Raw genomic sequence first — 71478 nt, 5'->3', positions numbered from 1 at the left:
GCTCTCCAATTTCTCCAAATCAAAAGCAGTTTCAGCTAGGGCATCTCCAGACTGAGACATGATGAGAGGTTAAAAAGAAAATATGCACAGTTCCAAAAACAGAAAAGCAAGTTCTCAAATGAAGTTTCAGCAAAGTCAATCCCGGGATCAGCGAAAAAAAAGAAACTGAATGCAGAGAAAAACAGTCCAAGTAAAAAAACAAAAATCACAAGACTAGTAGTATGTGGTCACGTAGTGGTCTGAGATCAAAACAGTAGTGTACACTTAATTACTGTATGTCAAGTACAAATACAAGTCCAAATCCCGACCGCTGGTCACCAATGTTAGAAATGGGGTCTTTGGTTGACAGTCAGGTTACCCCCTGTTCAAGCAAGGACCCTCACTCTAGTTAGGATAAAAGAGAATCACCCTCAGCTAACCCCTGCTTACCCCCTTGGTAGCTTGGCAGAGCAGTAGGCTTAACCTCAGAGTGCTGGGCGTAAAGTATTTGTACCAACACACACAGTAACTTAATGAAAACACTACAAAATGACACAACACCAGTTTAGAAAAATAGGAAATATTTATCTAGACAAAACAAGACCAAAACGACAAAAATCCAACATACACAAGTCAAGTTATGATTTTTTAAAGGTTTAAAATAAAAAGAGTCTTTAGGTAGTTGTAACAACACACTAGCGCTGCTAGCGTGAAAATGTACCTGATTTGCGGCAAAAATAACCCCGCACGGGCGGTGTGCGTCGAAAATAACCCTGCACGGGTATATGCGTTGAAAACAGCTCGGCACGGCGAGGCGCGTCGAAAAAGCCAGCCACGCGACGGTCCGAAAGTCCCGCGGCGCTGGTTGCGATCTCTCAGCCTTCGTCAGCGATGCTGCGCGTCGTTTCTCCTGCTCCGGGCGTCGATTCTCCGGTCGCGTTTCCTGCGGCGTCGTTTCTCAGCTGCGGAGCCGGCGTCGCGTCGTTTTCTCAGCCGCGATCGGATTCGCGTCGATCTTTTCTCCGCACGGTGCGCGGTGCGTGTATTTTTGTCCTTAGGCTGCCAGCCTCTCCTTTCAGGGTCCCAGGAACTGGAAGGGCACCACAGAGCAGAGTAGGGGTCTCTCCAGAGACTCCAGGTGCTGGCAGGAAGAAGTCTTTGCTATCCCTGAGACTTCAACAACAGGAGGCAAGCTCTACATCAAGCCCTTGGAGATTTCTTCTTCAAGATGGAAGGCACACAAAGTCCAGTCTTTGCCCTCTTACTCTGGCAGAAGCAGCACTGCAGGAAAGCTCCACAAAGCACAGTCACAGGCAGGGCAGCACTTGTTCCTCAGCGATCAGCTCTTCTCCAGGCAGAGGTTCCCCTTGATTCCAGAAGTGTTTCTAGAGTTTGTAAGTTTGGGTGCCCTTCTTATACCCATTTTAGTCTTTGAAGTCACCTTTCTTCAAAGGGGACTCACACCTTCTTGTGAAATCCTGCCTTGCCCAGGCAAGGCCTCAGACACACACCAGGGGGCTGGAGACAGCATTGTCAGAGGCAGGCACAGTCCTTTCAGATGAGAGTGACCACTCCACCCCTCCCTCCTAGCAGAGATGGCTAATCAGGAATGCAGATCACACCCCAGCTCCCTTTGTGTCACTGTCTGGTGTGAGGTGAAAAACAACCCAACTGTCAACTGACCCAGACAGGGAATCCACAAACAAGGCAGAGTCACAGAATGGTTTAAGCAAGAAAATGCTCACTTTCTAAAAGTGGCATTTTCAAACGCACAATCTCAAAATCAACTTTACTAAAAGATGCATTTTTAAATTGTGAGTTCAGGGATCCCAAACTCCACCTGTCCATCTCTTCTCTAGGGGAATCTACACTTTAATCATATTTAAAGGTAGCCCCCATATTAGCCTATGAGAGAGACAGACCTTGCAACAGTGAAAACGAAATTGGCAGTATTTCACTGTCAGGACATATAAACCACATTACTATATGTCCTACCTTATCCATACACTGCACCCTGCCCTTGGGGCTACCTAGGGCCTACCTTAGGGGTGCCTTACATGTAAGGAAAGGGAAGGTTTAGGCCTGGCAAGTGGGTACACTTGCCAAGTCGAATTTACAGTGTAAAAATACACATACAGACACTGCAGGGGCAGGTCTGAGACATGATTACAGAGCTACTTATGTGGGTGGCACAACCAGTGCTGCAGGCCCACTAGTAGCATTTGATTTACAGGCCCTGGCACCTCTAGTGCACATTACTAGGGACTTACTAGTAATTCAAATATGCCAATCATGGATGAACTACTTACATACAATTTAAACAGGAGCACTTGCACTTTAGCACTGGTTAGCAGTGGTAAAGTGCCCAGAGTAACAAAAACAGCAAAATCAGAGTTCAGCACACATCAACAACCTGGGGAACAGAGGCAAAAAGTTAAGGGAGACCACGCCAAGGATGAAAAGTCTAACATTTCCCTAGGTGGCGGCTGAGCTACAGGCCAAAATCTACAGGTAGGCACTTTGCAAAAAACACCTCTGTTTTCCTTCACCAATTTGGCTGTGTCCACGTTGCGCTTTGGGGCATTTCCTGTCACGGGCGCTAGGCCTACCCACACAAGTGAGGTATCATTTTTATCGGGAGACGTGGGGGAACGCTGGGTGGAAGGAAATTCGTGGTTCCTCTCAGATTCCAGAACTTTCTGCCACAGAAATGTGAGGAACATGTGTTTTTTTAGCCAAATTTTGAGGTTTGCAAAGGATTCTGGGTAACAGAACCTGGTCCGAGCCACGCAAGTCACCCCATCTTGGATTCCCCTAGGTCTCTAGTTTTCAGAAATGCACAGGTTTGGTAGGTTTCTCTAGGTGGCGGCTGAGCTATAGGCCAAAATCTACAGGTAGGCACTTTCCAAAAAACACCTCTGTTTTCCTTCACCAATTTGGCTGTGTCCACGTTGCGCTTTGGGGCATTTCCTGTCACGGGAGCTAGGCCTACCCACACAAGTGAGGTATCATTTTTATCGGGAGACATGGGGGAACGCTGGGTGGAAGGAAATTCGCAGCTCCTCTCAGATTCCAGAACTTTCTGCCACAGAAATGTGAGAAACATGTGTTTTTTTAGCCAAATTTTGAGGTTTGCAAAGGATTCTGGTTAACAGAACCTGGTCCGAGCCACACAAATCCCCCCATCTTGGATTCCCCTAGGTCTCTAGTTTTCAGAAATGCACAGGTTTGGTAGGTTTCCCTAGGTGGCGGCTGAGCTACAAGCCAAAATCTACAGGTAGGCACTTTGCAAAAAACACCTCTGTTTTCCTTCACAAATTTGGATGTGTCCACGTTGCGCTTTGGGGCGTTTCCTGTCGCGGGCGCTAGGCCTACCCACACAAGTGAGGTATCATTTTTATCGGGAGACGTGGGGAAACGCTGGGTGGAAGGAAAGTCGTGGCTCCTCTCAGATTCCAGAACTTTCTGCCACAGAAATGTGAGGAACATGTTTTTTTTTAGCCAAATTTTTAAGGTTTGCAAAGGATTCTGGGTAACAGAACCTGGTCCGAGCCACACAAGTCACCCCATCTTGGATTCACCTAGGTCTCTAGTTTTCAGAAATGCACAGGTTTGGTAGGTTTCTCTAGGTGGCGGCTGAGCTACAGGCCAAAATCTACAGGTAGGCACTTTGCAAAAAACACCTCTGTTTTCCTTCACCAATTTGGCTGTGTCCACGTTGCGCTTTGGGGCATTTCCTGTCACGGGCGCTAGGCCTACCCACACAAGTGAGGTATCATTTTTATCGGGAGACGTGGGGGAACGCTGGGTGGAAGGAAATTCGTGGCTCCTCTCAGATTCCAGAACTTTCTGCCACAGAAATGTGAGGAACATGTGTTTTTTTAGCCACATTTTGAGGTTTGCAAAGGATTCTGGGTAACAGAACCTGGTCCGAGCCACACAAGTCACCCCATCTTGGATTCCCCTAGGTCTCTAGTTTTCAGAAATGCACAGGTTTGGTAGGTTTCCCTAGGTGGCGGCTGAGCTACAGGCCAAAATCTACAGGTAGGCACTTTGCAAAAAACACCTCTGTTTTCCTTCACAAATTTGGATGTGTCCACGTTGCGCTTTGGGGCGTTTCCTGTCGCGGGCGCTATGCCTACCCACACAAGTGAGGTATCATTTTTATCGGGAGACGTGGGGAAACGCTGGGTGGAAGGAAAGTCGTGGCTCCTCTCAGATTCCAGAACTTTCTGCCACGAAATGTGAGGAACATGTGTTTTTTTAGCCAAATTTTGAGGTTTGCAAAGGTTTCTGGGTAACAGAACCTGGTCCGAGCCACACAAGTCACCCCATCTTGGATTCACCTAGGTCTCTAGTTTTCAGAAATGCACAGGTTGGGTAGGTTTCTCTAGGTGGCGGCTGAGCTACAGGCCAAAATCTACAGGTAGGCACTTTGCAAAAAACACCTCTGTTTTCCTTCACCAATTTGGCTGTGTCCACGTTGCGCTTTGGGGCATTTCCTGTCACGGGCGCTAGGCCTACCCACACAAGTGAGGTATCATTTTTATCGGGAGACGTGGGGGAACGCTGGGTGGAAGGAAATTCGTGGCTCCTCTCAGATTCCATAACTTTCTGCCACAGAAATGTGAGGAACATGTGTTTTTTTAGCCAAATTTTGAGGTTTGCAAAGGATTCTGGGTAACAGAACCTGGTCCGAGCCACACAAGTCACCCCATCTTGGATTCCCCTAGGTCTCTAGTTTTCAGAAATGCACAAGTTTGGTAGGTTTCCCTAGGTGGCGGCTGAGCTACAGGCCAAAATCTACAGGTAGGCACTTTGCAAAAAACACCTCTGTTTTCCTTCACCAATTTGGCTGTGTCCACGTTGCGCTTTGGGGCATTTCCTGTCACGGGCGCTAGGCCTACACACACAAGTGAGGTATCATTTTTATCGGGAGACGTGGGGGAACGCTGGGTGGAAGGAAATTCGTGGCTCCTCTCAGATTCTAGAACTTTCTGTCACAGAAATGTAAGGAACATGTGTTTTTTTAGCCAAATTTTGAGGTTTGCAAAGGATTCTGGGTAACAGAACCTGGTCCGAGCCACACAAGTCACCCCATCTTGGATTCGCCTAGGTCTCTAGTTTTCAGAAATGCACAGGTTTGGTAGGTTTCCCTAGGTGGCGGCTGAGCTACAGGCCAAAATCTACAGGTAGGCACTTTGCAAAAAACACCTCTGTTTTCCTTCACCAATTTGGCTGTGTCCACGTTGCGCTTTGGGGCATTTCCTGTCACGGGCGCTAGGCCTACCCACACAAGTGAGGTATCATTTTTATCGGGAGACGTGGGGGAACGCTGGGTGGAAGGAAATTCGTGGCTCCTCTCAGATTCCAGAACTTTCTGCCACAGAAATGTGAGGAACATGTGTTTTTTTAGCCAAATTTTGAGGTTTGCAAAGGATTCTGGGTAACAGAACCTGGTCCGAGCCACACAAGTCACCCCATCTTGGATTCCCCTAGGTCTCTAGTTTTCAGAAATGCACAGGTTTGGTAGGTTTCCCTAGGTGGCGGCTGAGCTACAGGCCAAAATCTACAGGTAGGCACTTTGCAAAAAACTCCTCTGTTTTCCTTCACCAATTTGGCTGTGTCCACGTTGCGCTTTGGGGCATTTCCTGTCACTGGCACTAGGCCTACCCACACAAGTGAGGTATCATTTTTATCGGGAGACGTGGGGGAACGCTGGGTGGAAGGAAATTCGTGGCTCCTCTCAGATTCTAGAACTTTCTGCCACAGAAATGTGAGGAACATGTGTTTTTTTAGCCAAATTTTGAGGTTTGCAAAGGATTCTGGGTAACAGAACCTGGTCCGAGCCACACAAGTCACCCCATCTTGGATTCCCCTAGGTCTCTAGTTTTCAGAAATGCACAGGTTTGGTAGGTTTCCCTAGGTGGCGGCTGAGCTACAGGCCAAAATCTACAGGTAGGCACTTTGCAAAAAACACCTCTGTTTTCCTTCACCAATTTGGCTGTGTCCACGTTGCGCTTTGGGGCATTTCCTGTCACGGGCGCTAGGCCTACCCACACAAGTGAGGTATCATTTTTATCGGGAGACATGGGGGAACGCTGAGTGGAAGGAAATTCGTGGCTCCTCTCAGATTCCAGAACTTTCTGCCACAGAAATGTGAGGAACATGTGTTTTTTTAGCCAAATTTTGAGGTTTGCAAAGGATTCTGGGTAACAGAACCTGGTCCGAGCCACGCAAGTCACCCCATCTTGGATTCCCCTAGGTCTCTAGTTTTCAGAAATGCACAGGTTTGGTAGGTTTCTCTAGGTGGCGGCTGAGCTACAGGCCAAAATCTACAGGTAGGCACTTTGCAAAAAACACCTCTGTTTTCCTTCACCAATTTGGCTGTGTCCACGTTGCGCTTTGGGGCATTTCCTGTGACGGGCGCTAGGCCTACCCACACAAGTGAGGTATCATTTTTATCGGTAGACATGGGGGAACGCTGGGTGGAAGGAAATTCGTGGCTACTCTCAGATTCCAGAACTTTCTGCCACAGAAATGTGAGGAACATGTGTTTTTTTAGCCAAATTTTGAGGTTTGCAAAGGATTCTGGGTAACAGAACCTGGTCCGAGCCACGCAAGTCACCCCATCTTGGATTCCCCTAGGTCTCTAGTTTTCAGAAATGCACAGGTTTGGTAGGTTTCCCTAGGTGGCGGCTGAGCTACAGGCCAAAATCTACAGGTAGGCTCTGTGCAAAAAACACCTCTGTTTTCCTTCACCAATTTGGCTGTGTTCACGTTGCGCTTTGGGGCATTTCCTGTCACGGGCGCTATGTCTACCCACACAAGTGAGGTATCATTTTTATCGGGAGACGTGGGGGAACGCTGGGTGGAAGGAAATTCGTGGCTCCTCTCAGATTCCAGAACTTTCTGCCACAGAAATGTGAGGAACATGTGTTTTTTTAGCCAAATTTTGAGGTTTGCAAAGGATTCTGGGTAACAGAACCTGGTCCGAGCCACACAAGTCACCCCATCTTGGATTCCCCTAGGTCTCTAGTTTTCAGAAATGCACAGGTTTGGTAGGTTTCCCTAGGTGGCGGCTGAGCTACAGGCCAAAATCTACAGGTAGGCACTTTGCAAAAAACACCTCTGTTTTCCTTCACCAATTTGGCTGTGTCCACGTTGCGCTTTGGGGCATTTCCTGTCACGGGCGCTAGGCCTACCCACACAAGTGAGGTATCATTTTTATCGGGAGACGTGGGGGAACGCTGGGTGGAAGGAAATTCGTGGCTACTCTCAGATTCCAGAACTTTCTGCCACAGAAATGTGAGGAACATGTGTTTTTTTAGCCAAATTTTGAGGTTTGCAAAGGATTCTGGGTAACAGAACCTGGTCCGAGCCACGCAAGTCACCCCATCTTGGATTCCCCTAGGTCTCTAGTTTTCAGAAATGCACAGGTTTGGTAGGTTTCTCTAGGTGGCGGCTGAGCTACAGGCCAAAATCTACAGGTAGGCACTTTCCAAAAAACACCTCTGTTTTCCTTCACCAATTTGGCTGTGTCCACGTTGCGCTTTGGGGCATTTCCTGTCACGGGCGCTAGGCCTACCCACACAAGTGAGGTATCATTTTTATCGGGAGACGTGGGGGAACGCTGGGTGGAAGGAAATTCGCAGCTCGTCTCAGATTCCAGAACTTTCTGCCACAGAAATGTGAGAAACATGTGTTTTTTTAGCCAAATTTTGAGGTTTGCAAAGGATTCTGGTTAACAGAACCTGGTCCGAGCCACACAAATCCCCCCATCTTGGATTCCCCTAGGTCTCTAGTTTTCAGAAATGCACAGGTTTGGTAGGTTTCCCTAGGTGGCGGCTGAGCTACAAGCCAAAATCTACAGGTAGGCACTTTGCAAAAAACACCTCTGTTTTCCTTCACAAATTTGGATGTGTCCACGTTGCGCTTTGGGGCGTTTCCTGTCGCGGGCGCTAGGCCTACCCACACAAGTGAGGTATCATTTTTATCGGGAGACATGGGGAAACGCTGGGTGGAAGGAAAGTCGTGGCTCCTCTCAGATTCCAGAACTTTCTGCCACAGAAATGTGAGGAACATGTGTTTTTTTAGCCAAATTTTTAGGTTTGCAAAGGATTCTGGGTAACAGAACCTGGTCCGAGCCACACAAGTCACCCCATCTTGGATTCACCTAGGTCTCTAGTTTTCAGAAATGCACAGGTTTGGTAGGTTTCTCTAGGTGGCGGCTGAGCTACAGGCCAAAATCTACAGGTAGGCACTTTGCAAAAAACACCTCTGTTTTCCTTCACCAATTTGGCTGTGTCCACGTTGCGCTTTGGGGCATTTCCTGTCACGGGCGCTAGGCCTACCCACACAAGTGAGGTATCATTTTTATCGGGAGACGTGGGGGAACGCTGGGTGGAAGGAAATTCGTGGCTCCTCTCAGATTCCATAACTTTCTGCCACAGAAATGTGAGGAACATGTGTTTTTTTAGCCAAATTTTGAGGTTTGCAAAGGATTCTGGGTAACAGAACCTGGTCCGAGCCACACAAGTCACCCCATCTTGGATTCCCCTAGGTCTCTAGTTTTCAGAAATGCACAGGTTTGGTAGGTTTCCCTAGGTGGCGGCTGAGCTACAGGCCAAAATCTACAGGTAGGCACTTTGCAAAAAACACCTCTGTTTTCCTTCACCAATTTGGCTGTGTCCACGTTGCGCTTTGGGGCATTTCCTGTCACGGGCGCTAGGCCTACACACACAAGTGAGGTATCATTTTTATCGGGAGACGTGGGGGAACGCTGGGTGGAAGGAAATTCGTGGCTCCTCTCAGATTCTAGAACTTTCTGTCACAGAAATGTAAGGAACATGTGTTTTTTTAGCCAAATTTTGAGGTTTGCAAAGGATTCTGGGTAACAGAACCTGGTCCGAGCCACACAAGTCACCCCATCTTGGATTCGCCTAGGTCTCTAGTTTTCAGAAATGCACAGGTTTGGTAGGTTTCCCTAGGTGGCGGCTGAGCTACAGGCCAAAATCTACAGGTAGGCACTTTGCAAAAAACACCTCTGTTTTCCTTCACCAATTTGGCTGTGTCCACGTTGCGCTTTGGGGCATTTCCTGTCACGGGCGCTAGGCCTACCCACACAAGTGAGGTATCATTTTTATCGGGAGACGTGGGGGAACGCTGGGTGGAAGGAAATTCGTGGCTCCTCTCAGATTCCAGAACTTTCTACCACAGAAATGTGAGGAACATGTGTTTTTTTAGCCAAATTTTGAGGTTTGCAAAGGATTCTGGGTAACAGAACCTGGTCCGAGCCACACAAGTCACCCCATCTTGGATTCCCCTAGGTCTCTAGTTTTCAGAAATGCACAGGTTTGGTAGGTTTCCCTAGGTGGCGGCTGAGCTACAGGCCAAAATCTACAGGTAGGCACTTTGCAAAAAACTCCTCTGTTTTCCTTCACCAATTTGGCTGTGCCCACGTTGCGCTTTGGGGCATTTCCTGTCACTGGCACTAGGCCTACCCACACAAGTGAGGTATCATTTTTATCGGGAGACGTGGGGGAACGCTGGGTGGAAGGAAATTCGTGGCTCCTCTCAGATTCTAGAACTTTCTGCCACAGAAATGTGAGGAACATGTGTTTTTTTAGCCAAATTTTGAGGTTTGCAAAGGATTCTGGGTAACAGAACCTGGTCCGAGCCACACAAGTCACCCCATCTTGGATTCCCCTAGGTCTCTAGTTTTCAGAAATGCACAGGTTTGGTAGGTTTCCCTAGGTGGCGGCTGAGCTACAGGCCAAAATCTACAGGTAGGCACTTTGCAAAAAACACCTCTGTTTTCCTTCACCAATTTGGCTGTGTCCACGTTGCGCTTTGGGGCATTTCCTGTCACGGGCGCTAGGCCTACCCACACAAGTGAGGTATCATTTTTATCGGGAGACGTGGGGGAACGCTGAGTGGAAGGAAATTCGTGGCTCCTCTCAGATTCCAGAACTTTCTGCCACAGAAATGTGAGGAACATGTGTTTTTTTAGCCAAATTTAGAGGTTTGCAAAGGATTCTGGGTAACAGAACCTGGTCCGAGCCACGCAAGTCACCCCATCTTGGATTCCCCTAGGTCTCTAGTTTTCAGAAATGTACAGGTTTGGTAGGTTTCTCTAGGTGGCGGCTGAGCTACAGGCCAAAATCTACAGGTAGGCACTTTGCAAAAAACACCTCTGTTTTCCTTCACCAATTTGGCTGTGTCCACGTTGCGCTTTGGGGCATTTCCTGTCACGGGCGCTAGGCCTACCCACACAAGTGAGGTATCATTTTTATCGGTAGACATGGGGGAACGCTGGGTGGAAGGAAAATCGTGCCGCCTCTCAGATTCCAGAACTTTCTGCCACAGAAATGTGAGGAACATGTGTTTTTTTAGCCAAATTTTGAGGTTTGCAAAGGATTCTGGGTAACAGAACCTGGTCCGAGCCACACAAGTCACCCCATCTTGGATTCCCCTAGGTCTCTAGTTTTCAGAAATGCACAGGTTTGGTAGGTTTCCCTAGGTGGCGGCTGAGCTACATGCCAAAATCTACAGGTAGGCTCTGTGCAAAAAACACCTCTGTTTTCCTTCACCAATTTGGCTGTGTTCACGTTGCGCTTTGGGGCATTTCCTGTCACGGGCGCTATGTCTACCCACACAAGTGAGGTATCATTTTTATCGGGAGACATGGGGGAACGCTGGGTGGAAGGAAATTCGTGGCTCCTCTCAGATTCCAGAACTTTCTGCCACAGAAATGTGAGGAACATGTGTTTTTTTAGCCAAATTTTGAGGTTTGCAAAGGATTCTGGGTAACAGAACCTGGTCCGAGCCACACAAGTCACCCCATCTTGGATTCCCCTAGGTCTCTAGTTTTCAGAAATGCACAGGTTTGGTAGGTTTCCCTAGGTGGCGGCTGAGCTACAGGCCAAAATCTACAGGTAGGCACTTTGCAAAAAACACCTCTGTTTTCCTTCACCAATTTGGCTGTGTCCACGTTGCGCTTTGGGGCATTTCCTGTCACGGGCGCTAGGCCTACCCACACAAGTGAGGTATCATTTTTATCGGGAGACGTGGGGGAACGCTGGGTGGAAGGAAATTCGTGGCTCCTCTCAGATTCCAGAACTTTCTGCCACAGAAATGTGAGGAACATGTGTTTTTTTAGCCAAATTTTGAGGTTTGCAAAGGATTCTGGGTAACAGAACCTGGTCCGAGCCACGCAAGTCACCCCATCTTGGATTCCCCTAGGTCTCTAGTTTTCAGAAATGCACAGGTTTGGTAGGTTTCTCTAGGTGGCGGCTGAGCTACAGGCCAAAATCTACAGGTAGGCACTTTCCAAAAAACACCTCTGTTTTCCTTCACCAATTTGGCTGTGTCCACGTTGCGCTTTGGGGCATTTCCTGTCACGGGCGCTAGGCCTACCCACACAAGTGAGGTATCATTTTTATCGGGAGACGTGGGGGAACGCTGGGTGGAAGGAAATTCGCAGCTCCTCTCAGATTCCAGAACTTTCTGCCACAGAAATGTGAGAAACATGTGTTTTTTTAGCCAAATTTTGAGGTTTGCAAAGGATTCTGGTTAACAGAACCTGGTCCGAGCCACACAAATCCCCCCATCTTGGATTCCCCTAGGTCTCTAGTTTTCAGAAATGCACAGGTTTGGTAGGTTTCCCTAGGTGGCGGCTGAGCTACAAGCCAAAATCTACAGGTAGGCACTTTGCAAAAAACACCTCTGTTTTCCTTCACAAATTTGGATGTGTCCACGTTGCGCTTTGGGGCGTTTCCTGTCGCGGGCGCTAGGCCTACCCACACAAGTGAGGTATCATTTTTATCGGGAGACGTGGGGAAACGCTGGGTGGAAGGAAAGTCGTGGCTCCTCTCAGATTCCAGAACTTTCTGCCACAGAAATGTGAGGAACATGTGTTTTTTTAGCCAAATTTTTAGGTTTGCAAAGGATTCTGGGTAACAGAACCTGGTCCGAGCCACACAAGTCACCCCATCTTGGATTCACCTAGGTCTCTAGTTTTCAGAAATGCACAGGTTTGGTAGGTTTCTCTAGGTGGCGGCTGAGCTACAGGCCAAAATCTACAGGTAGGCACTTTGCAAAAAACACCTCTGTTTTCCTTCACCAATTTGGCTGTGTCCACGTTGCGCTTTGGGGCATTTCCTGTCACGGGCGCTAGGCCTACCCACACAAGTGAGGTATCATTTTTATCGGGAGACGTGGGGGAACGCTGGGTGGAAGGAAATTCGTGGCTCCTCTCAGATTCCATAACTTTCTGCCACAGAAATGTGAGGAACATGTGTTTATTTAGCCAAATTTTGAGGTTTGCAAAGGATTCTGGGTAACAGAACCTGGTCCGAGCCACACAAGTCACCCCATCTTGGATTCCCCTAGGTCTCTAGTTTTCAGAAATGCACAGGTTTGGTAGGTTTCCCTAGGTGGCGGCTGAGCTACAGGCCAAAATCTACAGGTAGGCACTTTGCAAAAAACACCTCTGTTTTCCTTCACAAATTTGGATGTGTCCACGTTGCGCTTTGGGGCGTTTCCTGTCGCGGGCGCTAGGCCTACCCACACAAGTGAGGTATCATTTTTATCGGGAGACGTGGGGAAACGCTGGGTGGAAGGAAAGTCGTGGCTCCTCTCAGATTCCAGAACTTTCTGCCACAGAAATGTGAGGAACATGTGTTTTTTTAGCCAAATTTTGAGGTTTGCAAAGGATTCTGGGTAACAGAACCTGGTCCGAGCCACACAAGTCACCCCATCTTGGATTCACCTAGGTCTCTAGTTTTCAGAAATGTACAGGTTTGGTAGGTTTCTCTAGGTGGCGGCTGAGCTACAGGCCAAAATCTACAGGTAGGCACTTTGCAAAAAACACCTCTGTTTTCCTTCACCAATTTGGCTGTGTCCACGTTGCGCTTTGGGGCATTTCCTGTCACGGGCGCTAGGCCTACCCACACAAGTGAGGTATCATTTTTATCGGTAGACATGGGGGAACGCTGGGTGGAAAGAAAATCGTGCCGCCTCTCAGATTCCAGAACTTTCTGCCACAGAAATGTGAGGAACATGTGTTTTTTTAGCCAAATTTTGAGGTTTGCAAAGGATTCTGGGTAACAGAACCTGGTCCGAGCCACACAAGTCACCCCATCTTGGATTCCCCTAGGTCTCTAGTTTTCAGAAATGCACAGGTTTGGTAGGTTTCCCTAGGTGGCGGCTGAGCTACATGCCAAAATCTACAGGTAGGCTCTGTGCAAAAAACACCTCTGTTTTCCTTCACCAATTTGGCTGTGTTCACGTTGCGCTTTGGGGCATTTCCTGTCACGGGCGCTATGTCTACCCACACAAGTGAGGTATCATTTTTATCGGGAGACGTGGGGGAACGCTGGGTGGAAGGAAATTCGTGGCTCCTCTCAGATTCCAGAACTTTCTGCCACAGAAATGTGAGGAACATGTGTTTTTTTAGCCAAATTTTGAGGTTTGCAAAGGATTCTGGGTAACAGAACCTGGTCCGAGCCACACAAGTCACCCCATCTTGGATTCCCCTAGGTCTCTAGTTTTCAGAAATGCACAGGTTTGGTAGGTTTCCCTAGGTGGCGGCTGAGCTACAGGCCAAAATCTACAGGTAGGCACTTTGCAAAAAACACCTCTGTTTTCCTTCACCAATTTGGCTGTGTCCACGTTGCGCTTTGGGGCATTTCCTGTCACGGGCGCTAGGCCTACCCACACAAGTGAGGTATCATTTTTATCGGGAGACGTGGGGGAACGCTGGGTGGAAGGAAATTCGTGGCTCCTCTCAGATTCCAGAACTTTCTGCCACAGAAATGTGAGGAACATGTGTTTTTTTAGCCAAATTTTGAGGTTTGCAAAGGATTCTGGGTAACAGAACCTGGTCCGAGCCACGCAAGTCACCCCATCTTGGATTCCCCTAGGTCTCTAGTTTTCAGAAATGCACAGGTTTGGTAGGTTTCTCTAGGTGGCGGCTGAGCTACAGGCCAAAATCTACAGGTAGGCACTTTGCAAAAAACACCTCTGTTTTCCTTCACCAATTTGGCTGTGTCCACGTTGCGCTTTGGGGCATTTCCTGTCACGGGCGCTAGGCCTACCCACACAAGTGAGGTATCATTTTTATCGGGAGACGTGGGGGAACGCTGGGTGGAAGGAAAGTCGTGGCTCCTCTCAGATTCCAGAACTTTCTGCCACAGAAATGTGAGGAACATGTGTTTTTTTAGCCAAATTTTTAGGTTTGCAAAGGATTCTGGGTAACAGAACCTGGTCCGAGCCACACAAGTCACCCCATCTTGGATTCACCTAGGTCTCTAGTTTTCAGAAATGCACAGGTTTGGTAGGTTTCTCTAGGTGGCGGCTGAGCTACAGGCCAAAATCTACAGGTAGGCACTTTGCAAAAAACACCTCTGTTTTCCTTCACCAATTTGGCTGTGTCCACGTTGCGCTTTGGGGCATTTCCTGTCACGGGCGCTAGGCCTACCCACACAAGTGAGGTATCATTTTTATCGGGAGACGTGGGGGAACGCTGGGTGGAAGGAAATTCGTGGCTCCTCTCAGATTCCATAACTTTCTGCCACAGAAATGTGAGGAACATGTGTTTTTTTAGCCAAATTTTGAGGTTTGCAAAGGATTCTGGGTAACAGAACCTGGTCCGAGCCACACAAGTCACCCCATCTTGGATTCCCCTAGGTCTCTAGTTTTCAGAAATGCACAGGTTTGGTAGGTTTCCCTAGGTGGCGGCTGAGCTACAGGCCAAAATCTACAGGTAGGCACTTTGCAAAAAACACCTCTGTTTTCCTTCACAAATTTGGATGTGTCCACGTTGCGCTTTGGGGCGTTTCCTGTCGCGGGCGCTAGGCCTACCCACACAAGTGAGGTATCATTTTTATCGGGAGACGTGGGGAAACGCTGGGTGGAAGGAAAGTCGTGGCTCCTCTCAGATTCCAGAACTTTCTGCCACAGAAATGTGAGGAACATGTGTTTTTTTAGCCAAATTTTGAGGTTTGCAAAGGATTCTGGGTAACAGAACCTGGTCCGAGCCACACAAGTCACCCCATCTTGGATTCACCTAGGTCTCTAGTTTTCAGAAATGCACAGGTTTGGTAGGTTTCTCTAGGTGGCGGCTGAGCTACAGGCCAAAATCTACAGGTAGGCACTTTGCAAAAAACACCTCTGTTTTCCTTCACCAATTTGGCTGTGTCCACGTTGCGCTTTGGGGCATTTCCTGTCACGGGCGCTAGGCCTACCCACACAAGTGAGGTATCATTTTTATCGGGAGACGTGGGGGAACGCTGGGTGGAAGGAAATTCGTGGCTCCTCTCAGATTCCATAACTTTCTGCCACAGAAATGTGAGGAACATGTGTTTTTTTAGCCAAATTTTGAGGTTTGCAAAGGATTCTGGGTAACAGAACCTGGTCCGAGCCACACAAGTCACCCCATCTTGGATTCACCTAGGTCTCTAGTTTTCAGAAATGTACAGGTTTGGTAGGTTTCTCTAGGTGGCGGCTGAGCTACAGGCCAAAATCTACAGGTAGGCACTTTGCAAAAAACACCTCTGTTTTCCTTCACCAATTTGGCTGTGTCCACGTTGCGCTTTGGGGCATTTCCTGTCACGGGCGCTAGGCCTACCCACACAAGTGAGGTATCATTTTTATCGGTAGACATGGGGGAACGCTGGGTGGAAGGAAAATCGTGCCGCCTCTCAGATTCCAGAACTTTCTGCCACAGAAATGTGAGGAACATGTGTTTTTTTAGCCAAATTTTGAGGTTTGCAAAGGATTCTGGGTAACAGAACCTGGTCCGAGCCACACAAGTCACCCCATCTTGGATTCCCCTAGGTCTCTAGTTTTCAGAAATGCACAGGTTTGGTAGGTTTCCCTAGGTGGCGGCTGAGCTACATGCCAAAATCTACAGGTAGGCTCTGTGCAAAAAACACCTCTGTTTTCCTTCACCAATTTGGCTGTGTTCACGTTGCGCTTTGGGGCATTTCCTGTCACGGGCGCTATGTCTACCCACACAAGTGAGGTATCATTTTTATCGGGAGACGTGGGGGAACGCTGGGTGGAAGGAAATTCGTGGCTCCTCTCAGATTCCAGAACTTTCTGCCACAGAAATGTGAGGAACATGTGTTTTTTTAGCCAAATTTTGAGGTTTGCAAAGGATTCTGGGTAACAGAACCTGGTCCGAGCCACACAAGTCACCCCATCTTGGATTCCCCTAGGTCTCTAGTTTTCAGAAATGCACAGGTTTGGTAGGTTTCCCTAGGTGGCGGCTGAGCTACAGGCCAAAATCTACAGGTAGGCACTTTGCAAAAAACACCTCTGTTTTCCTTCACCAATTTGGCTGTGTCCACGTTGCGCTTTGGGGAATTTCCTGTCACGGGCGCTAGGCCTACCCACACAAGTGAGGTATCATTTTTATCGGGAGACGTGGGGGAACGCTGGGTGGAAGGAAATTCGTGGCTCCTCTCAGATTCCAGAACTTTCTGCCACAGAAATGTGAGGAACATGTGTTTTTTTAGCCAAATTTTGAGGTTTGCAAAGGATTCTGGGTAACAGAACCTGGTCCGAGCCACGCAAGTCACCCCATCTTGGATTCCACTAGGTCTCTAGTTTTCAGAAATGCACAGGTTTGGTAGGTTTCTCTAGGTGGCGGCTGAGCTACAGGCCAAAATCTACAGGTAGGCACTTTCCAAAAAACACCTCTGTTTTCCTTCACCAATTTGGCTGTGTCCACGTTGCGCTTTGGGGCATTTCCTGTCACGGGCGCTAGGCCTACCCACACAAGTGAGGTATCATTTTTATCGGGAGACGTGGGGGAACGCTGGGTGGAAGGAAATTCGCAGCTCCTCTCAGATTCCAGAACTTTCTGCCACAGAAATGTGAGAAACATGTGTTTTTTTAGCCAAATTTTGAGGTTTGCAAAGGATTCTGGTTAACAGAACCTGGTCCGAGCCACACAAATCCCCCCATCTTGGATTCCCCTAGGTCTCTAGTTTTCAGAAATGCACAGGTTTGGTAGGTTTCCCTAGGTGGCGGCTGAGCTACAAGCCAAAATCTACAGGTAGGCACTTTGCAAAAAAACACCTCTGTTTTCCTTCACAAATTTGGATGTGTCCACGTTGTGCTTTGGGGCGTTTCCTGTCGCGGGCGCTAGGCCTACCCACACAAGTGAGGTATCATTTTTATCGGGAGACGTGGGGAAACGCTGGGTGGAAGGAAAGTCGTGGCTCCTCTCAGATTCCAGAACTTTCTGCCACAGAAATGTGAGGAACAAGTGTTTTTTTAGCCAAATTTTTAGGTTTGCAAAGGATTCTGGGTAACAGAACCTGGTCCGAGCCACACAAGTCACCCCATCTTGGATTCACCTAGGTCTCTAGTTTTCAGAAATGCACAGGTTTGGTAGGTTTCTCTAGGTGGCGGCTGAGCTACAGGCCAAAATCTACAGGTAGGCACTTTGCAAAAAACACCTCTGTTTTCCTTCACCAATTTGGCTGTGTCCACGTTGCGCTTTGGGGCATTTCCTGTCACGGGCGCTAGGCCTACCCACACAAGTGAGGTATCATTTTTATCGGGAGACGTGGGGGAACGCTGGGTGGAAGGAAATTCGTGGCTCCTCTCAGATTCCAGAACTTTCTGCCACAGAAATGTGAGGAACATGTGTTTTTTTAGCCAAATTTTGAGGTTTGCAAAGGATTCTGGGTAACAGAACCTGGTCCGAGCCACACAAGTCACCCCATCTTGGATTCCCCTAGGTCTCTAGTTTTCAGAAATGCACAGGTTTGGTAGGTTTCCCTAGGTGGCGGCTGAGCTACAGGCCAAAATCTACAGGTAGGCACTTTGCAAAAAACACCTCTGTTTTCCTTCACAAATTTGGATGTGTCCACGTTGCGCTTTGGGGCGTTTCCTGTCGCGGGCGCTAGGCCTACCCACACAAGTGAGGTATCATTTTTATCGGGAGACGTGGGGAAACGCTGGGTGGAAGGAAAGTCGTGGCTCCTCTCAGATTCCAGAACTTTCTGCCACAGAAATGTGAGGAACATGTGTTTTTTTAGCCAAATTTTGAGGTTTGCAAAGGATTCTGGGTAACAGAACCTGGTCCGAGCCACACAAGTCACCCCATCTTGGATTCACCTAGGTCTCTAGTTTTCAGAAATGCACAGGTTTGGTAGGTTTCTCTAGGTGGCGGCTGAGCTACAGGCCAAAATCTACAGGTAGGCACTTTGCAAAAAACACCTCTGTTTTCCTTCACCAATTTGGCTGTGTCCACGTTGCGCTTTGGGGCATTTCCTGTCACGGGCGCTAGGCCTACCCACACAAGTGAGGTATCATTTTTATCGGGAGACGTGGGGGAACGCTGGGTGGAAGGAAATTCGTGGCTCCTCTCAGATTCCATAACTTTCTGCCACAGAAATGTGAGGAACATGTGTTTTTTTAGCCAAATTTTGAGGTTTGCAAAGGATTCTGGGTAACAGAACCTGGTCCGAGCCACACAAGTCACCCCATCTTGGATTCCCCTAGGTCTCTAGTTTTCAGAAATGCACAGGTTTGGTAGGTTTCCCTAGGTGGCGGCTGAGCTACAGGCCAAAATCTACAGGTAGGCACTTTGCAAAAAACACCTCTGTTTTCCTTCACCAATTTGGCTGTGTTCACGTTGCGCTTTGGGGCATTTCCTGTCACGGGCGCTAGGCCTACACACACAAGTGAGGTATCATTTTTATCGGGAGACGTGGGGGAACGCTGGGTGGAAGGAAATTCGTGGCTCCTCTCAGATTCTAGAACTTTTTGTCACAGAAATGTAAGGAACATGTGTTTTTTTAGCCAAATTTTGAGGTTTGCAAAGGGTTCTGGGTAACAGAACCTGGTCCGAGCCACACAAGTCACCCCATCTTGGATTCGCCTAGGTCTCTAGTTTTCAGAAATGCACAGGTTTGGTAGATTTCCCTAGGTGGCGGCTGAGCTACAGGCCAAAATCTACAGGTAGGCACTTTGCAAAAAACACCTCTGTTTTCCTTCACCAATTTGGCTGTGTCCACGTTGCGCTTTGGGGCATTTCCTGTCACGGGCGCTAGGCCTACCCACACAAGTGAGGTATCATTTTTATCGGGAGACGTGGGGGAACGCTGGGTGGAAGGAAATTCGTGGCTCCTCTCAGATTCCAGAACTTTCTGCCACAGAAATGTGAGGAACATGTGTTTTTTTAGCCAAATTTTGAGGTTTGCAAAGGATTCTGGGTAACAGAACCTGGTCCGAGCCACACAAGTCACCCCATCTTGGATTCCCCTAGGTCTCTAGTTTTCAGAAATGCACAGGTTTGGTAGGTTTCCCTAGGTGGCGGCTGAGCTACAGGCCAAAATCTACAGGTAGGCACTTTGCAAAAAACTCCTCTGTTTTCCTTCACCAATTTGGCTGTGTCCACGTTGCGCTTTGGGGCATTTCCTGTCACTGGCACTAGGCCTACCCACACAAGTGAGGTATCATTTTTATCGGGAGACGTGGGGGAACGCTGGGTGGAAGGAAATTCGTGGCTCCTCTCAGATTCTAGAACTTTCTGCCACAGAAATGTGAGGAACATGTGTTTTTTTAGCCAAATTTTGAGGTTTGCAAAGGATTCTGGGTAACAGAACCTGGTCCGAGCCACACAAGTCACCCCATCTTGGATTCCCCTAGGTCTCTAGTTTTCAGAAATGCACAGGTTTGGTAGGTTTCCCTAGGTGGTGGCTGAGCTACAGGCCAAAATCTACAGGTAGGCACTTTGGAAAAAACACCTCTTTTCCTTCACCAATTTGGCTGTGTTCACGTTGCGCTTTGGGGCATTTCCTGTGACGGACGCTAGGCCTACCCACACAAGTGAGGTATCATTTTTATCGGGAGACGTGGGGGAACACTGGGTGGAAGGAAATTCGTGGCTCCTCTCAGATTCCAGAACTTTCTGCCACAGAAATGTGAGGAACATGTGTTTTTTTAGCCAAATTTTGAGGTTTGCAAAGGATTCTGGGTAACAGAACCTGGTCCGAGCCACACAAGTCACCCCATCTTGGATTCCCCTAGGTCTCTAGTTTTCAGAAATGCACAGGTTTGGTAGGTTTCCCTAGGTGGCGGCTGAGCTACAGGCCAAAATCTACAGGTAGGCACTTTGCAAAAAACTCCTCTGTTTTCCTTCACCAATTTGGCTGTGTCCACGTTGCGCTTTGGGGCATTTCCTGTCACTGGCACTAGGCCTACCCACACAAGTGAGGTATCATTTTTATCGGGAGACGTGGGGGAACGCTGGGTGGAAGGAAATTCGTGGCTCCTCTCAGATTCTAGAACTTTCTGCCACAGAAATGTGAGGAACATGTGTTTTTTTAGCCAAATTTTGAGGTTTGCAAAGGATTCTGGGTAACAGAACCTGGTCCGAGCCACACAAGTCACCCCATCTTGGATTCCCCTAGGTCTCTAGTTTTCAGAAATGCACAGGTTTGGTAGGTTTCCCTAGGTGGTGGCTGAGCTACAGGCCAAAATCTACAGGTAGGCACTTTGGAAAAAACACCTCTTTTCCTTCACCAATTTGGCTGTGTTCACGTTGCGCTTTGGGGCATTTCCTGTGACGGACGCTAGGCCTACCCACACAAGTGAGGTATCATTTTTATCGGGAGACGTGGGGGAACACTGGGTGGAAGGAAATTCGTGGCTCCTCTCAGATTCCAGAACTTTCTGCCACAGAAATGTGAGGAACATGTGTTTTTGTTGCCAAATTTTGAGGTTTGCAAAGGATTCTGGGTAACAGAACCTGGTCCGAGCCACACAAGTCACCCCATCTTGGATTCCCCTAGGTCTCTAGTTTTCAGAAATGCACAGGTTTGGTAGGTTTCCCTAGGTGGCGGCTGAGCTACAGGCCAAAATCTACAGGTAGGCACTTTGCAAAAAACACCTCTGTTTTCCTTCACCAATTTGGCTGTGTCCACGTTGCGCTTTGGGGCATTTCCTGTCACGGGCGCTAGGCCTACCCACACAAGTGAGGTATCATTTTTATCGGGAGACGTGGGGGAACGCTGAGTGGAAGGAAATTCGTGGCTCCTCTCAGATTCCAGAACTTTCTGCCACAGAAATGTGAGGAACATGTGTTTTTTTAGCCAAATTTTGAGGTTTGCAAAGGATTCTGGGTAACAGAACCTGGTCCGAGCCACGCAAGTCACCCCATCTTGGATTCCCCTAGGTCTCTAGTTTCCAGAAATGCACAGGTTTGGTAGGTTTCTCTAGGTGGCGGCTGAGCTACAGGCCCAAATCTACAGGTAGGCACTTTGCAAAAAACACCTCTGTTTTCCTTCACAAATTTGGCTGTGTCCACGTTGCGCTTTGGGGCATTTCCTGTCACGGGCGCTAGGCCTACCCACACAAGTGAGGTATCATTTTTATCGGTAGACATGGGGGAACGCTGGGTGGAAGGAAAATCGTGCCGCCTCTCAGATTCCAGAACTTTCTGCCACAGAAATGTGAGGAACATGTGTTTTTTTAGCCAAATTTTGAGGTTTGCAAAGGATTCTGGGTAACAGAACCTGGTCCGAGCCACACAAGTCACCCCATCTTGGATTTCCCTCGGTCTCTAGTTTTCAGAAATGCACAGGTTTGGTAGGTTTCCCTAGGTGGCGGCTGAGCTACAGGCCAAAATCTACAGATAGGCTCTTTGCAAAAAACACCTCTGTTTTCCTTTACCAATTTGGCTGTGTTCACGTTGCGCTTTGGGGCATTTCCTGTCACGGGCGCTATGTCTACCCACACAAGTGAGGTATCATTTTTATCGGGAGACGTGGGGGAACGCTGGGTGGAAGGAAATTCGTGGCTCCTCTCAGATTCCAGAACTTTCTGCCACAGAAATGTGAGGATCATGTGTTTTTTTAGCCAAATTTTGAGGTTTGCAAAGGATTCTGGGTAACAGAACCTGGTCCGAGCCACACAAGTCACCCCATCTTGGATTCCCCTAGGTCTCTAGTTTTCAGAAATGCACAGGTTTGGTAGGTTTCCCTAGGTGGCGGCTGAGCTACAGGCCAAAATCTACAGGTAGGTACTTTGCAAAAAACACCTCTGTTTTCCTTCACCAATTTGGCTGTGTCCACGTTGCGCTTTGGGGCATTTCCTGTCACGGGCGCTAGGCCTACCCACACAAGTGAGGTATCATTTTTATCGGGAGACGTGGGGGAACGCTGGGTGGAAGGAAATTCGTGGATCCTCTCAGATTCCAGAACTTTCTGCCACAGAAATATGAGGAACATGTGTTTTTTGAGCCAAATTTTGAGGTTTGCAAAGGATTCTGGGTAACAGAACCTGGTCCGAGCCACGCAAGTCACCCCATCTTGGATTCCCCTAGGTCTCTAGTTTTCAGAAATGCACAGGTTTGGTAGGTTTCTCTAGGTGGCGGCTGAGCTACAGGCCAAAATCTACAGGTAGGCACTTTCCAAAAAACACCTCTGTTTTCCTTCACCAATTTGGCTGTGTCCACGTTGCGCTTTGGGGCATTTCCTGTCACGGGCGCTAGGCCTACCCACACAAGTGAGGTATCATTTTTATCGGGAGACGTGTGGGAACGCTGGGTGGAAGAAAATTCGCAGCTCCTCTCAGATTCCAGAACTTTCTGCCACAGAAATGTGAGAAACATGTGTTTTTTTAGCCAAATTTTGAGGTTTGCAAAGGATTCTGGTTAACAGAACCTGGTCCGAGCCACACAAATCCCCCCATCTTGGATTCCCCTAGGTCTCTAGTTTTCAGAAATGCACAGGTTTGGTAGGTTTCCCTAGGTGGCGGCTGAGCTACAAGCCAAAATCTACAGGTAGGCACTTTGCAAAAAACACCTCTGTTTTCCTTCACAAATTTGGATGTGTCCACGTTGCGCTTTGGGGCGTTTCCTGTCGCGGGCGCTAGGCCTACCCACACAAGTGAGGTATCATTTTTATCGGGAGACGTGGGGAAACGCTGGGTGGAAGGAAAGTCGTGGCTCCTCTCAGATTCCAGAACTTTCTGCCACAGAAATGTGAGGAACATGTGTTTTTTTAGCCAAATTTTGAGGTTTGCAAAGGATTCTGGGTAACAGAACCTGGTCCGAGCCACACAAGTCACCCCATCTTGGATTCACCTAGGTCTCTAGTTTTCAGAAATGCACAGGTTTGGTAGGTTTCTCTAGGTGGCGGCTGAGCTACAGGCCAAAATCTACAGGTAGGCACTTTGCAAAAAACACCTCTGTTTTCCTTCACCAATTTGGCTGTGTCCACGTTGCGCTTTGGGGCATTTCCTGTCGCGGGCGCTAGGCCTACCCACACAAGTGAGGTATCATTTTTATCGGGAGACGTGGGGAAACGCTGGGTGGAAGGAAAGTCGTGGCTCCTCTCAGATTCCAGAACTTTCTGCCACAGAAATGTGAGGAACATGTGTTTTTTTAGCCAAAATTTGAGGTTTGCAAAGGATTCTGGGTAACAGAACCTGGTCCGAGCCACACAAGTCACCCCATCTTGGATTCACCTAGGTCTCTAGTTTTCAGAAATGCACAGGTTTGGTAGGTTTCTCTAGGTGGCGGCTGAACTACAGGCCAAAATCTACAGGTAGGCACTTTGCAAAAAACACCTCTGTTTTCCTTCACCAATTTGGCTGTGTCCACGTTGCGCTTTGGGGCATTTCCTGTCACGGGCGCTAGGCCTACCCACACAAGTGAGGTATCATTTTTATCGGGAGACGTGGGGGAACGCTGGGTGGAAGGAAATTCGTGGCTCCTCTCAGATTCCATAACTTTCTGCCACAGAAATGTGAGGAACATGTGTTTTTTTAGCCAAATTTTGAGGTTTGCAAAGGATTCTGGGTAACAGAACCTGGTCCGAGCCACACAAGTCACCCCATCTTGGATTCCCCTAGGTCTCTAGTTTTCAGAAATGCACAGGTTTGGTAGGTTTCCCTAGGTGGCGGCTGAGCTACAGGCCAAAATCTACAGGTAGGCACTTTGCAAAAAACACCTCTGTTTTCCTTCACCAATTTGGCTGTGTCCACATTGCGCTTTGGGGCATTTCCTGTCACGGGCGCTAGGCCTACACACACAAGTGAGGTATCATTTTTATCGGGAGACGTGGGGGAACGCTGGGTGGAAGGAAATTCGTGGCTCCTCTCAGATTCTAGAACTTTCTGTCACAGAAATGTAAGGAACATGTGTTTTTTTAGCCAAATTTTGAGGTTTGCAAAGGATTCTGGGTAACAGAACCTGGTCCGAGCCACACAAGTCACCCCATCTTGGATTCGCCTAGGTCTCTAGTTTTCAGAAATGCACAGGTTTGGTAGGTTTCCCTAGGTGGCGGCTGAGCTACAGGCCAAAATCTACAGGTAGGCACTTTGCAAAAAACACCTCTGTTTTCCTTCACCAATTTGGCTGTGTCCACGTTGCGCTTTGGGGCATTTCCTGTCACGGGCGCTAGGCCTACCCACACAAGTGAGGTATCATTTTTATCGGGAGACGTGGGGGAACGCTGGGTGGAAGGAAATTCGTGGCTCCTCTCAGATTCCAGAACTTTCTGCCACAGAAATGTGAGGAACATGTGTTTTTTTAGCCAAATTTTGAGGTTTGCAAAGGATTCTGGGTAACAGAACCTGGTCCGAGCCACACAAGTCACCCCATCTTGGATTCCCCTAGGTCTCTAGTTTTCAGAAATGCACAGGTTTGGTAGGTTTCCCTAGGTGGTGGCTGAGCTACAGGCCAAAATCTACAGGTAGGCACTTTGGAGAAAACACCTCTTTTCCTTCACCAATTTGGCTGTGTTCACGTTGCGCTTTGGGGCATTTCCTGTGACGGACGCTAGGCCTACCCACACAAGTGAGGTATCATTTTTATCGGGAGACATGGGGGAACGCTGGGTGGAAGGAAAATCGTGCCGCCTCTCAGATTCCAGAACTTTCTGCCACAGAAATGTGAGGAACATGTGTTTTTTTAGCCAAATTTTGAGGTTTGCAAAGGATTCTGGGTAACAGAACCTGGTCCGAGCCACACAAGTCACCCCATCTTGGATTTCCCTCGGTCTCTAGTTTTCAGAAATGCACAGGTTTGGTAGGTTTCCCTAGGTGGCGGCTGAGCTACAGGCCAAAATCTACAGGTAGGCACTTTGCAAAAAACACCTCTGTTTTCCTTCACCAATTTGGCTGTGTCCACATTGCGCTTTGGGGCATTTCCTGTCACGGGCGCTAGGCCTACACACACAAGTGAGGTATCATTTTTATCGGGAGACGTGGGGGAACGCTGGGTGGAAGGAAATTCGTGGCTCCTCTCAGATTCTAGAACTTTCTGTCACAGAAATGTAAGGAACATGTGTTTTTTTAGCCAAATTTTGAGGTTTGCAAAGGATTCTGGGTAACAGAACCTGGTCCGAGCCACACAAGTCACCCCATCTTGGATTCGCCTAGGTCTCTAGTTTTCAGAAATGCACAGGTTTGGTAGGTTTCCCTAGGTGGCGGCTGAGCTACAGGCCAAAATCTACAGGTAGGCACTTTGCAAAAAACACCTCTGTTTTCCTTCACCAATTTGGCTGTGTCCACGTTGCGCTTTGGGGCATTTCCTGTCACGGGCGCTAGGCCTACCCACACAAGTGAGGTATCATTTTTATCGGGAGACGTGGGGGAACGCTGGGTGGAAGGAAATTCGTGGCTCCTCTCAGATTCCAGAACTTTCTGCCACAGAAATGTGAGGAACATGTGTTTTTTTAGCCAAATTTTGAGGTTTGCAAAGGATTCTGGGTAACAGAACCTGGTCGGAGCCACACAAGTCACCCCATCTTGGATTCCCCTAGGTCTCTAGTTTTCAGAAATGCACAGGTTTGGTAGGTTTCCCTAGGTGGTGGCTGAGCTACAGGCCAAAATCTACAGGTAGGCACTTTGGAGAAAACACCTCTTTTCCTTCACCAATTTGGCTGTGTTCACGTTGCGCTTTGGGGCATTTCCTGTGACGGACGCTAGGCCTACCCACACAAGTGAGGTATCATTTTTATCGGGAGACGTGGGGGAACACTGGGTGGAAGGAAATTTGTGCCGCCTCTCAGATTCCAAAACTTTCTGCCACAGAAATGTGAGGAACATGTGTTTTTTTAGCCAAATTTTGAGGTTTGCAAAGGATTCTGGGTAACAGAACCTGGTCCGAGCCACACAAGCCACCCCATCTTGGATTCCCCTAGGTCTCTAGTTTTCAGAAATGCACAGGTTTGGTAGGTTTCCCTAGGTGGCGGCTGAGCTACAGGCCAAAATCTACAGGTAGGCACTTTGCAAAAAACACCTCTGTTTTCCTTCACCAATTTGGCTGTGTCCACGTTGCGCTTTGGGGCATTTCCTGTCACGGGCGCTAGGCCTACCCACACAAGTAAGGTATTATTTTTATCAGGAGACGTGGGGGAACGCTGGGTGGAAGGAAATTCGTGGCTCCTCTCAGATTCCAGAACTTTCTGCCACAGAAATGTGAGGAACATGTGTTTTTGTTGCCAAATTTTGAGGTTTGCAAAGGATTCTGGGTAACAGAACCTGGTCCGAGCCACACAAGTCACCCCATCTTGGATTCCCCTAGGTCTCTAGTTTTCAGAAATGCACAGGTTTGGTAGGTTTCCCTAGGTGGCGGCTGAGCTACAGGCCAAAATCTACAGGTAGGCACTTTGCAAAAAACACCTCTGTTTTCCTTCACCAATTTGGCTGTGTCCACGTTGCGCTTTGGGGCATTTCCTGTCACGGGCGCTAGGCCTACCCACACAAGTGAGGTATCATTTTTATCGGGAGACGTGGGGGAACGCTGGGTGGAAGGAAATTCGTGGCTCCTCTCAGATTCTAGAACTTTCTGCCACAGAAATGTGAGGAACATGTGTTTTTTTAGCCAAATTTTGAGGTTTGCAAAGGATTCTGGGTAACAGAACCTGGTCCGAGCCACACAAGTCACCCCATCTTGGATTCCCCTAGGTCTCTAGTTTTCAGAAATGCACAGGTTTGGTAGGTTTCCCTAGGTGGTGGATGAGCTACAGGCCAAAATCTACAGGTAGGCACTTTGGAAAAAACACCTCTTTTCCTTCACCAATTTGGCTGTGTTCACGTTGCGCTTTGGGGCATTTCCTGTGACGGACGCTAGGCCTACCCACACAAGTGAGGTATCATTTTTATCGGGAGACGTGGGGGAACACTGGGTGGAAGGAAATTTGTGCCGCCTCTCAGATTCCAAAACTTTCTGCCACAGAAATGTGAGGAACATGTGTTTTTTTAGCCAAATTTTGAGGTTTGCAAAGGATTCTGGGTAACAGAACCTGGTCCGAGCCACACAAGCCACCCCATCTTAGATTCCCCTAGGTCTCTAGTTTTCAGAAATGCACAGGTTTGGTAGGTTTCCCTAGGTGGCGGCTGAGCTACAGGCCAAAATCTACAGGTAGGCACTTTGCAAAAAACACCTCTGTTTTCCTTCACCAATTTGGCTGTGTCCACGTTGCGCTTTGGGGCATTTCCTGTCACGGGCGCTAGGCCTACCCACACAAGTGAGGTATTATTTTTATCAGGAGACGTGGGGGAACGCTGGGTGGAAGGAAATTCGTGGCTCCTCTCAGATTCCAGAACTTTCTGCCACAGAAATGTGAGGAACATGTGTTTTTGTTGCCAAATTTTGAGGTTTGCAAAGGATTCTGGGTAACAGAACCTGGTCCGAGCCACACAAGTCACCCCATCTTGGATTCCCCTAGGTCTCTAGTTTTCAGAAATGCACAGGTTTGGTAGGTTTCCCTAGGTGGCGGCTGAGCTACAGGCCAAAATCTACAGGTAGGCACTTTGCAAAAAACACCTCTGTTTTCCTTCACCAATTTGGCTGTGTCCACGTTGCGCTTTGGGGCATTTCCTGTCACGGGCGCTAGGCCTACCCACACAAGTGAGGTATCATTTTTATCGGGAGACGTGGGGGAACGCTGGGTGGAAGGAAATTCGCAGCTCCTCTCAGATTCCAGAACTTTCTGCCACAGAAATGTGAGAAACATGTGTTTTTTTAGCCAAATTTTGAGGTTTGCAAAGGATTCTGGTTAACAGAACCTGGTCCGAGCCACACAAATCCCTCCATCTTGGATTCCCCTAGGTCTCTAGTTTTCAGAAATGCACAGGTTTGGTAGGTTTCCCTAGGTGGCGGCTGAGCTACAAGCCAAAATCTACAGGTAGGCACTTTGCAAAAAACACCTCTGTTTTCCTTCACAAATTTGGATGTGTCCACGTTGCGCTTTGGGGCGTTTCCTGTCGCGGGCGCTAGGCCTAACCACACAAGTGAGGTATCATTTTTATCGGGAGACGTGGGGAAACGCTGGGTGGAAGGAAAGTCGTGGCTCCTCTCAGATTCCAGAACTTTCTGCCACAGAAATGTGAGGAACATGTGTTTTTTTAGCCAAATTTTTAGGTTTGCAAAGGATTCTGGGTAACAGAACCTGGTCCGAGCCACACAAGTCACCCCATCTTGGATTCACCTAGGTCTCTAGTTTTCAGAAATGCACAGGTTTGGTAGGTTTCTCTAGGTGGCGGCTGAGCTACAGGCCAAAATCTACAGGTAGGCACTTTGCAAAAAACACCTCTGTTTTCCTTCACCAATTTGGCTGTGTCCACGTTGCGCTTTGGGGCATTTCCTGTCACGGGCGCTAGGCCTACCCACACAAGTGAGGTATCATTTTTATCGGGAGACGTGGGGGAACGCTGGGTGGAAGGAAATTCGTGGCTCCTCTCAGATTCCATAACTTTCTGCCACAGAAATGTGAGGAACATGTGTTTTTTTAGCCAAATTTTGAGGTTTGCAAAGGATTCTGGGTAACAGAACCTGGTCCGAGCCACACAAGTCACCCCATCTTGGATTCCCCTAGGTCTCTAGTTTTCAGAAATGCACAGGTTTGGTAGGTTTCCCTAGGTGGCGGCTGAGCTACAGGCCAAAATCTACAGGTAGGCACTTTGCAAAAAACACCTCTGTTTTCCTTCACAAATTTGGATGTGTCCACGTTGCGCTTTGGGGCGTTTCCTGTCGCGGGCGCTAGGCCTACCCACACAAGTGAGGTATCATTTTTATCGGGAGACGTGGGGAAACGCTGGGTGGAAGGAAAGTCGTGGCTCCTCTCAGATTCCAGAACTTTCTGCCACAGAAATGTGAGGAACATGTGTTTTTTTAGCCAAATTTTGAGGTTTGCAAAGGATTCTGGGTAACAGAACCTGGTCCGAGCCACACAAGTCACCCCATCTTGGATTCACCTAGGTCTCTAGTTTTCAGAAATGCACAGGTTTGGTAGGTTTCCCTAGGTGGCGGCTGAGCTACAGGCCAAAATCTACAGGTAGGCACTTTGCAAAAAACACCTCTGTTTTCCTTCACCAATTTGGCTGTGTCCACGTTGCGCTTTGGGGCATTTCCTGTCACGGGCGCTAGGCCTACCCACACAAGTGAGGTATCATTTTTATCGGGAGACGTGGGGGAACGCTGGGTAGAAGGAAATTCGTGGCTCCTCTCAGATTCCAGAACTTTCTGCCACAGAAATGTGAGGAACATGTGTTTTTTTAGCCAAATTTTGAGGTTTGCAAAGGATTCTGGGTAACAGAACCTGGTCCGAGCCACGCAAGTCACCCCATCTTGGATTCCCCTAGGTCTCTAGTTTTCAGAAATGCACAGGTTTGGTAGGTTTCTCTAGGTGGCGGCTGAGCTACAGGCCAAAATCTACAGGTAGGCACTTTCCAAAAAACACCTCTGTTTTCCTTCACCAATTTGGCTGTGTCCACGTTGCGCTTTGGGGCATTTCCTGTCACGGGCGCTAGGCCTACCCACACAAGTGAGGTATCATTTTTATCGGGAGACGTGGGGGAACGCTGGGTGGAAGGAAATTCGCAGCTCCTCTCAGATTCCAGAACTTTCTGCCACAGAAATGTGAGAAACATGTGTTTTTTTAGCCAAATTTTGAGGTTTGCAAAGGATTCTGGTTAACAGAACCTGGTCCGAGCCACACAAATCCCCCCATCTTGGATTCCCCTAGGTCTCTAGTTTTCAGAAATGCACAGGTTTGGTAGGTTTCCCTAGGTGGCGGCTGAGCTACAAGCCAAAATCTACAGGTAGGCACTTTGCAAAAAACACCTCTGTTTTCCTTCACAAATTTGGATGTGTCCACGTTGCGCTTTGGGGCGTTTCCTGTCGCGGGCGCTAGGCCTACCCACACAAGTGAGGTATCATTTTTATCGGGAGACGTGGGGAAACGCTGGGTGGAAGGAAAGTCGTGGCTCCTCTCAGATTCCAGAACTTTCTGCCACAGAAATGTGAGGAACATGTGTTTTTTTAGCCAAATTTTTAGGTTTGCCAAGGATTCTGGGTAACAGAACCTGGTCCGAGCCACACAAGTCACCCCATCTTGGATTCACCTAGGTCTCTAGTTTTCAGAAATGCACAGGTTTGGTAGGTTTCTCTAGGTGGCGGCTGAGCTACAGGCCAAAATCTACAGGTAGGCACTTTGCAAAAAACACCTCTGTTTTCCTTCACCAATTTGGCTGTGTCCACGTTGCGCTTTGGGGCATTTCCTGTCACGGGCGCTAGGCCTACCCACACAAGTGAGGTATCATTTTTATCGGGAGACGTGGGGGAACGCTGGATGGAAGGAAATTCGTGGCTCCTCTCAGATTCCATAACTTTCTGCCACAGAAATGTGAGGAACATGTGTTTTTTTAGCCAAATTTTGAGGTTTGCAAAGGATTCTGGGTAACAGAACCTGGTCCGAGCCACACAAGTCACCCCATCTTGGATTCCCCTAGGTCTCTAGTTTTCAGAAATGCACAGGTTTGGTAGGTTTCCCTAGGTGGCGGCTGAGCTACAGGCCAAAATCTACAGGTAGGCACTTTGCAAAAAACACCTCTGTTTTCCTTCACAAATTTGGATGTGTCCACGTTGCGCTTTGGGGCGTTTCCTGTCGCGGGCGCTAGGCCTACCCACACAAGTGAGGTATCATTTTTATCGGGAGACGTGGGGAAACGCTGGGTGGAAGGAAAGTCGTGACTCCTCTCAGATTCCAGAACTTTCTGCCACAGAAATGTGAGGAACATGTGTTTTTTTAACCAAATTTTGAGGTTTGCAAAGGATTCTGGGTAACAGAACCTGGTCCGAGCCACACAAGTCACCCCATCTTGGATTCCCCTAGGTCTCTAGTTTTCAGAAATGCACAGGTTTGGTAGGTTTCTCTAGGTGGCGGCTGAGCTACAGGCCAAAATCTACAGGTAGGCACTTTGCAAAAAACACCTCTGTTTTCCTTCACCAATTTGGCTGTGTCCACGTTGCGCTTTGGGGCATTTCCTGTCACGGGCGCTAGGCCTACCCACACAAGTGAGGTATCATTTTTATCGGGAGACGTGGGGGAACGCTGGGTGGAAGGAAATTCGTGGCTCCTCTCAGATTCCATAACTTTCTGCCACAGAAATGTGAGGAACATGTGTTTTTTTAGCCAAATTTTGAGGTTTGCAAAGGATTCTGGGTAACAGAACCTGGTCCGAGCCACACAAGTCACCCCATCTTGGATTCCCCTAGGTCTCTAGTTTTCAGAAATGCACAGGTTTGGTAGGTTTCCCTAGGTGGCGGCTGAGCTACAGGCCAAAATCTACAGGTAGGCACTTTGCAAAAAACACCTCTGTTTTCCTTCACCAATTTGGCTGTGTCCACTTTGCGCTTTGGGGCATTTCCTGTCACGGGCGCTAGGCCTACACACACAAGTGAGGTATCATTTTTATCGGGAGACGTGGGGGAACGCTGGGTGGAAGGAAATTCGTGGCTCCTCTCAGATTCCAGAACTTTCTGCCACAGAAATGTGAGGAACATGTGTTTTTTTAGCCAAATTTTGAGGTTTGCAAAGGATTCTGGGTAACAGAACCTGGTCCGAGCCACACAAGTCACCCCATCTTGGATTCCCCTAGGTCTCTAGTTTTCAGAAATGCACAGGTTTAGTAGGTTTCCCTAGGTGGCGGCTGAGCTACAGGCCAAAATCTACAGGTAGGCACTTTGCAAAAAACTCCTCTGTTTTCCTTCACCAATTTGGCTGTGTCCACGTTGCGCTTTGGGGCATTTCCTGTCACTGGCACTAGGCCTACCCACACAAGTGAGGTATCATTTTTATCGGGAGACGTGGGGGAACGCTGGGTGGAAGGAAATTCGTGGCTCCTCTCAGATTCTAGAACTTTCTGCCACAGAAATGTGAGGAACATGTGTTTTTTTAGCCAAATTTTGAGGTTTGCAAAGGATTCTGGGTAACAGAACCTGGTCCGAGCCACACAAGTCACCCCATCTTGGATTCCCCTAGGTCTCTAGTTTTCAGAAATGCACAGGTTTGGTAGGTTTCCCTAGGTGGTGGCTGAGCTACAGGCCAAAATCTACAGGTAGACACTTTGGAAAAAACACCTCTTTTCCTTCACCAATTTGGCTGTGTTCACGTTGCGCTTTGGGGCATTTCCTGTGACGGACGCTAGGCCTACCCACACAAGTGAGGTATCATTTTTATCGGGAGACGTGGGGGAACACTGGGTGGAAGGAAATTTGTGCCGCCTCTCAGATTCCAAAACTTTCTGCCACAGAAATGTGAGGAACATGTGTTTTTTTAGCCAAATTTTGAGGTTTGCAAAGGATTCTGGGTAACAGAACCTGGTCCGAGCCACACAAGCCACCCCATCTTGGATTCCCCTAGGTCTCTAGTTTTCAGAAATGCACAGGTTTGGTAGGTTTCCCAAGGTGGCGGCTGAGCTACAGGCCAAAATCTACAGGTAGGCACTTTGCAAAAAACACCTCTGTTTTCCTTCACCAATTTGGCTGTGTCCACGTTGCGCTTTGGGGCATTTCCTGTCACGGGCGCTAGGCCTACCCACACAAGTGAGGTATTATTTTTATCAGGAGACGTGGGGGAACGCTGGGTGGAAGGAAATTCGTGGCTCCTCTCAGATTCCATAACTTTCTGCCACAGAAATGTGAGAAACATGTGTTTTTTTAGCCAAATTTTGAGGTTTGCAAAGGATTCTGGGTAACAGAACCTGGTCCGAGCCACACAAGTCACCCCATCTTGGATTCCCCTAGGTCTCTAGTTTTCAGAAATGCACAGGTTTGGTAGGTTTCCCTAGGTGGCGGCTGAGCTACAGGCCAAAATCTACAGGTAGGCACTTTGCAAAAAACACCTCTGTTTTCCTTCACAAATTTGGATGTGTCCACGTTGCGCTTTGGGGCGTTTCCTGTCGCGGGCGCTAGGCCTACCCACACAAGTGAGGTATCATTTTTATCGGGAGACGTGGGGAAACGCTGGGTGGAAGGAAAGTCGTGGCTCCTCTCAGATTCCAGAACTTTCTGCCACAGAAATGTGTGGAACATGTGTTTTTTTAGCCAAATTTTGAGGTTTGCAAAGGATTCTGGGTAACAGAACCTGGTCCGAGCCACACAAGTCACCCCATCTTGGATTCACCTAGGTCTCTAGTTTTCAGAAATGCACAGGTTTGGTAGGTTTCCCTAGGTGGCGGCTGAGCTACAGGCCAAAATCTACAGGTAGGCACTTTGCAAAAAACACCTCTGTTTTCCTTCACCAATTTGGCTGTGTCCACGTTGCGCTTTGGGGCATTTCCTGTCACGGGCGCTAGGCCTACCCACACAAGTGAGGTATCATTTTTATCGGGAGACGTGGGGGAACGCTGGGTGGAAGGAAATTCGTGGCTCCTCTCAGATTCCAGAACTTTCTGCCACAGAAATGTGAGGAACATGTGTTTTTTTAGCCAAATTTTGAGGTTTGCAAAGGATTCTGGGTAACAGAACCTGGTCCGAGCCACGCAAGTCACCCCATCTTGGATTCCCCTAGGTCTCTAGTTTTCAGAAATGCACAGGTTTGGTAGGTTTCCCTAGGTGGCGGCTGAGCTACAGGCCAAAATCTACAGGTAGGCACTTTGCAAAAAACACCTCTGTTTTCCTTCACCAATTTGGCTGTGTCCACGTTGCGCTTTGGGGCATTTCCTGTCACGGGCGCTAGGCCTACCCACACAAGTGAGGTATCATTTTTATCGGGAGACGTGGGGGAACGCTGGGTGGAAGGAAATTCGTGGCTCCTCTCAGATTCCAGAACTTTCTGCCACAGAAATGTGAGGAACATGTGTTTTTTTAGCCAAATTTTGAGGTTTGCAAAGGATTCTGGGTAACAGAACCTGGTCCGAGCCACACAAGTCACCCCATCTTGGATTCCCCTAGGTCTCTAGTTTTCAGAAATGCACAGGTTTGGTAGGTTTCCCTAGGTGGCGGCTGAGCTACAGGCCAAAATCTACAGGTAGGCACTTTGCAAAAAACTCCTCTGTTTTCCTTCACCAATTTGGCTGTGTCCACGTTGCGCTTTGGGGCATTTCCTGTCACTGGCACTAGGCCTACCCACACAAGTGAGGTATCATTTTTATCGGGAGACGTGGGGGAACGCTGTGTGGAAGGAAATTCGTGGCTCCTCTCAGATTCTAGAACTTTCTGCCACAGAAATGTGAGGAACATGTGTTTTTTTAGCCAAATTTTGAGGTTTGCAAAGGATTCTGGGTAACAGAACCTGGTCCGAGCCACACAAGTCACCCCATCTTGGATTCCCCTAGGTCTCTAGTTTTCAGAAATGCACAGGTTTGGTAGGTTTCCCTAGGTGGTGGCTGAGCTACAGGCCAAAATCTACAGGTAGGCACTTTGGAAAAAACACCTCTTTTCCTTCACCAATTTGGCTGTGTTCACGTTGCGCTTTGGGGCATTTCCTGTGACGGACGCTAGGCCTACCCACACAAGTGAGGTATCATTTTTATCGGGAGACGTGGGGGAACACTGGGTGGAAGGAAATTTGTGCCGCCTCTCAGATTCCAAAACTTTCTGCCACAGAAATGTGAGGAACATGTGTTTTTTTAGCCAAATTTTGAGGTTTGCAAAGGATTCTGGGTAACAGAACCTGGTCCGAGCCACACAAGCCACCCCATCTTGGATTCCCCTAGGTCTCTAGTTTTCAGAAATGCACTGGTTTGGTAGGTTTCCCTAGGTGGCGGCTGAGCTACAGGCCAAAATCTACAGGTAGGCACTTTGAAAAAAACACCTCTGTTTTCCTTCACCAATTTGGCTGTGTCCACGTTGCGCTTTGGGGCATTTCCTGTCACGGGCGCTAGGCCTACCCACACAAGTGAGGTATTATTTTTATCAGGAGACGTGGGGGAACGCTGGGTGGAAGGAAATTCGTGGCTCCTCTCAGATTCCATAACTTTCTGCCACAGAAATGTGAGGAACATGTGTTTTTTTAGCCAAATTTTGAGGTTTGCAAAGGATTCTGGGTAACAGAACCTGGTCCGAGCCACACAAGTCACCCCATCTTGGATTCCCCTAGGTCTCTAGTTTTCAGAAATGCACAGGTTTGGTAGGTTTCCCTAGGTGGCGGCTGAGCTACAGGCCAAAATCTACAGGTAGGCACTTTGCAAAAAACACCTCTGTTTTCCTTCACAAATTTGGATGTGTCCACGTTGCGCTTTGGGGCGTTTCCTGTCGCGGGCGCTAGGCCTACCCACACAAGTGAGGTATCATTTTTATCGGGAGACGTGGGGAAACGCTGGGTGGAAGGAAAGTCATGGCTCCTCTCAGATTCCAGAACTTTCTGCCACAGAAATGTGAGGAACATGTGTTTTTTTAGCCAAATTTTGAGGTTTGCAAAGGATTCTGGGTAACAGAACCTGGTCCGAGCCACACAAGTCACCCCATCTTGGATTCACCTAGGTCTCTAGTTTTCAGAAATGCACAGGTTTGGTAGGTTTCCCTAGGTGGCGGCTGAGCTACAGGCCAAAATCTACAGGTAGGCACTTTGCAAAAAACACCTCTGTTTTCCTTCACCAATTTGGCTGTGTCCACGTTGCGCTTTGGGGCATTTCCTGTCACGGGCGCTAGGCCTACCCACACAAGTGAGGTATCATTTTTATCGGGAGACGTGGGGGAACGCTGGGTGGAAGGAAATTCGTGGCTCCTCTCAGATTCCAGAACTTTCTGCCACAGAAATGTGAGGAACATGTGTTTTTTTAGCCAAATGTTGAGGTTTGCAAAGGATTCTGGGTAACAGAACCTGGTCCGAGCCACGCAAGTCACCCCATCTTGGATTCCCCTAGGTCTCTAGTTTTCAGAAATGCACAGGTTTGGTAGGTTTCTCTAGGTGGCGGCTGAGCTACAGGCCAAAATCTACAGGTAGGCACTTTGCAAAAAACACCTCTGTTTTCCTTCACCAATTTGGCTGTGTCCACGTTGCGCTTTGGGGCATTTCCTGTCACGGGCGCTAGGCCTACCCACACAAGTGAGGTATCATTTTTATCGGGAGACGTGGGGGAACGCTGGGTGGAAGGAAATTCGCAGCTCCTCTCAGATTCCAGAACTTTCTGCCACAGAAATGTGAGAAACATGTGTTTTTTTAGCCAAATTTTGAGGTTTGCAAAGGATTCTGGTTAACAGAACCTGGTCCGAGCCACACAAATCCCCCCATCTTGGATTCCCCTAGGTCTCTAGTTTTCAGAAATGCACAGGTTTGGTAGGTTTCCCTAGGTGGCGGCTGAGCTACAAGCCAAAATCTACAGGTAGGCACTTTGCAAAAAACACCTCTGTTTTCCTTCACAAATTTGGATGTGTCCACGTTGCGCTTTGGGGCGTTTCCTGTCGCGGGCGCTAGGCCTACCCACACAAGTGAGGTATCATTTTTATCGGGAGACGTGGGGAAACGCTGGGTGGAAGGAAAGTCGTGGCTCCTCTCAGATTCCAGAACTTTCTGCCACAGAAATGTGAGGAACATGTTTTTTTTTAGCCAAATTTTTAGGTTTGCAAAGGATTCTGGGTAACAGAACCTGGTCCGAGCCACACAAGTCACCCCATCTTGGATTCACCTAGGTCTCTAGTTTTCAGAAATGCACAGGTTTGGTAGGTTTCTCTAGGTGGCGGCTGAGCTACAGGCCAAAATCTACAGGTAGGCAATTTGCAAAAAACACCTCTGTTTTCCTTCACCAATTTGGCTGTGTCCACGTTGCGCTTTGGGGCATTTCCTGTCACGGGCGCTAGGCCTACCCACACAAGTGAGGTATCATTTTTATCGGGAGACGTGGGGGAACGCTGGGTGGAAGGAAATTCGTGGCTCCTCTCAGATTCCATAACTTTCTGCCACAGAAATGTGAGGAACATGTGTTTTTTTAGCCAAATTTTGAGGTTTGCAAAGGATTCTGGGTAACAGAACCTGGTCCGAGCCACACAAGTCACCCCATCTTGGATTCCCCTAGGTCTCTAGTTTTCAGAAATGCACAGGTTTGGTAGGTTTCCCTAGGTGGCGGCTGAGCTACAGGCCAAAATCTACAGGTAGGCACTTTGCAAAAAACACCTCTGTTTTCCTTCACAAATTTGGATGTGTCCACGTTGCGCTTTGGGGCGTTTCCTGTCGCGGGCGCTAGGCCTACCCACACAAGTGAGGTATCATTTTTATCGGGAGACGTGGGGAAACGCTGGGTGGAAGGAAAGTCGTGGCTCCTCTCAGATTCCAGAACTTTCTGCCACAGAAATGTGAGGAACATGTGTTTTTTTAGCCAAATTTTGAGGTTTGCAAAGGATTCTGGGTAACAGAACCTGGTCCGAGCCACACAAGTCACCCCATCTTGGATTCACCTAGGTCTCTAGTTTTCAGAAATGCACAGGTTTGGTAGGTTTCCCTAGGTGGCGGCTGAGCTACAGGCCAAAATCTACAGGTAGGCACTTTGCAAAAAACACCTCTGTTTTCCTTCACCAATTTGGCTGTGTCCACGTTGCGCTTTGGGGCATTTCCTGTCACGGGCGCTAGGCCTACCCACACAAGTGAGGTATCATTTTTATCGGGAGACGTGGGGGAACGCTGGGTGGAAGGAAATTCGTGGCTCCTCTCAGATTCCAGAACTTTCTGCCACAGAAATGTGAGGAACATGTGTTTTTTTTAGCCAAATTTTGAGGTTTGCAAAGGATTCTGGGTAACAGAACCTGGTCCGAGCCACGCAAGTCACACCATCTTGGATTCCCCTAGGTCTCTAGTTTTCAGAAATGCACAGGTTTGGTAGGTTTCTCTAGGTGGCGGCTGAGCTACAGGCCAAAATCTACAGGTAGGCACTTTCCAAAAAACACCTCTGTTTTCCTTCACCAATTTGGCTGTGTCCACGTTGCGCTTTGGGGCATTTCCTGTCACGGGCGCTAGGCCTACCCACACAAGTGAGGTATCATTTTTATCGGGAGACGTGGGGGAACGCTGGGTGGAAGGAAATTCGCAGCTCCTCTCAGATTCCAGAACTTTCTGCCACAGAAATGTGAGAAACATGTGTTTTTTTAGCCAAATTTTGAGGTTTGCAAAGGATTCTGGTTAACAGAACCTGGTCCGAGCCACACAAATCCCCCCATCTTGGATTCCCCTAGGTCTCTAGTTTTCAGAAATGCACAGGTTTGGTAGGTTTCCCTAGGTGGCGGCTGAGCTACAAGCCAAAATCTACAGGTAGGCACTTTGCAAAAAACACCTCTGTTTTCCTTCACAAATTTGGATGTGTCCACGTTGCGCTTTGGGGCGTTTCCTGTCGCGGGCGCTAGGCCTACCCACACAAGTGAGGTATCATTTTTATCGGGAGACGTGGGGAAACGCTGGGTGGAAGGAAAGTCGTGGCTCCTCTCAGATTCCAGAACTTTCTGCCACAGAAATGTGAGGAACATGTGTTTTTTTAGCCAAATTTTTAGGTTTGCAAAGGATTCTGGGTAACAGAACCTGGTCCGAGCCACACAAGTCACCCCATCTTGGATTCACCTAGGTCTCTAGTTTTCAGAAATGCACAGGTTTGGTAGGTTTCTCTAGGTGGCGGCTGAGCTACAGGCCAAAATCTACAGGTAGGCACTTTGCAAAAAACACCTCTGTTTTCCTTCACCAATTTGGCTGTGTCCACGTTGCGCTTTGGGGCATTTCCTGTCACGGGCGCTAGGCCTACCCACACAAGTGAGGTATCATTTTTATCGGGAGACGTGGGGGAACGCTGGGTGGAAGGAAATTCGTGGCTCCTCTCAGATTCCATAACTTTCTGCCACAGAAATGTGAGGAACATGTGTTTTTTTAGCCAAATTTTGAGGTTTGCAAAGGATTCTGGGTAACAGAACCTGGTCCGAGCCACACAAGTCACCCCATCTTGGATTCCCCTAGGTCTCTAGTTTTCAGAAATGCACAGGTTTGGTAGGTTTCCCTAGGTGGCGGCTGAGCTACAGGCCAAAATCTACAGGTAGGCACTTTGCAAAAAACACCTCTGTTTTCCTTCACAAATTTGGATGTGTCCACGTTGCGCTTTGGGGCGTTTCCTGTCGCGGGCGCTAGGCCTACCCACACAAGTGAGGTATCATTTTTATCGGGAGACGTGGGGAAACGCTGGGTGGAAGGAAAGTCGTGGCTCCTCTCAGATTCCAGAACTTTCTGCCACAGAAATGTGAGGAACATGTGTTTTTTTAACCAAATTTTGAGGTTTGCAAAGGATTCTGGGTAACAGAACCTGGTCCGAGCCACACAAGTCACCCCATCTTGGATTCACCTAGGTCTCTAGTTTTCAGAAATGCACAGGTTTGGTAGGTTTCTCTAGGTGGCGGCTGAGCTACAGGCCAAAATCTACAGGTAGGCACTTTGCAAAAAACACCTCTGTTTTCCTTCACCAATTTGGCTGTGTCCACGTTGCGCTTTGGGGCATTTCCTGTCACGGGCGCTAGGCCTACCCACACAAGTGAGGTATCATTTTTATCGGGAGACGTGGGGGAACGCTGGGTGGAAGGAAATTCGTGGCTCCTCTCAGATTCCAGAACTTTCTGCCACAGAAATGTGAGGAACATGTGTTTTTTTAGCCAAATTTTGAGGTTTGCAAAGGATTCTGGGTAACAGAACCTGGTCCGAGCCACACAAGTCACCCCATCTTGGATTCCCCTAGGTCTCTAGTTTTCAGAAATGCACAGGTTTGGTAGGTTTCCCTAGGTGGCGGCTGAGCTACAGGCCAAAATCTACAGGTAGGCACTTTGCAAAAAACACCACTGTTTTCCTTCACCAATTTGGCTGTGTCCACTTTGCTCTTTGGGGCATTTCCTGTCACGGGCGCTAGGCCTACACACACAAGTGAGGTATCATTTTTATCGGGAGACGTGGGGGAACGCTGGGTGGAAGGAAATTCGTGGCTCCTCTCAGATTCTAGAACTTTCTGTCACAGAAATGTAAGGAACATGTGTTTTTTTAGCCAAATTTTGAGGTTTGCAAAGGATTCTGGGTAACAGAACCTGGTCCGAGCCACACAAGTCACCCCATCTTGGATTCGCCTAGGTCTCTAGTTTTCAGAAATGCACAGGTTTGGTAGGTTTCCCTAGGTGGCGGCTGAGCTACAGGCCAAAATCTACAGGTAGGCACTTTGCAAAAAACACCTCTGTTTTCCTTCACCAATTTGGCTGTGTCCACGTTGCGCTTTGGGGCATTTCCTGTCACGGGCGCTAGGCCTACCCACACAAGTGAGGTATCATTTTTATCGGGAGACGTGGGGGAACGCTGGGTGGAAGCAAATTCGTGGCTCCTCTCAGATTCCAGAACTTTCTGCCACAGAAATGTGAGGAACATGTGTTTTTTTAGCCAAATTTTGAGGTTTGCAAAGGATTCTGGGTAACAGAACCTGGTCCGAGCCACACAAGTCACCCCATCTTGGATTCCCCTAGGTCTCTAGTTTTCAGAAATGCACAGGTTTGGTAGGTTTCCCTAGGTGGCGGCTGAGCTACAGGCCAAAATCTACAGGTAGGCACTTTGCAAAAAACTCCTCTGTTTTCCTTCACCAATTTGGCTGTGTCCACGTTGCGCTTTGGGGCATTTCCTGTCACTGGCACTAGGCCTACCCACACAAGTGAGGTATCATTTTTATCGGGAGACGTGGGGGAACGCTGGGTGGAAGGAAATTCGTGGCTCCTCTCAGATTCTAGAACTTTCTGCCACAGAAATGTGAGGAACATGTGTTTTTTTAGCCAAATTTTGAGGTTTGCAAAGGATTCTGGGTAACAGAACCTGGTCCGAGCCACACAAGTCACCCCATCTTGGATTCCCCTAGGTCTCTAGTTTTCAGAAATGCACAGGTTTGGTAGGTTTCCCTAGGTGGTGGCTGAGCTACAGGCCAAAATCTACAGGTAGGCACTTTGGAAAAAACACCTCTTTTCCTTCACCAATTTGGCTGTGTCCACGTTGCGCTTTGGGGCATTTCCTGTGACGGACGCTAGGCCTACCCACACAAGTGAGGTATCATTTTTATCGGGAGACGTGGGGGAACACTGGGTGGAAGGAAATTTGTGCCGCCTCTCAGATTCCAAAACTTTCTGCCACAGAAATGTGAGGAACATGTGTTTTTTTAGCCAAATTTTGAGGTTTGCAAAGGATTCTGGGTAACAGAACCTGGTCCGAGCCACACAAGCCACCCCATCTTGGATTCCCCTAGGTCTCTAGTTTTCAGAAATGCACAGGTTTGGTAGGTTTCCCTAGGTGGCGGCTGAGCTACAGGCCAAAATCTACAGGTAGGCACTTTGCAAAAAACACCTCTGTTTTCCTTCACCAATTTGGCTGTGTCCACGTTGCGCTTTGGGGCATTTCCTGTCACGGGCGCTAGGCCTACCCACACAAGTGAGGTATTATTTTTATCAGGAGACGTGGGGGAACGCTGGGTGGAAGGAAATTCGTGGCTCCTCTCAGATTCCAGAACTTTCTGCCACAGAAATGTGAGGAACATGTGTTTTTGTTGCCAAATTTTGAGGTTTGCAAAGGATTCTGGGTAACAGAACCTGGTCCGAGCCACACAAGTCACCCCATCTTGGATTCCCCTAGGTCTCTAGTTTTCAGAAATGCACAGGTTTGGTAGGTTTCCCTAGGTGGCGGCTGAGCTACAGGCCAAAATCTACAGGTAGGCACTTTGCAAAAAACACCTCTGTTTTCCTTCACCAATTTGGCTGTGTCCACGTTGCGCTTTGGGGCATTTCCTGTCACGGGCGCTAGGCCTACCCACACAAGTGAGGTATCATTTTTATCGGGAGACGTGGGGGAACGCTGAGTGGAAGGAAATTCGTGGCTCCTCTCAGATTCCAGAACTTTCTGCCACAGAAATGTGAGGAACATGTGTTTTTTTAGCCAAATTTTGAGGTTTGCAAAGAATTCTGGGTAACAGAACCTGGCCAGAGCCACGCAAGTCACCCCATCTTGGATTCCCCTAGGTCTCTAGTTTCCAGAAATGCACAGGTTTGGTAGGTTTCTCTAGGTGGCGGCTGAGCTACAGGCCAAAATCTACAGGTAGGCACTTTGCAAAAAACACCTCTGTTTTCCTTCACCAATTTGGCTGTGTCCACGTTGCGCTTTGGGGTATTTCCTGTCACGGGCGCTAGGCCTACCCACACAAGTGATGTATCATTTTTATCGGTAGACATGGGGGAACGCTGGGTGGAAGGAAAATCATGCCGCCTCTCAGATTCCAGAACTTTCTGCCACAGAAATGTGAGGAACATGTGTTTTTTTAGCCAAATTTTGAGGTTTGCAAAGGATTCTGGGTAACAGAACCTGGTCCGAGCCACACAAGTCACCCCATCTTGGATTCCCCTAGGTCTCTAGTTTTCAGAAATGCACAGGTTTGGTAGGTTTCCCTAGGTGGCGGCTGAGCTACAGGCCAAAATCTACAGGTAGGCTCTTTGCAAAAAACACCTCTGTTTTCCTTCACCAATTTGGCTGTGTTCACGTTGCGCTTTGGGGCATTTCCTGTCACGGGCGCTATGTCTACCCACACAAGTGAGGTATCATTTTTATCGGGAGACGTGGGGGAACGCTGGGTGGAAGGAAATTCGTGGCTCCTCTCAGATTCCAGAACTTTCTGCCACAGAAATGTGAGGAACATGTGTTTTTTTAGCCAAATTTTGAGGTTTGCAAAGGATTCTGGGTAACAGAACCTGGTCCGAGCCACACAAGTCACCCCATCTTGGATTCCCCTAGGTCTCTAGTTTTCAGAAATGCACAGGTTTGGTAGGTTTCCCTAGGTGGCGGCTGAGCTACAGGCCAAAATCTACAGGTAGGCACTTTGCAAAAAACACCTCTGTTTTCCTTCACCAATTTGGCTGTGTCCACGTTGCGCTTTGGGGCATTTCCTGTCACGGGCGCTAGGCCTACCCACACAAGTGAGGTATCATTTTTATCGGGAGACGTGGGGGAACGCTGGGTGGAAGGAAATTCGTGGCTCCTCTCAGATTCCAGAACTTTCTGCCACAGAAATATGAGGAACATGTGTTTTTTTAGCCAAATTTTGAGGTTTGCAAAGGATTCTGGGTAACAGAACCTGGTCCGAGCCACGCAAGTCACCCCATCTTGGATTCCCCTAGGTCTCTAGTTTTCAGAAATGCACAGGTTTGGTAGGTTTCTCTAGGTGGCGGCTGAGCTACAGGCCAAAATCTACAGGTAGGCACTTTCCAAAAAACACCTCTGTTTTCCTTCACCAATTTGGCTGTGTCCACGTTGCGCTTTGGGGCATTTCCTGTCACGGGCGCTAGGCCTACCCACACAAGTGAGGTATCATTTTTATCGGGAGACGTGGGGGAACGCTGGGTGGAAGGAAATTCGCAGCTCCTCTCAGATTCCAGAACTTTCTGCCACAGAAATGTGAGAAACATGTGTTTTTTTAGCCAAATTTTGAGGTTTGCAAAGGATTCTGGTTAACAGAACCTGGTCCGAGCCACACAAATCCCCCCATCTTGGATTCCCCTAGGTCTCTAGTTTTCAGAAATGCACAGGTTTGGTAGGTTTCCCTAGGTGGCGGCTGAGCTACAAGCCAAAATCTACAGGTAGGCACTTTGCAAAAAACACCTCTGTTTTCCTTCACAAATTTGGATGTGTCCACGTTGCGCTTTGGGGCGTTTCCTGTCGCGGGCGCTAGGCCTACCCACACAAGTGAGGTATCATTTTTATCGGGAGACGTGGGGAAACGCTGGGTGGAAGGAAAGTCGTGGCTCCTCTCAGATTCCAGAACTTTCTGCCACAGAAATGTGAGGAACATGTGTTTTTTTAGCCAAATTTTGAGGTTTGCAAAGGATTCTGGGTAACAGAACCTGGTCCGAGCCACACAAGTCACCCCATCTTGGATTCCCCTAGGTCTCTAGTTTTCAGAAATGCACAGGTTTGGTAGGTTTCCCTAGGTGGCGGCTGAGCTACAGGCCAAAATCTACAGGTAGGCTCTTTGCAAAAAACACCTCTGTTTTCCTTCACCAATTTGGCTGTGTTCACGTTGCGCTTTGGGGCATTTCCTGTCACGGGCGCTATGTCTACCCACACAAGTGAGGTATCATTTTTATCGGGAGACGTGGGGGAACGCTGGGTGGAAGGAAATTCGTGGCTCCTCTCAGATTCCAGAACTTTCTGACACAGAAATGTGAGGAACATGTGTTTTTTTAGCCAAATTTTGAGGTTTGCAAAGGATTCTGGGTAACAGAACCTGGTCCGAGCCACACAAGTCACCCCATCTTGGATTCCCCTAGGTCTCTAGTTTTCAGAAATGCACAGGTTTGGTAGGTTTCCCTAGGTGGCGGATGAGCTACAGGCCAAAATCTACAGGTAGGCACTTTGCAAAAAACACCTCTGTTTTCCTTCACCAATTTGGCTGTGTCCACGTTGCGCTTTGGGGCATTTCCTGTCACGGGCGCTAGGCCTACCCACACAAGTGAGGTATCATTTTTATCGGGAGACGTGGGGGAACGCTGGGTGGAAGGAAATTCGTGGCTCCTCTCAGATTCCAGAACTTTCTGCCACAGAAATATGAGGAACATGTGTTTTTTTAGCCAAATTTTGAGGTTTGCAAAGGATTCTGGGTAACAGAACCTGGTCCGAGCCACGCAAGTCACCCCATCTTGGATTCCCCTAGGTCTCTAGTTTTCAGAAATGCACAGGTTTGGTAGGTTTCTCTAGGTGGCGGCTGAGCTACAGGCCAAAATCTACAGGTAGGCACTTTCCAAAAAACACCTCTGTTTTCCTTCACCAATTTGGCTGTGTCCACGTTGCGCTTTGGGGCATTTCCTGTCACGGGCGCTAGGCCTACCCACACAAGTGAGGTATCATTTTTATCGGGAGACGTGGGGGAACGCTGGGTGGAAGGAAATTCGCAGCTCCTCTCAGATTCCAGAACTTTCTGCCACAGAAATGTGAGAAACATGTGTTTTTTTAGCCAAATTTTGAGGTTTGCAAAGGATTCTGGTTAACAGAACCTGGTCCGAGCCACACAAATCCCCCCATCTTGGATTCCCCTAGGTCTCTAGTTTTCAGAAATGCACAGGTTTGGTAGGTTTCCCTAGGTGGCGGCTGAGCTACAAGCCAAAATCTACAGGTAGGCACTTTGCAAAAAACACCTCTGTTTTCCTTCACAAATTTGGATGTGTCCACGTTGCGCTTTGGGGCGTTTCCTGTCGCGGGCGCTAGGCCTACCCACACAAGTGAGGTATCATTTTTATCGGGAGACGTGGGGAAACGCTGGGTGGAAGGAAAGTCGTGGCTCCTCTCAGATTCCAGAACTTTCTGCCACAGAAATGTGAGGAACATGTGTTTTTTTAGCCAAATTTTGAGGTTTGCAAAGGATTCTGGGTAACAGAACCTGGTCCGAGCCACACAAGTCACCCCATCTTGGATTCACCTAGGTCTCTAGTTTTCAGAAATGCACAGGTTTGGTAGGTTTCTCTAGGTGGCGGCTGAGCTACAGGCCAAAATCTACAGGTAGGCACTTTGCAAAAAACACCTCTGTTTTCCTTCACCAATTTGGCTGTGTCCACGTTGCGCTTTGGGGCATTTCCTGTCACGGGCGCTAGGCCTACCCACACAAGTGAGGTATCATTTTTATCGGGAGACGTGGGGGAACGCTGGGTGGAAGGAAATTCGTGGCTCCTCTCAGATTCCATAACTTTCTGCCACAGAAATGTGAGGAACATGTGTTTTTTTAGCCAAATTTTGAGGTTTGCAAAGGATTCTGGGTAACAGAACCTGGTCCGAGCCACACAAGTCACCCCATCTTGGATTCCCCTAGGTCTCTAGTTTTCAGAAATGCACAGGTTTGGTAGGTTTCCCTAGGTGGCGGCTGAGCTACAGGCCAAAATCTACAGGTAGGCACTTTGCAAAAAACACCTCTGTTTTCCTTCACAAATTTGGATGTGTCCACGTTGCGCTTTGGGGCGTTTCCTGTCGCGGGCGCTAGGCCTACCCACACAAGTGAGGTATCATTTTTATCGGGAGACGTGGGGAAACGCTGGGTGGAAGGAAAGTCGTGGCTCCTATCAGATTCCAGAACTTTCTGCCACAGAAATGTGAGGAACATGTGTTTTTTTAGCCAAATTTTGAGGTTTGCAAAGGATTCTGGGTAACAGAACCTGGTCCGAGCCACACAAGTCACCCCATCTTGGATTCACCTAGGTCTCTAGTTTTCAGAAATGCACAGGTTTGGTAGGTTTCTCTAGGTGGCGGCTGAGCTACAGGCCAAAATCTACAGGTAGGCACTTTGCAAAAAACACCTCTGTTTTCCTTCACCAATTTGGCTGTGTCCACGTTGCGCTTTGGGGCATTTCCTGTCACGGGCGCTAGGCCTACCCACACAAGTGAGGTATCATTTTTATCGGGAGACGTGGGGGAACGCTGGGTGGAAGGAAATTCGTGGCTCCTCTCAGATTCCATAACTTTCTGCCACAGAAATGTGAGGAACATGTGTTTTTTTAGCCAAATTTTGAGGTTTGCAAAGGATTCTGGGTAACAGAACCTGGTCCGAGCCACACAAGTCTCCCCATCTTGGATTCCCCTAGGTCTCTAGTTTTCAGAAATGCACAGGTTTGGTAGGTTTCCCTAGGTGGCGGCTGAGCTACAGGCCAAAATCTACAGGTAGGCACTTTGCAAAAAACACCTCTGTTTTCCTTCACCAATTTGGCTGTGTCCACGTTGCGCTTTGGGGCATTTCCTGTCACGGGCGCTAGGCCTACACACACAAGTGAGGTATCATTTTTATCGGGAGACGTGGGGGAACGCTGGGTGGAAGGAAATTCGTGGCTCCTCTCAGATTCTAGAACTTTCTGTCACAGAAATGTAAGGAACATGTGTTTTTTTAGCCAAATTTTGAGGTTTGCAAAGGATTCTGGGTAACAGAACCTGGTCCGAGCCACACAAGTCACCCCATCTTGGATTCGCCTAGGTCTCTAGTTTTCAGAAATGCACAGGTTTGGTAGGTTTCCCTAGGTGGCGGCTGAGCTACAGGCCAAAATCTACAGGTAGGCACTTTGCAAAAAACACCTCTGTTTTCCTTCACCAATTTGGCTGTGTCCACGTTGCGCTTTGGGGCATTTCCTGTCACGGGCGCTAGGCCTACCCACACAAGTGAGGTATCATTTTTATCGGGAGACGTGGGGGAACGCTGGGTGGAAGGAAATTCGTGGCTCCTCTCAGATTCCAGAACTTTCTGCCACAGAAATATGAGGAACATGTGTTTTTTTAGCCAAATTTTGAGGTTTGCAAAGGATTCTGGGTAACAGAACCTGGTCCGAGCCACACAAGTCACCCCATCTTGGATTCCCCTAGGTCTCTAGTTTTCAGAAATGCACAGGTTTGGTAGGTTTCCCTAGGTGGCGGCTGAGCTACAGGCCAAAATCTACAGGTAGGCACTTTGCAAAAAACTCCTCTGTTTTCCTTCACCAATTTGGCTGTGTCCACGTTGCGCTTTGGGGCATTTCCTGTCACTGGCACTAGGCCTACCCACACAAGTGAGGTATCATTTTTATCGGGAGACGTGGGGGAACGCTGGGTGGAAGGAAATTCGTGGCTCCTCTCAGATTCTAGAACTTTCTGCCACAGAAATGTGAGGAACATGTGTTTTTTTAGCCAAATTTTGAGGTTTGCAAAGGATTCTGGGTAACAGAACCTGGTCCGAGCCACACAAGTCACCCCATCTTGGATTCCCCTAGGTCTCTAGTTTTCAGAAATGCACAGGTTTGGTAGGTTTCCCTAGGTGGTGGCTGAGCTACAGGCCAAAATCTACAGGTAGGCACTTTGGAAAAAACACCTCTTTTCCTTCACCAATTTGGCTGTGTTCACGTTGCGCTTTGGGGCATTTCCTGTGACGGACGCTAGGCCTACCCACACAAGTGAGGTATCATTTTTATCGGGAGACGTGGGGGAACACTGGGTGGAAGGAAATTTGTGCCGCCTCTCAGATTCCAAAACTTTCTGCCACAGAAATGTGAGGAACATGTGTTTTTTTAGCCAAATTTTGAGGTTTGCAAAGGATTCTGGGTAACAGAACCTGGTCCGAGCCACACAAGCCACCCCATCTTGGATTCCCCTAGGTCTCTAGTTTTCAGAAATGCACAGGTTTGGTAGGTTTCCCTAGGTGGCGGCTGAGCTACAGGCCAAAATCTACAGGTAGGCACTTTGCAAAAAACACCTCTGTTTTCCTTCACCAATTTGGCTGTGTCCACGTTGCGCTTTGGGGCATTTCCTGTCACGGGCGCTAGGCCTACCCACACAAGTGAGGTATTATTTTTATCAGGAGACGTGGGGAAACGCTGGGTGGAAGGAAAGTCGTGGCTCCTCTCAGATTCCAGAACTTTCTGCCACAGAAATGTGAGGAACATGTGTTTTTTTAGCCAAATTTTGAGGTTTGCAAAGGATTCTGGGTAACAGAACCTGGTCCGAGCCACACAAGTCACCCCATCTTGGATTCACCTAGGTCTCTAGTTTTCAGAAATGCACAGGTTTGGTAGGTTTCTCTAGGTGGCGGCTGAGCTACAGGCCAAAATCTACAGGTAGGCACTTTGCAAAAAACACCTCTGTTTTCCTTCACCAATTTGGCTGTGTCCACGTTGCGCTTTGGGGCATTTCCTGTCACGGGCGCTAGGCCTACCCACACAAGTGAGGTATCATTTTTATCGGGAGACGTGGGGGAAAGCTGGGTGGAAGGAAATTCGTGGCTCCTCTCAGATTCCATAACTTTCTGCCACAGAAATGTGAGGAACATGTGTTTTTTTAGCCAAATTTTGAGGTTTGCAAAGGATTCTGGGTAACAGAACCTGGTCCGAGCCACACAAGTCTCCCCATCTTGGATTCCCCTAGGTCTCTAGTTTTCAGAAATGCACAGGTTTGGTAGGTTTCCCTAGGTGGCGGCTGAGCTACAGGCCAAAATCTACAGGTAGGCACTTTGCAAAAAACACCTCTGTTTTCCTTCACCAATTTGGCTGTGTCCACGTTGCGCTTTGGGGCATTTCCTGTCACGGGCGCTAGGCCTACACACACAAGTGAGGTATCATTTTTATCGGGAGACGTGGGGGAACGCTGGGTGGAAGGAAATTCGTGGCTCCTCTCAGATTCTAGAACTTTCTGTCACAGAAATGTAAGGAACATGTGTTTTTTTAGCCAAATTTTGAGGTTTGCAAAGGATTCTGGGTAACAGAACCTGGTCCGAGCCACACAAGTCACCCCATCTTGGATTCGCCTAGGTCTCTAGTTTTCAGAAATGCACAGGTTTGGTAGGTTTCCCTAGGTGGCGGCTGAGCTACAGGCCAAAATCTACAGGTAGGCACTTTGCAAAAAACACCTCTGTTTTCCTTCACCAATTTGGCTGTGTCCACGTTGCGCTTTGGGGCATTTCCTGTCACGGGCGCTAGGCCTACCCACACAAGTGAGGTATCATTTTTATCGGGAGACGTGGGGGAACGCTGGGTGGAAGGAAATTCGTGGCTCCTCTCAGATTCCAGAACTTTCTGCCACAGAAATATGAGGAACATGTGTTTTTTTAGCCAAATTTTGAGGTTTGCAAAGGATTCTGGGTAACAGAACCTGGTCCGAGCCACACAAGTCACCCCATCTTGGATTCCCCTAGGTCTCTAGTTTTCAGAAATGCACAGGTTTGGTAGGTTTCCCTAGGTGGCGGCTGAGCTACAGGCCAAAATCTACAGGTAGGCACTTTGCAAAAAACTCCTCTGTTTTCCTTCACCAATTTGGCTGTGTCCACGTTGCGCTTTGGGGCATTTCCTGTCACTGGCACTAGGCCTACCCACACAAGTGAGGTATCATTTTTATCGGGAGACGTGGGGGAACGCTGGGTGGAAGGAAATTCGTGGCTCCTCTCAGATTCTAGAACTTTCTGCCACAGAAATGTGAGGAACATGTGTTTTTTTAGCCAAATTTTGAGGTTTGCAAAGGATTCTGGGTAACAGAACCTGGTCCGAGCCACACAAGTCACCCATCTTGGATTCCCCTAGGTCTCTAGTTTTCAGAAATGCACAGGTTTGGTAGGTTTCCCTAGGTGGTGGCTGAGCTACAGGCCAAAATCTACAGGTAGGCACTTTGGAAAAAACACCTCTTTTCCTTCACCAATTTGGCTGTGTTCACGTTGCGCTTTGGGGCATTTCCTGTGACGGACGCTAGGCCTACCCACACAAGTGAGGTATCATTTTTATCGGGAGACGTGGGGGAACACTGGGTGGAAGGAAATTTGTGCCGCCTCTCAGATTCCAAAACTTTCTGCCACAGAAATGTGAGGAACATGTGTTTTTTTAGCCAAATTTTGAGGTTTGCAAAGGATTCTGGGTAACAGAACCTGGTCCGAGCCACACAAGCCACCCCATCTTGGATTCCCCTAGGTCTCTAGTTTTCAGAAATGCACAGGTTTGGTAGGTTTCCCTAGGTGGCGGCTGAGCTACAGGCCAAAATCTACAGGTAGGCACTTTGCAAAAAACACCTCTGTTTTCCTTCACCAATTTGGCTGTGTCCACGTGCGCTTTGGGGCATTTCCTGTCACGGGCGCTAGGCCTACCCACACAAGTGAGGTATTATTTTTATCAGGAGACGTGGGGGAACGCTGGGTGGAAGGAAATTCGTGGCTCCTCTCAGATTCCAGAACTTTCTGCCACAGAAATGTGAGGAACATGTGTTTTTGTTGCCAAATTTTGAGGTTTGCAAAGGATTCTGGGTAACAGAACCTGGTCCGAGCCACACAAGTCACCCCATCTTGGATTCCCCTAGGTCTCTAGTTTTCAGAAATACACAGGTTTGGTATGTTTCCCTAGGTGGCGGCTGAGCTACAGGCCAAAATCTACAGGTAGGCACTTTGCAAAAAACACCTCTGTTTTCCTTCACCAATTTGGCTGTGTCCACGTTGCGCTTTGGGGCATTTCCTGTCACGGGCGCTAGGCCTACCCACACAAGTGAGGTATCATTTTTATCGGGAGACGTGGGGGAACGCTGAGTGGAAGGAAATTCGTGGCTCCTCTCAGATTCCAGAACTTTCTGCCACAGAAATGTGAGGAACATGTGTTTTTTTAGCCAAATTTTGAGGTTTGCAAAGGATTCTGGGTAACAGAACCTGGTCCGAGCCACGCAAGTCACCCCATCTTGGATTCCCCTAGGTCTCTAGTTTCCAGAAATGCACAGGTTTGGTAGGTTTCTCTAGGTGGCGGCTGAGCTACAGGCCAAAATCTACAGGTAGGCACTTTGCAAAAAACACCTCTGTTTTCCTTCACCAATTTGGCTGTGTCCACGTTGCGCTTTGGGGCATTTCCTGTCACGGGCGCAAGGCCTACCCACACAAGTGAGGTATCATTTTTATCGGTAGACATGGGGGAACGCTGGGTGGAAGGAAAATCGTGCCGCCTCTCAGATTCCAGAACTTTCTGCCACAGAAATGTGAGGAACATGTGTTTTTTTAGCCAAATTTTGAGGTTTGCAAAGGATTCTGGGTAACAGAACCTGGTCCGAGCCACACAAGTCACCCCATCTTGGATTCCCCTAGGTCTCTAGTTTTCAGAAATGCACAGGTTTGGTAGGTTTCCCTAGGTGGCGGCTGAGCTACAGGCCAAAATCTACAGGTAGGCTCTTTGCAAAAAACACCTCTGTTTTCCTTCACCAATTTGGCTGTGTTCACGTTGCGCTTTGGGGCATTTCCTGTCACGGGCGCTATGTCTACCCACACAAGTGAGGTATCATTTTTATCGGGAGACGTGGGGGAACGCTGGGTGGAAGGAAATTCGTGGCTCCTCTCAGATTCCAGAACTTTCTGCCACAGAAATGTGAGGAACATGTGTTTTTTTAGCCAAATTTTGAGGTTTGCAAAGGATTCTGGGTAACAGAACCTGGTCCGAGCCACACAAGTCACCCCATCTTGGATTCCCCTAGGTCTCTAGTTTTCAGAAATGCACAGGTTTGGTACGTTTCCCTAGGTGGCGGCTGAGCTACAGGCCAAAATCTACAGGTAGGCACTTTGCAAAAAACACCTCTGTTTTCCTTCACCAATTTGGCTGTGTCCACGTTGCGCTTTGGGGCATTTCCTGTCACGGGCGCTAGGCCTACCCACACAAGTGAGGTATCATTTTTATCGGGAGACGTGGGGGAACGCTGGGTGGAAGGAAATTCGTGGCTCCTCTCAGATTCCAGAACTTTCTGCCACAGAAATGTGAGGAACATGTGTTTTTTTAGCCAAATTTTGAGGTTTGCAAAGGATTCTGGGTAACAGAACCTGGTCCGAGCCACACAAGTCACCCCATCTTGGATTCCCCTAGGTCTCTAGTTTTCAGAAATGCACAGGTTTGGTACGTTTCCCTAGGTGGCGGCTGAGCTACAAGCCAAAATCTACAGGTAGGCACTTTGCAAAAAACACCTCTGTTTTCCTTCACCAATTTGGCTGTGTCCACGTTGCGCTTTGGGGCATTTCCTGTCACGGGCGCTAGGCCTACCCACACAAGTGAGGTATCATTTTTATCGGGAGACGTGGGGGAACGCTGGGTGGAAGGAAATTCGTGGCTCCTCTCAGATTCCAGAACTTTCTGCCACAGAAATGTGAGGAACATGTGTTTTTTTAGCCAAATTTTGAGGTTTGCAAAGGATTCTGGGTAACAGAACCTGGTCCGAGCCACACAAGTCACCCCATCTTGGATTCCCCTAGGTCTCTAGTTTTCAGAAATGCACAGGTTTGGTAGGTTTCTCTAGGTGGCGGCTGAGCTACAGGCCAAAATCTACAGGTAGGCACTTTGCAAAAAACACCTCTGTTTTCCTTCACCAATTTGGCTGTGTCCACGTTGCGCTTTGGGGCATTTCCTGTCACGGGCGCAAGGCCTACCCACACAAGTGAGGTATCATTTTTATCGGTAGACATGGGGGAACGCTGGGTGGAAGGAAAATCGTGCCGCCTCTCAGATTCCAGAACTTTCTGCCACAGAAATGTGAGGAACATGTGTTTTTTTAGCCAAATTTTGAGGTTTGCAAAGGATTCTGGGTAACAGAACCTGGTCCGAGCCACACAAGTCACCCCATCTTGGATTCCCCTAGGTCTCTAGTTTTCAGAAATGCACAGGTTTGGTAGGTTTCCCTAGGTGGCGGCTGAGCTACAGGCCAAAATCTACAGGTAGGCTCTTTGCAAAAAACACCTCTGTTTTCCTTCACCAATTTGGCTGTGTTCACGTTGCGCTTTGGGGCATTTCCTGTCACGGGCGCTATGTCTACCCACACAAGTGAGGTATCATTTTTATCGGGAGACGTGGGGGAACGCTGGGTGGAAGGAAATTCGTGGCTCCTCTCAGATTCCAGAACTTTCTGCCACAGAAATGTGAGGAACATGTGTTTTTTTAGCCAAATTTTGAGGTTTGCAAAGGATTCTGGGTAACAGAACCTGGTCCGAGCCACACAAGTCACCCCATCTTGGATTCCCCTAGGTCTCTAGTTTTCAGAAATGCACAGGTTTGGTACGTTTCCCTAGGTGGCGGCTGAGCTACAGGCCAAAATCTACAGGTAGGCACTTTGCAAAAAACACCTCTGTTTTCCTTCACCAATTTGGCTGTGTCCACGTTGCGCTTTGGGGCATTTCCTGTCACGGGCGCTAGGCCTACCCACACAAGTGAGGTATCATTTTTATCGGGAGACGTGGGGGAACGCTGGGTGGAAGGAAATTCGTGGCTCCTCTCAGATTCCAGAACTTTCTGCCACAGAAATGTGAGGAACATGTGTTTTTTTAGCCAAATTTTGAGGTTTGCAAAGGATTCTGGGTAACAGAACCTGGTCCGAGCCACACAAGTCACCCCATCTTGGATTCCCCTAGGTCTCTAGTTTTCAGAAATGCACAGGTTTGGTACGTTTCCCTAGGTGGCGGCTGAGCTACAAGCCAAAATCTACAGGTAGGCACTTTGCAAAAAAACACCTCTGTTTTCCTTCACAAATTTGGATGTGTCCACGTTGCGCTTTGGGGCGTTTCCTGTCGCGGGCGCTAGGCCTACCCACACAAGTGAGGTATCATTTTTATCGGGAGACGTGGGGAAACGCTGGGTGGAAGGAAATTCGTGGCTCCTCTCAGATTCCAGAACTTTCTGCCACAGAAATGTGATGAACATGTGTTTTTTTAGCCAAATTTTGAGGTTTGCAAAGGATTCTGGGTAACAGAACCTGGTCCGAGCCACACAAGTCTCCCCATCTTGGATTCCCCTAGGTCTCTAGTTTTCAGAAATGCACAGGTTTGGTAGGTTTCCCTAGGTGGCGGCTGAGCTACAGGCCAAAATCTACAGGTAGGCACTTTGCAAAAAACACCTCTGTTTTCCTTCACCAATTTGGCTGTGTCCACGTTGCGCTTTGGGGCATTTCCTGTCACGGGCGCTAGGCCTACCCACACAAGTGAGGTATCATTTTTATCGGGAGACGTGGGGGAACGCTGGGTTGGAGGAAAATCGTGGCTCCTCTCAGATTCCAGAACTTTCTGCCACAGAAATGTGAGGAACATGTGTTTATTTAGCCAAATTTTGAGGTTTGCAAAGGATTCTGGGTAACAGAACCTGGTCCGAGCCACACAAGTCACCCCATCTTGGATACCCCTAGGTCTCTAGTTTTCAGAAATGCACAGGTTTGGTAGGTTTCCCTAGGTGGCGGCTGAGCTAGAGGCCAAAATCTACAGGTAGGCACTTTGCAAAAAACACCTCTGTTTTCCTTCACCAATTTGGCTGTGTCCACGTTGCGCTTTGGGGCATTTCCTGTCACGGGCGCTAGGCCTACCCACACAAGTGAGGTATCATTTTTATCGGGAGACATGGGGGAACGCTGGGTGGAAGGAAAATCGTGCCGCCTCTCAGATTCCAGAACTTTCTGCCACAGAAATGTGAGGAACATGTGTTTTTTTAGCCAAATTTTGAGGTTTGCAAAGGATTCTGGGTAACTGAACCTGGTCCGAGCCACACAAGTCACCCCATCTTGGATTCCCCTAGGTCTCTAGTTTTCAGAAATGCACAGGTTTGGTAGGTTTCCCTAGGTGGCGGCTGAGCTACAGGCCAAAATCTACAGGTAGGCACTTTGCAAAAAACACCTCTGTTTTCCTTCACAAATTTGGATGTGTCCACGTTGCGCTTTGGGGCGTTTCCTGTCGCGGGCGCTAGGCCTACCCACACAAGTGAGGTATCATTTTTATCGGGAGACGTGGGGAAACGCTGGGTGGAAGGAAAGTCGTGGCTCCTCTCAGATTCCAGAACTTTCTGCCACAGAAATGTGAGGAACATGTGTTTTTTTAGCCAAATTTTGAGGTTTGCAAAGGATTCTGGGTAACAGAACCTGGTCCGAGCCACACAAGTCACCCCATCTTGGATTCACCTAGGTCTCTAGTTTTCAGAAATGCACAGGTTTGGTAGGTTTCTCTAGGTGGCGGCTGAGCTACATGCCAAAATCTACAGGTAGGCACTTTGCAAAAAACACCTCTGTTTTCCTTCACCAATTTGGCTGTGTCCACGTTGCGCTTTGGGGCATTTCCTGTCACGGGCGCTAGGCCTACCCACACAAGTGAGGTATCATTTTTATCGGGAGACGTGGGGGAACGCTGGGTGGAAGGAAATTCGTGGCTCCTCTCAGATTCCATAACTTTCTGCCACAGAAATGTGAGGAACATGTGTTTTTTTAGCCAAATTTTGAGGTTTGCAAAGGATTCTGGGTAACAGAACCTGGTCCGAGCCACACAAGTCTCCCCATCTTGGATTCCCCTAGGTCTCTAGTTTTCAGAAATGCACAGGTTTGGTAGGTTTCCCTAGGTGGCGGCTGAGCTACAGGCCAAAATCTACAGGTAGGCACTTTGCAAAAAACACCTCTGTTTTCCTTCACCAATTTGGCTGTGTCCACGTTGCGCTTTGGGGCATTTCCTGTCACGGGCGCTAGGCCTACACACACAAGTGAGGTATCATTTTTATCGGGAGACGTGGGGGAACGCTGGGTGGAAGGAAATTCGTGGCTCCTCTCAGATTCTAGAACTTTCTGTCACAGAAATGTAAGGAACATGTGTTTTTTTTAGCCAAATTTTGAGGTTTGCAAAGGATTCTGGGTAACAGAACCTGGTCCGAGCCACACAAGTCACCCCATCTTGGATTCGCCTAGGTCTCTAGTTTTCAGAAATGCACAGGTTTGGTAGGTTTCCCTAGGTGGCGGCTGAGCTACAGGCCAAAATCTACAGGTAGGCACTTTGCAAAAAACACCTCTGTTTTCCTTCACCAATTTGGCTGTGTCCACGTTGCGCTTTGGGGCATTTCCTGTCACGGGCGCTAGGCCTACCCACACAAGTGAGGTATCATTTTTATCGGGAGACGTGGGGGAACGCTGGGTGGAAGGAAATTCGTGGCTCCTCTCAGATTCCAGAACTTTCTGCCACAGAAATATGAGGAACATGTGTTTTTTTAGCCAAATTTTGAGGTTTGCAAAGGATTCTGGGTAACAGAACCTGGTCCGAGCCACACAAGTCACCCCATCTTGGATTCCCCTAGGTCTCTAGTTTTCAGAAATGCACAGGTTTGGTAGGTTTCCCTAGGTGGCGGCTGAGCTACAGGCCAAAATCTACAGGTAGGCACTTTGCAAAAAACTCCTCTGTTTTCCTTCACCAATTTGGCTGTGTCCACGTTGCGCTTTGGGGCATTTCCTGTCACTGGCACTAGGCCTACCCACACAAGTGAGGTATCATTTTTATCGGGAGACGTGGGGGAACGCTGGGTGGAAGGAAATTCGTGGCTCCTCTCAGATTCTAGAACTTTCTGCCACAGAAATGTGAGGAACATGTGTTTTTTTAGCCAAATTTTGAGGTTTGCAAAGGATTCTGGGTAACAGAACCTGGTCCGAGCCACACAAGTCACCCCATCTTGGATTCCCCTAGGTCTCTAGTTTTCAGAAATGCACAGGTTTGGTAGGTTTCCCTAGGTGGTGGCTGAGCTACAGGCCAAAATCTACAGGTAGGCACTTTGGAAAAAACACCTCTTTTCCTTCACCAATTTGGCTGTGTTCACGTTGCGCTTTGGGGCATTTCCTGTGACGGACGCTAGGCCTACCCACACAAGTGAGGTATCATTTTTATCGGGAGACGTGGGGGAACACTGGGTGGAAGGAAATTTGTGCCGCCTCTCAGATTCCAAAACTTTCTGCCACAGAAATGTGAGGAACATGTGTTTTTTTAGCCAAATTTTGAGGTTTGCAAAGGATTCTGGGTAACAGAACCTGGTCCGAGCCACACAAGCCACCCCATCTTGGATTCCCCTAGGTCTCTAGTTTTCAGAAATGCACAGGTTTGGTAGGTTTCCCTAGGTGGCGGCTGAGCTACAGGCCAAAATCTACAGGTAGGCACTTTGCAAAAAACACCTCTGTTTTCCTTCACCAATTTGGCTGTGTCCACGTTGCGCTTTGGGGCATTTCCTGTCACGGGCGCTAGGCCTACCCACACAAGTGAGGTATTATTTTTATCAGGAGACGTGGGGAAACGCTGGGTGGAAGGAAAGTCGTGGCTCCTCTCAGATTCCAGAACTTTCTGCCACAGAAATGTGAGGAACATGTGTTTTTTTAGCCAAATTTTGAGGTTTGCAAAGGATTCTGGGTAACAGAACCTGGTCCGAGCCACACAAGTCACCCCATCTTGGATTCACCTAGGTCTCTAGTTTTCAGAAATGCACAGGTTTGGTAGGTTTCTCTAGGTGGCGGCTGAGCTACAGGCCAAAATCTACAGGTAGGCACTTTGCTAAAAACACCTCTGTTTTCCTTCACCAATTTGGCTGTGTCCACGTTGCGCTTTGGGGCATTTCCTGTCACGGGCGCTAGGCCTACCCACACAAGTGAGGTATCATTTTTATCGGGAGACGTGGGGGAACGCTGGGTGGAAGGAAATTCGTGGCTCCTCTCAGATTCCATAACTTTCTGCCACAGAAATGTGAGGAACATGTGTTTTTTTAGCCAAATTTTGAGGTTTGCAAAGGATTCTGGGTAACAGAACCTGGTCCGAGCCACACAAGTCTCCCCATCTTGGATTCCCCTAGGTCTCTAGTTTTCAGAAATGCACAGGTTTGGTAGGTTTCCCTAGGTGGCGGCTGAGCTACAGGCCAAAATCTACAGGTAGGCACTTTGCAAAAAACACCTCTGTTTTCCTTCACCAATTTGGCTGTGTCCACGTTGCGCTTTGGGGCATTTCCTGTCACGGGCGCTAGGCCTACACACACAAGTGAGGTATCATTTTTATCGGGAGACGTGGGGGAACGCTGGGTGGAAGGAAATTCGTGGCTCCTCTCAGATTCTAGAACTTTCTGTCACAGAAATGTAAGGAACATGTGTTTTTTTAGCCAAATTTTGAGGTTTGCAAAGGATTCTGGGTAACAGAACCTGGTCCGAGCCACACAAGTCACCCCATCTTGGATTCGCCTAGGTCTCTAGTTTTCAGAAATGCACAGGTTTGGTAGGTTTCCCTAGGTGGCGGCTGAGCTACAGGCCAAAATCTACAGGTAGGCACTTTGCAAAAAACACCTCTGTTTTCCTTCAGCAATTTGGCTGTGTCCACGTTGCGCTTTGGGGCATTTCCTGTCACGGGCGCTAGGCCTACCCAAACAAGTGAGGTATCATTTTTATCGGGAGACGTGGGGGAACGCTGGGTGGAAGGAAATTCGTGGCTCCTCTCAGATTCCAGAACTTTCTGCCACAGAAATATGAGGAACATGTGTTTTTTTAGCCAAATTTTGAGGTTTGCAAAGGATTCTGGGAAACAGAACCTGGTCCGAGCCACACAAGTCACCCCATCTTGGATTCCCCTAGGTCTCTAGTTTTCAGAAATGCACAGGTTTGGTAGGTTTCCCTAGGTGGCGGCTGAGCTACAGGCCAAAATCTACAGGTAGGCACTTTGCAAAAAACTCCTCTGTTTTCCTTCACCAATTTGGCTGTGTCCACGTTGCGCTTTGGGGCATTTCCTGTCACTGGCACTAGGCCTACCCACACAAGTGAGGTATCATTTTTATCGGGAGACGTGGGGGAACGCTGGGTGGAAGGAAATTCGTGGCTCCTCTCAGATTCTAGAACTTTCTGCCACAGAAATGTGAGGAACATGTGTTTTTTTAGCCAAATTTTGAGGTTTGCAAAGGATTCTGGGTAACAGAACCTGGTCCGAGCCACACAAGTCACCCCATCTTGGATTCCCCTAGGTCTCTAGTTTTCAGAAATGCACAGGTTTGGTAGGTTTCCCTAGGTGGTGGCTGAGCTACAGGCCAAAATCTACAGGTAGGCACTTTGGAAAAAACACCTCTTTTCCTTCACCAATTTGGCTGTGTTCACGTTGCGCTTTGGGGCATTTCCTGTGACGGACGCTAGGCCTACCCACACAAGTGAGGTATCATTTTTATCGGGAGACATGGGGGAACACTGGGTGGAAGGAAATTTGTGCCGCCTCTCAGATTCCAAAACTTTCTGCCACAGAAATGTGAGGAACATGTGTTTTTTTAGCCAAATTTTGAGGTTTGCAAAGGATTCTGGGTAACAGAACCTGGTCCGAGCCACACAAGCCACCCCATCTTGGATTCCCCTAGGTCTCTAGTTTTCAGAAATGCACAGGTTTGGTAGGTTTCCCTAGGTGGCGGCTGAGCTACAGGCCAAAATCTACAGGTAGGCACTTTGCAAAAAACACCTCTGTTTTCCTTCACCAATTTGGCTGTGTCCACGTTGCGCTTTGGGGCATTTCCTGTCACGGGCGCTAGGCCTACCCACACAAGTGAGGTATTATTTTTATCAGGAGACGTGGGGGAACGCTGGGTGGAAGGAAATTCGTGGCTCCTCTCAGATTCCAGAACTTTCTGCCACAGAAATGTGAGGAACATGTGTTTTTGTTGCCAAATTTTGAGGTTTGCAAAGGATTCTGGGTAACAGAACCTGGTCCGAGCCACACAAGTCACCCCATCTTGGATTCCCCTAGGTCTCTAGTTTTCAGAAATACACAGGTTTGGTATGTTTCCCTAGGTGGCGGCTGAGCTACAGGCCAAAATCTACAGGTAGGCACTTTGCAAAAAACACCTCTGTTTTCCTTCACCAATTTGGCTGTGTCCACGTTGCGCTTTGGGGCATTTCCTGTCACGGGCGCTAGGCCTACCCACACAAGTGAGGTATCATTTTTATCGGGAGACGTGGGGGAACGCTGAGTGGAAGGAAATTCGTGGCTCCTCTCAGATTCCAGAACTTTCTGCCACAGAAATGTGAGGAACATGTGTTTTTTTAGCCAAATTTTGAGGTTTGCAAAGGATTCTGGGTAACAGAACCTGGTCCGAGCCACGCAAGTCACCCCATCTTGGATTCCCCTAGGTCTCTAGTTTCCAGAAATGCACAGGTTTGGTAGGTTTCTCTAGGTGGCGGCTGAGCTACAGGCCAAAATCTACAGGTAGGCACTTTGCAAAAAACACCTCTGTTTTCCTTCACCAATTTGGCTGTGTGCACGTTGCGCTTTGGGGCATTTCCTGTCACGGGCGCTAGGCCTACCCACACAAGTGAGGTATCATTTTTATCGGTAGACATGGGGGAACGCTGGGTGGAAGGAAAATCGTGCCGCCTCTCAGATTCCAGAACTTTCTGCCACAGAAATGTGAGGAACATGTGTTTTTTTAGCCAAATTTTGAGGTTTGCAAAGGATTCTGGGTAACAGAACCTGGTCCGAGCCACACAAGCCACCCCATCTTGGATTCCCCTAGGTCTCTAGTTTTCAGAAATGCACAGGTTTGGTAGGTTTCCCTAGGTGGCGGCTGAGCTACAGGCCAAAATCTACAGGTAGGCACTTTGCAAAAAACACCTCTGTTTTCCTTCACCAATTTGGCTGTGTCCACGTTGCGCTTTGGGGCATTTCCTGTCACGGGCGCTAGGCCTACCCACACAAGTGAGGTATTATTTTTATCAGGAGACGTGGGGAAACGCTGGGTGGAAGGAAAGTCGTGGCTCCTCTCAGATTCCAGAACTTTCTGCCACAGAAATGTGAGGAACATGTGTTTTTTTAGCCAAATTTTGAGGTTTGCAAAGGATTCTGGGTAACAGAACCTGGTCCGAGCCACACAAGTCACCCCATCTTGGATTCACCTAGGTCTCTAGTTTTCAGAAATGCACAGGTTTGGTAGGTTTCTCTAGGTGGCGGCTGAGCTACAGGCCAAAATCTACAGGTAGGCACTTTGCTAAAAACACCTCTGTTTTCCTTCACCAATTTGGCTGTGTCCACGTTGCGCTTTGGGGCATTTCCTGTCACGGGCGCTAGGCCTACCCACACAAGTGAGGTATCATTTTTATCGGGAGACGTGGGGGAACGCTGGGTGGAAGGAAATTCGTGGCTCCTCTCAGATTCCATAACTTTCTGCCACAGAAATGTGAGGAACATGTGTTTTTTTAGCCAAATTTTGAGGTTTGCAAAGGATTCTGGGTAACAGAACCTGGTCCGAGCCACACAAGTCTCCCCATCTTGGATTCCCCTAGGTCTCTAGTTTTCAGAAATGCACAGGTTTGGTAGGTTTCCCTAGGTGGCGGCTGAGCTACAGGCCAAAATCTACAGGTAGGCACTTTGCAAAAAACACCTCTGTTTTCCTTCACCAATTTGGCTGTGTCCACGTTGCGCTTTGGGGCATTTCCTGTCACGGGCGCTAGGCCTACACACACAAGTGAGGTATCATTTTTATCGGGAGACGTGGGGGAACGCTGGGTGGAAGGAAATTCGTGGCTCCTCTCAGATTCTAGAACTTTCTGTCACAGAAATGTAAGGAACATGTGTTTTTTTAGCCAAATTTTGAGGTTTGCAAAGGATTCTGGGTAACAGAACCTGGTCCGAGCCACACAAGTCACCCCATCTTGGATTCGCCTAGGTCTCTAGTTTTCAGAAATGCACAGGTTTGGTAGGTTTCCCTAGGTGGCGGCTGAGCTACAGGCCAAAATCTACAGGTAGGCACTTTGCAAAAAACACCTCTGTTTTCCTTCAGCAATTTGGCTGTGTCCACGTTGCGCTTTGGGGCATTTCCTGTCACGGGCGCTAGGCCTACCCAAACAAGTGAGGTATCATTTTTATCGGGAGACGTGGGGGAACGCTGGGTGGAAGGAAATTCGTGGCTCCTCTCAGATTCCAGAACTTTCTGCCACAGAAATATGAGGAACATGTGTTTTTTTAGCCAAATTTTGAGGTTTGCAAAGGATTCTGGGTAACAGAACCTGGTCCGAGCCACACAAGTCACCCCATCTTGGATTCCCCTAGGTCTCTAGTTTTCAGAAATGCACAGGTTTGGTAGGTTTCCCTAGGTGGCGGCTGAGCTACAGGCCAAAATCTACAGGTAGGCACTTTGCAAAAAACTCCTCTGTTTTCCTTCACCAATTTGGCTGTGTCCACGTTGCGCTTTGGGGCATTTCCTGTCACTGGCACTAGGCCTACCCACACAAGTGAGGTATCATTTTTATCGGGAGACGTGGGGGAACGCTGGGTGGAAGGAAATTCGTGGCTCCTCTCAGATTCTAGAACTTTCTGCCACAGAAATGTGAGGAACATGTGTTTTTTTAGCCAAATTTTGAGGTTTGCAAAGGATTCTGGGTAACAGAACCTGGTCCGAGCCACACAAGTCACCCCATCTTGGATTCCCCTAGGTCTCTAGTTTTCAGAAATGCACAGGTTTGGTAGGTTTCCCTAGGTGGTGGCTGAGCTACAGGCCAAAATCTACAGGTAGGCACTTTGGAAAAAACACCTCTTTTCCTTCACCAATTTGGCTGTGTTCACGTTGCGCTTTGGGGCATTTCCTGTGACGGACGCTAGGCCTACCCACACAAGTGAGGTATCATTTTTATCGGGAGACATGGGGGAACACTGGGTGGAAGGAAATTTGTGCCGCCTCTCAGATTCCAAAACTTTCTGCCACAGAAATGTGAGGAACATGTGTTTTTTTAGCCAAATTTTGAGGTTTGCAAAGGATTCTGGGTAACAGAACCTGGTCCGAGCCACACAAGCCACCCCATCTTGGATTCCCCTAGGTCTCTAGTTTTCAGAAATGCACAGGTTTGGTAGGTTTCCCTAGGTGGCGGCTGAGCTACAGGCCAAAATCTACAGGTAGGCACTTTGCAAAAAACACCTCTGTTTTCCTTCACCAATTTGGCTGTGTCCACGTTGCGCTTTGGGGCATTTCCTGTCACGGGCGCTAGGCCTACCCACACAAGTGAGGTATTATTTTTATCAGGAGACGTGGGGGAACGCTGGGTGGAAGGAAATTCGTGGCTCCTCTCAGATTCCAGAACTTTCTGCCACAGAAATGTGAGGAACATGTGTTTTTGTTGCCAAATTTTGAGGTTTGCAAAGGATTCTGGGTAACAGAACCTGGTCCGAGCCACACAAGTCACCCCATCTTGGATTCCCCTAGGTCTCTAGTTTTCAGAAATACACAGGTTTGGTATGTTTCCCTAGGTGGCGGCTGAGCTACAGGCCAAAATCTACAGGTAGGCACTTTGCAAAAAACACCTCTGTTTTCCTTCACCAATTTGGCTGTGTCCACGTTGCGCTTTGGGGCATTTCCTGTCACGGGCGCTAGGCCTACCCACACAAGTGAGGTATCATTTTTATCGGGAGACGTGGGGGAACGCTGAGTGGAAGGAAATTCGTGGCTCCTCTCAGATTCCAGAACTTTCTGCCACAGAAATGTGAGGAACATGTGTTTTTTTAGCCAAATTTTGAGGTTTGCAAAGGATTCTGGGTAACAGAACCTGGTCCGAGCCACGCAAGTCACCCCATCTTGGATACCCCTAGGTCTCTAGTTTCCAGAAATGCACAGGTTTGGTAGGTTTCTCTAGGTGGCGGCTGAGCTACAGGCCAAAATCTACAGGTAGGCACTTTGCAAAAAACACCTCTGTTTTCCTTCACCAATTTGGCTGTGTGCACGTTGCGCTTTGGGGCATTTCCTGTCACGGGCGCTAGGCCTACCCACACAAGTGAGGTATCATTTTTATCGGTAGACATGGGGGAACGCTGGGTGGAAGGAAAATCGTGCCGCCTCTCAGATTCCAGAACTTTCTGCCACAGAAATGTGAGGAACATGTGTTTTTTTAGCCAAATTTTGAGGTTTGCAAAGGATTCTGGGTAACAGAACCTGGTCCGAGCCACACAAGTCACCCCATCTTGGATTCCCCTAGGTCTCTAGTTTTCAGAAATGCACAGGTTTGGTAGGTTTCCCTAGGTGGCGGCTGAGCTACAGGCCAAAATCTACAGGTAGGCTCTTTGCAAAAAACACCTCTGTTTTCCTTCACCAATTTGGCTGTGTTCACGTTGCGCTTTGGGGCATTTCCTGTCACGGGCGCTATGTCTACCCACACAAGTGAGGTATCATTTTTATCGGGAGACGTGGGGGAACGCTGGGTGGAAGGAAATTCGTGGCTCCTCTCAGATTCCAGAACTTTCTGCCACAGAAATGTGAGGAACATGTGTTTTTTTAGCCAAATTTTGAGGTTTGCAAAGGATTCTGGGTAACAGAACCTGGTCCGAGCCACACAAGTCACCCCATCTTGGATTCCCCTAGGTCTCTAGTTTTCAGAAATGCACAGGTTTGGTAGGTTTCCCTAGGTGGCGGCTGAGCTACAGGCCAAAATCTACAGGTAGGCACTTTGCAAAAAACACCTCTGTTTTCCTTCACCAATTTGGCTGTGTCCACGTTGCGCTTTGGGGCATTTCCTGTCACGGGCGCTAGGCCTACCCACACAAGTGAGGTATCATTTTTATCGGGAGACGTGGGGGAACGCTGGGTGGAAGGAAATTCGTGGCTCCTCTCAGATTCCAGAACTTTCTGCCACAGAAATGTGAGGAACATGTGTTTTTTTAGCCAAATTTTGAGGTTTGCAAAGGATTCTGGGTAACAGAACCTGGTCCGAGCCACACAAGTCACCCCATCTTGGATTCCCCTAGGTCTCTAGTTTTCAGAAATGCACAGGTTTGGTAGGTTTCTCTAGGTGGCGGCTGAGCTACAGGCCAAAATCTACAGGTAGGCACTTTCCAAAAAACACCTCTGTTTTCCTTCACCAATTTGGCTGTGTCCACGTTGCGCTTTGGGGCATTTCCTGTCACGGGCGCTAGGCCTACCCACACAAGTGAGGTATTATTTTTATCAGGAGACGTGGGGGAACGCTGGGTGGAAGGAAATTCGTGGCTCCTCTCAGATTCCAGAACTTTCTGCCACAGAAATGTGAGGAACATGTGTTTTTGTTGCCAAATTTTGAGGTTTGCAAAGGATTCTGGGTAACAGAACCTGGTCCGAGCCACACAAGTCACCCCATCTTGGATTCCCCTAGGTCTCTAGTTTTCAGAAATACACAGGTTTGGTATGTTTCCCTAGGTGGCGGCTGAGCTACAGGCCAAAATCTACAGGTAGGCACTTTGCAAAAAACACCTCTGTTTTCCTTCACCAATTTGGCTGTGTCCACGTTGTGCTTTGGGGCATTTCCTGTCACGGGCGCTAGGCCTACCCACACAAGTGAGGTATCATTTTTATCGGGAGACGTGGGGGAACGCTGAGTGGAAGGAAATTCGTGGCTCCTCTCAGATTCCAGAACTTTCTGCCACAGAAATGTGAGGAACATGTGTTTTTTTAGCCAAATTTTGAGGTTTGCAAAGGATTCTGGGTAACAGAACCTGGTCCGAGCCACGCAAGTCACCCCATCTTGGATTCCCCTAGGTCTCTAGTTTCCAGAAATGCACAGGTTTGGTAGGTTTCTCTAGGTGGCGGCTGAGCTACAGGCCAAAATCTACAGGTAGGCACTTTGCAAAAAACACCTCTGTTTTCCTTCACCAATTTGGCTGTGTCCACGTTGCGCTTTGGGGCATTTCCTGTCACGGGCGCTAGGCCTACCCACACAAGTGAGGTATCATTTTTATCGGTAGACATGGGGGAACGCTGGGTGGAAGGAAAATCGTGCCGCCTCTCAGATTCCAGAACTTTCTGCCACAGAAATGTGAGGAACATGTGTTTTTTTAGCCAAATTTTGAGGTTTGCAAAGGATTCTGGGTAACAGAACCTGGTCCGAGCCACACAAGTCACCCCATCTTGGATTCCCCTAGGTCTCTAGTTTTCAGAAATGCACAGGTTTGGTAGGTTTCCCTAGGTGGCGGCTGAGCTACAGGCCAAAATCTACAGGTAGGCTCTTTGCAAAAAACACCTCTGTTTTCCTTCACCAATTTGGCTGTGTTCACGTTGCGCTTTGGGGCATTTCCTGTCACGGGCGCTATGTCTACCCACACAAGTGAGGTATCATTTTTATCGGGAGACGTGGGGGAACGCTGGGTGGAAGGAAATTCGTGGCTCCTCTCAGATTCCAGAACTTTCTGCCACAGAAATGTGAGGAACATGTGTTTTTTTAGCCAAATTTTGAGGTTTGCAAAGGATTCTGGGTAACAGAACCTGGTCCGAGCCACACAAGTCACCCCATCTTGGATTCCCCTAGGTCTCTAGTTTTCAGAAATGCACAGGTTTGGTAGGTTTCCCTAGGTGGCGGCTGAGCTACAGGCCAAAATCTACAGGTAGGCACTTTGCAAAAAACACCTCTGTTTTCCTTCACCAATTTGGCTGTGTCCACGTTGCGCTTTGGGGCATTTCCTGTCACGGGCGCTAGGCCTACCCACACAAGTGAGGTATCATTTTTATCGGGAGACGTGGGGGAACGCTGGGTGGAAGGAAATTCGTGGCTCCTCTCAGATTCCAGAACTTTCTGCCACAGAAATGTGAGGAACATGTGTTTTTTTAGCCAAATTTTGAGGTTTGCAAAGGATTCTGGGTAACAGAACCTGGTCCGAGCCACACAAGTCACCCCATCTTGGATTCCCCTAGGTCTCTAGTTTTCAGAAATGCACAGGTTTGGTAGGTTTCTCTAGGTGGCGGCTGAGCTACAGGCCAAAATCTACAGGTAGGCACTTTCCAAAAAACACCTCTGTTTTCCTTCACCAATTTGGCTGTGTCCACGTTGCGCTTTGGGGCATTTCCTGTCACGGGCGCTAGGCCTACCCACACAAGTGAGGTATCATTTTTATCGGGAGACGTGGGGGAACGCTGGGTGGAAGGAAATTCGCAGCTCCTCTCAGATTCCAGAACTTTCTGCCACAGAAATGTGAGAAACATGTGTTTTTTTAGCCAAATTTTGAGGTTTGCAAAGGATTCTGGTTAACAGAACCTGGTCCGAGCCACACAAATCCCCCCATCTTGGATTCCCCTAGGTCTCTAGTTTTCAGAAATGCACAGGTTTGGTACGTTTCCCTAGGTGGCGGCTGAGCTACAAGCCAAAATCTACAGGTAGGCACTTTGTAAAAAACACCTCTGTTTTCCTTCACAAATTTGGATGTGTCCACGTTGCGCTTTGGGGCGTTTCCTGTCGCGGGCGCTAGGCCTACCCACACAAGTGAGGTATCATTTTTATCGGGAGACGTGGGGAAACGCTGGGTGGAAGGAAATTCGTGGCTCCTCTCAGATTCCAGAACTTTCTGCCACAGAAATGTGATGAACATGTGTTTTTTTAGCCAAATTTTGAGGTTTGCAAAGGATTCTGGGTAACAGAACCTGGTCCGAGCCACACAAGTCTCCCCATCTTGGATTCCCCTAGGTCTCTAGTTTTCAGAAATGCACAGGTTTGGTAGGTTTCCCTAGGTGGCGGCTGAGCTACAGGCCAAAATCTACAGGTAGGCACTTTGCAAAAAACACCTCTGTTTTCCTTCACCAATTTGGCTGTGTCCACGTTGCGCTTTGGGGCATTTCCTGTCACGGGCGCTAGGCCTACCCACACAAGTGAGGTATCATTTTTATCGGGAGACGTGGGGGAACGCTGGGTTGGAGGAAAATCGTGGCTCCTCTCAGATTCCAGAACTTTCTGCCACAGAAATGTGAGGAACATGTGTTTATTTAGCCAAATTTTGAGGTTTGCAAAGGATTCTGGGTAACAGAACCTGGTCCGAGCCACACAAGTCACCCCATCTTGGATTCCCCTAGGTCTCTAGTTTTCAGAAATGCACAGGTTTGGTAGGTTTCCCTAGGTGGCGGCTGAGCTAGAGGCCAAAATCTACAGGTAGGCACTTTGCAAAAAACACCTCTGTTTTCCTTCACCAATTTGGCTGTGTCCACGTTGCGCTTTGGGGCATTTCCTGTCACAGGCGCTAGGCCTACCCACACAAGTGAGGTATCATTTTTATCGGGAGACATGGGGGAACGCTGGGTGGAAGGAAAATCGTGCCGCCTCTCAGATTCCAGAACTTTCTGCCACAGAAATGTGAGGAACATGTGTTTTTTTAGCCAAATTTTGAGGTTTGCAAAGGATTCTGGGTAACAGAACCTGGTCCGAGCCACACAAGTCACCCCATCTTGGATTCCCCTAGGTCTCTAGTTTCCAGAAATGCACAGGTTTGGTAGGTTTCTCTAGGTGGCGGCTGAGCTACAGGCCAAAATCTACAGGTAGGCACTTTGCAAAAAACACCTCTGTTTTCCTTCACCAATTTGGCTGTGTCCACGTTGCGCTTTGGGGCATTTCCTGTCACGGGCGCTAGGCCTACCCACACAAGTGAGGTATCATTTTTATCGGTAGACATGGGGGAACGCTGGGTGGAAGGAAAATCGTGCCGCCTCTCAGATTCCAGAACTTTCTGCCACAGAAATGTGAGGAACATGTGTTTTTTTAGCCAAATTTTGAGGTTTGCAAAGGATTCTGGGTAACAGAACCTGGTCCGAGCCACACAAGTCACCCCATCTTGGATTCCCCTAGGTCTCTAGTTTTCAGAAATGCACAGGTTTGGTAGGTTTCCATAGGTGGCGGCTGAGCTACAGGCCAAAATCTACAGGTAGGCTCTTTGCAAAAAACACCTCTGTTTTCCTTCACCAATTTGGCTGTGTTCACGTTGCGCTTTGGGGCATTTCCTGTCACGGGCGCTATGTCTACCCACACAAGTGAGGTATCATTTTTATCGGGAGACGTGGGGGAACGCTGGGTGGAAGGAAATTCGTGGCTCCTCTCAGATTCCAGAACTTTCTGCCACAGAAATGTGAGGAACATGTGTTTTTTTAGCCAAATTTTGAGGTTTGCAAAGGATTCTGGGTAACAGAACCTGGTCCGAGCCACACAAGTCACCCCATCTTGGATTCCCCTAGGTCTCTAGTTTTCAGAAATGCACAGGTTTGGTAGGTTTCTCTAGGTGGCGGCTGAGCTACAGGCCAAAATCTACAGGTAGGCACTTTCCAAAAAACACCTCTGTTTTCCTTCACCAATTTGGCTGTGTCCACGTTGCGCTTTGGGGCATTTCCTGTCACGGGCGCTAGGCCTACCCACACAAGTGAGGTATCATTTTTATCGGGAGACGTGGGGGAACGCTGGGTGGAAGGAAATTCGCAGCTCCTCTCAGATTCCAGAACTTTCTGCCACAGAAATGTGAGAAACATGTGTTTTTTTAGCCAAATTTTGAGGTTTGCAAAGGATTCTGGTTAACAGAACCTGGTCCGAGCCACACAAATCCCCCCATCTTGGATTCCCCTAGGTCTCTAGTTTTCAGAAATGCACAGGTTTGGTACGTTTCCCTAGGTGGCGGCTGAGCTACAAGCCAAAATCTACAGGTAGGCACTTTGCAAAAAACACCTCTGTTTTCCTTCACAAATTTGGATGTGTCCACGTTGCGCTTTGGGGCGTTTCCTGTCGCGGGCGCTAGGCCTACCCACACAAGTGAGGTATCATTTTTATCGGGAGACGTGGGGAAACGCTGGGTGGAAGGAAATTCGTGGCTCCTCTCAGATTCCAGAACTTTCTGCCACAGAAATGTGATGAACATGTGTTTTTTTAGCCAAATTTTGAGGTTTGCAAAGGATTCTGGGTAACAGAACCTGGTCCGAGCCACACAAGTCTCCCCATCTTGGATTCCCCTAGGTCTCTAGTTTTCAGAAATGCACAGGTTTGGTAGGTTTCCCTAGGTGGCGGCTGAGCTACAGGCCAAAATCTACAGGTAGGCACTTTGCAAAAAACACCTCTGTTTTCCTTCACCAATTTGGCTGTGTCCACGTTGCGCTTTGGGGCATTTCCTGTCACGGGCGCTAGGCCTACCCACACAAGTGAGGTATCATTTTTATCGGGAGACGTGGGGGAACGCTGGGTTGGAGGAAAATCGTGGCTCCTCTCAGATTCCAGAACTTTCTGCCACAGAAATGTGAGGAACATGTGTTTATTTAGCCAAATTTTGAGGTTTGCAAAGGATTCTGGGTAACAGAACCTGGTCCGAGCCACACAAGTCACCCCATCTTGGATTCCCCTAGGTCTCTAGCTTTCAGAAATGCACAGGTTTGGTAGGTTTCCCTAGGTGGCGGCTGAGCTAGAGGCCAAAATCTACAGGTAGGCACTTTGCAAAAAACACCTCTGTTTTCCTTCACCAATTTGGCTGTGTCCACGTTGCGCTTTGGGGCATTTCCTGTCACAGGCGCTAGGCCTACCCACACAAGTGAGGTATCATTTTTATCGGGAGACATGGGGGAACGCTGGGTGGAAGGAAAATCGTGCCGCCTCTCAGATTCCAGAACTTTCTGCCACAGAAATGTGAGGAACATGTGTTTTTTTAGCCAAATTTTGAGGTTTGCAAAGGATTCTGGGTAACTGAACCTGGTCCGAGCCACACAAGTCACCCCATCTTGGATTCCCCTAGGTCTCTAGTTTTCAAAAATGCACAGGTTTGGTAGGTTTCCCTAGGTGGCGGCTGAGCTACAGGCAAAAATCTACAGGTAGGCTCTTTGCAAAAAACACCTCTGTTTTCCTTCACCAATTTGGCTGTGTTCACGTTGCGCTTTGGGGCATTTCCTGTCACGGGCGCTAGGCCTACCCACACAAGTGAGGTATAATTTTTATCGGGAGACGTGGGGGAACGCTGGGTGGAAGGAAATTTGTGCCGCCTCTCAGATTCCAGAACTTACTGCCACAGAAATGTGAGGAACATGTGTTTTTTTAGCCAAATTTTGAGTTTTGCAAAGGATTCTGGGTAACAGAACCTGGTCCGAGCCACACAAGTCACCCCATCTTGGATTCCCCTAGGTCTCTAGTTTTCAGAAATGCACAGGTTTGGTAGGTTTCCCTAGGTGGCGGCTGAGCTACAGGCCAAAATCTACAGGTAGGCACTTTGCAAAAAACACCTCTGTTTTCCTTCACCAATTTGGCTGTGTCCACGTTGCGCTTTGGGGCA

This window comes from Pleurodeles waltl, chromosome 10 (genome assembly GCF_031143425.1).
Source record: "Pleurodeles waltl isolate 20211129_DDA chromosome 10, aPleWal1.hap1.20221129, whole genome shotgun sequence".
Classification (NCBI taxonomy): Eukaryota; Metazoa; Chordata; class Amphibia; order Caudata; family Salamandridae; genus Pleurodeles; species Pleurodeles waltl.
The sequence above is the reverse complement of the archived record's forward strand: the minus strand, read 5'-3'. Positions refer to the sequence as shown.